This window comes from Lacerta agilis, chromosome 2 (assembly GCF_009819535.1).
Source record: "Lacerta agilis isolate rLacAgi1 chromosome 2, rLacAgi1.pri, whole genome shotgun sequence".
Taxonomy (NCBI): domain Eukaryota; kingdom Metazoa; phylum Chordata; class Lepidosauria; order Squamata; family Lacertidae; genus Lacerta; species Lacerta agilis.
Window position 1 is genome coordinate 71,340,354 of NC_046313.1, and position 72,089 is coordinate 71,412,442.

Sequence of the window (72,089 nt, forward strand, 5' to 3'; positions counted from 1 at the left end):
TCTGTTTCGGTTACATATGGATCAACACTCAGAGAATGAGTTCGCCATCACTATGTAAGATTAGGCTCGAGTTTTACATGGCCAGTGGAATTTTAACATGATATTTAATCCACGAAACCCTCCCCCTGCCCAGAGTCTGGAATAGACTCCCAGGGACTCCACACAGTATGATTTATCTGAATATACAGAGCAACCAGGCACAGTTCTATAAACAAGTAATAACACCAGACGCTGAGCGTGATTAGGTGCTTCTGTGGATACCTAAGCATGAAAAGGCGGAAAACGACTGCCCATGAATTTTCATGTGTGTGTTTGGGCGATGGCACGACTGCACTCACGGTTTAGTGGAAGGTTGGGTATTTTTTCCATTTCACCTGCTTTTTTAAAAGTTACCTGTCCGAAAGGTTCTTACTCAAAACTCTCAAAGCCTTCCCCAAGCTGCAACTGATTCCTTCCCTTTGTCTTGACATGCAGTAGAGTCATAGCATCACGGAGATTTCTATAGCAACCGCACGTGCCCTGTTGCAGGAATGTCAGGTTGTGGCAGATCTGCCGTAAGCGCCATCAGAGAAGTGTGATTTCTGTTGCAATGGCTCAGAAACTCGAGGAGGGAGCTATTTGCACAGAATCCAGAGGGACCGTGTCTTTCATAGGATGGAAAGGGCAAAGCACTCGCCTACCTTGTATTTTTCTTCTTCTTAGCTATGATTTCTTAGGTTTGATTTAGCCTCCTTTGACACAGAGCAAGAAGTCTTGATATATTACAAAAATTTGACAGCAAAAGGACTTCAGTCAGAAGTATTCACACACCCCTAAAGTATCTCTGCAATGACAACTAATCTGAATGGATTCTTAGGTGCCCGGATGTCATGGGCAGGCTGGATGCAGAAGAGTGGTGGGTGGCACCAGCTGGGAAACCCTCAAGGAAACCCCCCAGGGGAAGAAGACTCAGAGCCAGGGGAGTGGTGGTGGGCAGTGGCAGAGGAAGGGGAGCAGTGGGGGCGGTCCGCCCCAGGTGTCATCCCTGAGGAGGTGACATCGCCGCACTGCCCCTCTGGGACTCTCACTGCTCGCCTGGCCCCACAGGTGGCTAGCCCCGCCCCCGGGTGCCGGAGCAGCTAGCTCTGCCTCTGGTGGTGGGATGATGACAAGTGGTTGGGATGACCTCCAGAAGAGGCTGATTGGATTGAAGCAACGGCAGAGCAGTTACTTGCACAGAGGTGCAACAGCTAGACTCTTCTGGAGTACCGAATTGTTTAAGTGTAGATTTCTTATCAGAACGTTCCCACTTCGGACTTGTGGGGCAGCAGCAGGATGCCCTGGCACAGAGTATTGGAATTACTGAGCTAGAGAAATGCCCAGCTAATCCAGGTTGACTGCACATGATTACTGTCTAATGCCCACTTGATCGCTGGAGGGAATTCTAAGCGGGTGTGTTAAGCCAAGCTAAAGAATGAGAGGCACAGCAGGAAACTGCGGCTCTTCGATTCCAGTGTGAAGACACTGCTAGAATTATCCCGCAGAACGTGCAGTTAGGAGAGATTCCCCGTCCTCTTCTTTCTGCTCTGCAGCCTCTCTGTGTTTTTTGTGTTTTCCATACAGCACCTGGGTAACACTCCCTGATTCATGCGGCTTCCTATTTTTATTTATTTATTAAACACACACAAACACACACATAAAACCCCCACGCAAAACCCAGAAGCAATCTGAGCAAGAAGACTGGCTTAGTTGTGAGTGCCTGTTTTACAGGTATCATATGTTTCTCGGGGTTCCATTTCATTTTGGCTAGGATGACAGACTGTGGGATTCCCCCCTCCTCCCCTCCCCTCCAAGTGCCAAATTGCTCCCTGCTGCATTGTGCTTCAGGAATAGTAATACTCAGAGAGCAAGAAAACAGAAATCGATAGCTGGAGTTCTAGCTTTTGTCTGATTTGCGGGACATGCAGGAGTGGAACTAGCCCCGAATTTTCTCTGTAATGTTGCAGTAGCTTTAGGGATTGGCTGCTTGTGAAAGATCCTGTGCGGAGTGGGTGAAAATTTTGTGCTGTTATTAATTAATTAATTAATTAATTAATTAAATCTGTTTTTTTAGCTTTTCCTTGTATGAACACGCTTAGTAGCATTATGTATTTCTATTGGTTTTAAAAAAATTAAATTGTGTTTCATTATTGCAAATCCTTCGAGGATGCCTCCGGCGGAGAAGCAATATAGCAATAGAAATATAAGAAATTGTGGCCTCGTCCCATTTGTCCTGCTGCTTCCCCCTGAGAAAACCCACCGTTTGCCACTGAATCGAAACAAATGTCAATTGGGTTTGCTGCAGATTGGTGTTAGTTCTGATTCCGTGGTAAACAGAGGGTTGTCCCGGGGAAAGCAGTGGGGCAAAAGAAAAGCCACTTGGACTCCTGCCTAGAAAGCACGGGCGACAGTATGAATGTGTATGGACTAGATGGGCCATGGGCCTGATCCAACAGGCTCTTCTTATGTTCTTTTTCGTGGCAGAATGGAAGCTATGAAGAAATGGTTCTGCGGTCGATTAGAGAAAATGGCTGCTGGTTGAACAAGCCTGCCACCTTTTCAACTGAAGGTTGCAGATGGCGCCATGGGCTGAGTAGGAGAGGATTCTGACCTATGGTAGAGGGTCTCTACCTTTGGAGAAGGCTCTCTTCACATTTATTTTCTGCTGCTTCTCATGGCCTCTCTGGAACAAAGGATGCTAGCAATGATCAAGTCAGGAAAGTGACATATTTTGTGGTTACATGTAGGTAGCCGTGTTGGTCTGCCATAGTCAAAACAAAACAAAATAAAAAATTCCTTCCAGTAGCACTTTAGAGACCAACTAAGTTTGTTCTTGGTATGAGCTTTCGTGTGCATGCATTTTGTGGTGATTGCTAATTTGCTTCTAGGGACAATTCAGTATGTTGGTTATTTGCCTTAAAGCCCCAAATGGCTTAGGTCCAGGGTGCCACAGGGCTTTCCTCATTGTTCCCCATTATCAGGAGAAGAGGCGCCAGGTTGCCCCCAAGATCGAGGGTGTTAAGTTGTGGGTGGACACAGCAGACGACACAGTGATTTCCAAACAGCTCTTGTTTATTCTCAGGCTGGAACAGAAGTGAGCTGAAGGGCTCAGCAACCTGCTTATATAGAACTCAGCTACAAAGCAACAGTAACAACTTTCTGTAGTTACCCAATCCCTGAACGTCAGTTTACAATCCTTCATTTGCATATGCGGACCTGAGTGAAAACTGCAGCAGAATGAACTATATACACACACCCCTAGTGGCCTAGGATGAGAACTTCAATACATAACAGAGGGAGTCCGGCGTGTGTCACTCGTGTGTGATGTCACATGTGCACATCATCGTGTCCTCTGGAGGAGCCAGCTGATGGACCTGCGCTATGTGCGCCAGGCCCCCTCCACATTGAGGGGACCTGACTCCTTTCCAACAAATATTGAGGGGGCCAAAGACCTGTCAGCCCCCTGGAGCTGGCGTGCCTGATGAGGAGATTGCCCTTTATTGTGTGCCACCTGATGGTAACAAGAGACAGGGTTTTCTCTGTGCCTGCACTGATATTGTCAAACACTTTGCCTTTGTGAAGCACAACCAGTTAACCAAGACACTTTTATTCTTGCAGGTTTTTACCTGCCTTTGGACCTGCTTTTGTGTTTTATCTGTGGTTTGTATTTTATAACTTTATATGCATGAATCTTTCAACCTGGCTTTTTAATTTTAATAAAATTATTTTCTTTTGATCTGCTCAACCTTTCAGACAAGTTTCAACTGTAAGCATAGAATGAACCCACACAACCAGTCCCATAGGTACTTGATTTCTGTGGGGATTGCCTTGTGCTAGAGGATAGCGCAAAATATGGTCTGAAGCTCAACATCAAAAAAACTAAGATCATGGCCACTGGTCCCATCACCTCCTGGCAAATAGAAGGGGAAGAAATGGAGGCAGTGAGAGATTTCACTTTTTTGGGTTCCACGATCACTGCAGATGGTGACAGCAGTCACGAAATTAGAAGACGCCTGCTTCTTGGGAGAAAAGCAATGACAAATCTAGACAGCATCTTAAAAAGCAAAGACATCACCTTGCCGACAAAGGTCCGTATAGTTAAAGCTATGGTTTTCCCAGTAGTAATGTACGGAAGTGAGAGCTGGACCATAAAGAAGGCTGATCGCCGAAGAATTGATGCTTTTGAATTATGGTGCTGGAGGAGACTCTTGAGAGTCCCATGGACTGCAAGAAGATCAAACCTATCTATTTTCAAAGAAATCAGCCCTGAGTGCTCACTAGAAGGACAGATCCTGAAGTTGAGGCTCCAGTACTTTGGCCACCTCATGAGAAGAGAAGACTCCCTGGAAAAGACCCTGATGTTGGGAAAGATGGAGGGCACAAGGAGAAGGGGACGACAGAGGATGAGATGGGTGGACAGTGTTCTCGAAGCTACTAACATGAGTTTGGCCAAACTGCGAGAGGCAGTGAAGGATAGGCATGCCTGGCGTGCTCTGGTCCATGGGGTCACGAAGAGTCGGACACGACTGAACGACTGAACAACAACAACAGAGGATTGTTGCCCCCTCCTCTTTCCTGATGGCTATTGGAGGGCTTTGGACTTGAGTCGGCTCTGCTCACTTTCTCAGTTCCAAATTCTGCCAGCCACTCTGCTCTTTGCCCGCTCTGGCACCAGCACCAGCAAATCCTTCTGTGCGCATATTCGTTTTGACCGAGTAAGTTACTAGCTGCAACTGTCTTAAAGTTCCTCCTTGTTTTGCTAGCTAGTAATGTGTGGTATTCTTGGCTTTCCACTGCAAAGAGGGAAGGAGGGAGAGACAGCCCTACTTACTGTCTGCTGGGATAAAAAATTGGGTCGTATTCTCTGCTGAGGTCATGGAAAGTTGCACCTTTTAAAACTGGCAGCCAATCCACAGTGAGGAAATTGTTTTGTTTATTTCCGTATTTCCATGGTCGTTCTTTCTGCCCTTTTTAAAATATAGTCATTGGGCAAAGCTGCCCCCCCTCGCTTTTCTTGCATCATTTTTTGGCCCCTGTTCTGTCTTAGCACTGCTCTCTTGGCCACCCAACCACTAACTTTTCCTTGGTAATACTCCAATAGTTTCCTTTGACTTTGCTACATCGCAGACGGAAGGGTGAATGCAGAGAACTGTTCTGCAATACTCTTCTCAATGCATTCTGCTTTGCCAGATATTTCGACCTTTCCAGGACTCTGCCAAACTGCCTTTCTCTCTCTCCTCTAAGGATGTCTCATTCATCACCTGTGGGTTCCCCACAGTGCAGCTAAGGTTCTTGGGGTATTTCCAAGTAGGCGGGTCAGCTTCCTCGCTCTGTTGCTCTCATTGGCAGCTGCATCAAGCAGTCGGGCTTGCTGTTGCATCTGTGGCACCTTTTGTGAAAGGGCTGGTACAGTAGCCAATCAGGAGAGCATCCTTGGTGCTGGCACACAAATCCGAAGCAGCAAACTACCGCTATTGTTTTCATGATCCACAGTCGATGTTACGGGAGGAGCGGAGGAATCAGAAGAGAATCAAATGACTTCACAAAGCCACCGGCTGAATCAAATTATTTTCCCCTCAAAAAGGAATTCTGGCAGGAAGCCCAATTGAAGCTTCGATGAAACAGGACTTGTAAACAGGGCTTTATTTCAGGAGGAAATCACTGGAACTCAGGTCCAGCACCTCTCAGACCTGTTCTACAACCTCTCATTTGGGTGCCATGGCCATTCTAAGAGGAAAAGGGAGGTGTTCATGGTGAATTCTGGCACCTCTTTTTCCTAGAACAATAGCAGTGCTTGTAAGCATGGGGTGGGGTGGGGTGGGGGGCAGGAATCCATTTATTTACCACCACGAATAATAATAATAATAATAATAATAATAATAATAATAATAATAATAATAATAATAATATATTATTTATACCCCGCCCATCTGGCCGGGTCTCCCCAGCCACTCTGGGCGGCCTCCAACAAATATCAAAATACAATACAGAGTCACAAATTAAAAACTTCCCTAAACAGGGCTGCCTTTAGGTGTTTTCTGAATGTCAGGTAGTTGTTTATTCCCTTGACTTCTGACGGGAGGGCATTCCACAGGGCGGGCGCCACTACCGAGAAGGCCCTCTGCCTGGTTCCCTGTAGTTTTGCTTCTCGCAGTGAGGGAACCGCCAGAAGGCCCTCGGCGCTGGATCTCAGTGTCCGGGCTGAATGATGGGGGTGGAGACGCTCCTTCAGGTATACAGGACCGAGGCCGTTTAGGGCTTTAAAGGTCAACACCAACACTTTGAATTGTGCTCGGAAACGTACTGGCAGCTTTTGATCAGATTGTGAGTTCTCGTATTGTTTCAGAAAGTGAAAATTAGACGGGCTCGCCTTTAGACACAAAACAAGTCAAATTAGTCCTGGGAGAGCTATATCACGTTGTTGTTTTTTTTGTTTTTTTTTTTTAAAGAACAGTGTTTACATCAGTCCTGCCCTGTCTCCGGCCGTACCCGTTGCTAATGATGCCCATGGCTTTCATCATGCAGAAATAACAAACAGTATTTAGCCTAACTTCTCCTTCTCTTGATTTCCCCCCTCAGTTTGCAGCAGCTGTGACCCAAGGAAGGTGTGGAAGCCATTGTTTCAAAACTTAAAATGCAATTACATGCCCTTGACTGAGCAGCGACGAGGTGGCCTAAAACCAAAAAGGGCTGTGCTTCATTAGCCACAAAATGAGCCAACAGCTGTTGGTAATTGATCATCTTGGAGTAGTTATTGCTTAAGTATTTAATTGATTTCACTGACGCTCACTGCAGCTATTATAAAACAACCTTGCTAGTCCGGGATGGGGACTGGGCTGGAAAGCAATTTGACTACATCAAAGCAAAAATAAATAGAAAAGGCCCCAAGACTGTGTCTAATTTACTCATTTTTTTATATTTGGGGGCTGAAATAAGTAGGTGGTCTCAAATGTGTTTCTTTTCTCCCTCTCCACCAAACACCTTCCACATTATAGCCCTAATTAAATCGTTGGGCATTAGCTTTACATATCCCCCCACAAATTCTGTTTCACTCTAAGTCATAAACTGCTGCTGTTCTCCCAGGATGCTGCTGAATACCTGCAAAATGAAATTTTGGTGCTCGAGGCAATTAATTAAAGTCTTGCAATTAATTAATTGATTAAGGGACATGGTTTTGGGGGTAAAAATGCAAGAGGTTGCATTTCTAGGTATAAATGTGACACATCCAATGACGTCTCTTCCGCATTTTAGAAAATCTTGCATTTTAGAAAAATGTTGTTTTGTGGTGTAGTTTCATGGCTCAGACATTTTCTCTGGAGGGATTCTGACTCTGTCTCCCCATCGTGGGCAAAATATGCTGACCCTGAGGCTCTGAGCAGGGAAGGCATTTACGATGTTCCCCTTCCCACTCCCACATGCCTCTCAAAGTATCTTCACCCATCCCCTGCCATTTCTTCCCCCATTCAACTTAGAATCATACAATTGTAGAGTTGGAAAGGCAACTGAGGGTCATCTATTTACATTGCAGCAATCTCAACACGTGGTTCCCCATCCAATTTGCAACCACACTAGACCCTGCTTAGCTTTGCAACTGTGCTAGCAGTTTTATTGCTGCACCACTAGGTGTGTTACTTTATTCATCAAGCTGAATGACAGACAACTGATTTTCTTTCTCTTTGGCATCAGCTATGCAAGGTGCCGGTCAATTTTTCAGGTGTCGTGTTGGCCCCTTAGGCTGTCTGGTTGCAGTGATCATAAAGAAGTGAGAGGCATTTTGATTATTCTGGATGCTGACTGACACCCAACCTTGTCTCAGTTTCTAATGGAATGCAGAGAAGCAGCCTAGAGTAAATAGCCCCTTGTACATCACCCAGGTTTTGTGCAGTAATTGGAATGATGGAGAGGTAAGTTGCACATGCTCAGAAGTCCTCCAGTGGGGCTGAGTACGACTCAGCTTGCACGATTTATAGATGACTAATCCCTAGGGATAGGCGAATTTATCAAATTTGGATTCTCTCAGTTTCTCATTTTCCCAACCTCAGCTCAGTTCCCCACATTTCCACATTAGTTTTAAAACAGAAGTCCTCATGAAAATTCATCCATTTTTTAGCACGAGTTTCTCCCAATAGACACATATTTGCAAAGGAATTCCCCCCAATATAACACATTTTGCCTTGTTGTTTCCATTAATATATGCACTTTTCGCACACTTTATCCTATTATATGCATATATTATACACAAACCTGGCTGGAATTGCAGTTCAAAACGCAGAGAAATGTGAATTTCAAAGGATGACTGCATTTTGGTCCATGCTTTGTTGCAGGAAGTGAGAATTAATAGAAATTAAAGCTCTGTTTGCAGCACGAGTAAAGATAGATGCATGGAAAGATAATTTCAGCTGGGATGTGATATGTAAGGCACTAGAGCCTGAGACCAGATTGATGCCTGAGACCCGTATTCTCTTGTTTATGCCCTGAAAATGGCTGTTCCTTTCCAAAAGCGATATAAGCAGAATTATAGGCAACTGGAAAGTGTGCTTTGTTTCCCTAGGTCAGAACCAACTTGCAGATTACAGACTCTCTGTTTGGTATGTCATGACATCCTTGTGTACTTGGGGGGCAAGGAAATTGTTCTCTTGTGGCAGATAACTCCTGAAAATTAATATTCCACTTGGCATTTTATAGGGCTGAGATTTAACACAAAGAACAGGTTCCTTGGCTGAACTCTGGTTAATCCTGACACAAATTAATCTCTACTCTGAGCACAATATGTCTTCCAGTCAGTTCTTCTTTTCCCCTCTGCACCATTGTCAAGGCCTGCTAGCAGTGGGGGAAGCTGATGTAAACCTTTTACTCATTACTTCCTTTTTTAAGATGGATGGCTTTGTTGTGTCAGTGCATCCTTTAGAGCCACTAAGAAAATAAAAAGTCCATATTAGGGCAATACTTTTATTAGGCCAATCCAAATGTCATAAAACAGTGTGCAAGCTTCTGAGCTCCCCAGAAACTTGTGTCAGGAAAGATGTAAAAACAAAAAACAAAGCCAAGATGGAGGTGAGAGCATAGCTGTCAACTTTCCTCCTTTTTTTAAAGGCAAATTCCCTTATTCCGAATAGGATTCCTCGCAATAAAAGGGAAAAGTTGACAGCTATGAGTGAGAGGCCACATTCACACCATACTTTCAAAGTACCGGTACAGTGGTGCCCCGCTAGACGAATGCCTCGCTAGACGAAAAACTCGCTAGACGAAGGCATTCGTCTAGCGGGAGGCTGCCCCACAAGACGAAAAAGTCTATGGGGCTGCCTCGCAAGACGAATTTTTTTTTCGTCTAGCGAAAACCGCGGTTTACATTGCTGCTTCGCTAGACGAAAAAACTGCTAGACGAAAAAATTCGTAGAACGAATTATTTTCGTCTAGCGGGGCACCACTGTACTATGAGCAGTCATGGCCAGTGACATAGCTGGTTGTCCTGGGAGTAAAATTTTTAGGGGTGCAAAATTTCAACACCTGGTGCTGCCTGAACACTTCCATTGCTGGGCTCTGTCAGAAGCGGCTTCTCCATGCAAACCAGGAAGCTACCTCCAGACAACGAAATGACTCTTCTTCTATTATCTCTGCAGCTGCGATCTCCTGGGTGACACAGCTGCCATTAGGCAGTTGAATGCACATGCATACTCCATCCGTTTCCCTCCCTCCCTCCCCCACTCCGTGCTGGCAACCCACGCTATGCCACTGGTCCTGGCTTCCCCCAAAGAATTATGGGAGCTGTAGGTTGTCAAAAGTGCTGAAAGTAGTTAGGAGAACCCTATTGCTCTCACAGAGCTACAGTTTCCAGAGTTACCCGTGAAGAGAGGTTGACGGTTAAACTACTCTGGGAATTGTCGCTCTGTGAGGGGAACAGAGGGGTCTCAGCACCCTTCTCAGCACCCTTAACAAACTCCAAGAATACTTTGGGGGAAGCCACAACTGTTTAAAATTGTTTCATAGCACTTTAAATGTATGGGGTGAATGTGGCCAGAAGGCTATTTGTATTATTAGTCAAGCCATCCATGTCTGCATTTGGCAAGTTTTAAGATGGTGTGGGCAGAAGAAACCCATAATATCTGAGTCCCTGTCTCTGCACATACAATAACCAGCTGTTACACAGTTCTGCCTCCATCCTTAGGCATTCCTTCGGTAGGTGGGGAACCGTAATAGAGAGAATCTGGATAGTCCTTATATGAGTTAATTATAGGCATTGCACTGCATGAAAAAGTGATTCAAAGCCAAATTAGGTAGCTTTACCTAGTAGTTGGAGGTAATGGTTCCCCCAGAAGATAATAACCCATCTTCGGGTAGTATAAGAGTCTTTTCCTCCAATTTAGGATCTTGCTGTTAATTCCAGTACTGTACTTTCCAAGTCATACAAAGAATAAAGGTAGCTGTATTGGTCCATTAAAAACATCCTGACATCCATATGAGGGCAATACCTTTATTAGGCCAAACGAAACATCATTAAATAGTGTGCAAACCTTTGAGTTTCAAGGAAGTCTTCATCGGTCCCCATGCTAAGAAACTCAAGGTGGATGGGGGAAGAGAAAGGTATTGTCCTCATATGGACTCTGGAATTTTTAAATGGGGAAAATTCACTAGCTCCACTCCTAAAGAAGAAGAAAAGGCATTTTTTGCTCAGCTCAGCACACTGCCTTGTTCTCAGTGGTTGCAACTTCCTGAAACAATCCCCAGTACATGTGGTGCTGACATCATTGCTGTGCGCCCAGACAACTGTGTGCATTTGGCCGGACGGCTTCCCATCCCTTGCTCCCTTTGGTACTGCAATCAACGTTGCCTATTCATGTTTCACGAGGATGTGCTCTCTTGTCTGACAGTTAACAATTTTGTTACAGAGACAGGCGGTGCTGTCATTTTGCCTATCATGGGCCGTGGAAGCGCAGCCTTGAAGTAGTTTTGCTTAGGCATGGATGCACAAATTTAGATCATGCGTGGGGGTTAGAGCTGTTCTGAGTGGGAGCGTTGCAATGTCCCCTTTATCCCTATTCCATGGTGGGGTGTCTACTCTCTCCCCCACCAACCTCCAAGCTTCTTGAATCAGCTGCGATGGAAGGAGATGAAGACTTGAATGTGCTTTTTAGGTTCATCTGAACAACCCATTCGAAAAGCTATGATTGCAACTGCTCAATTGCTTCCTGCTTTGGGACCAATCAGGTTGCTGTTGGGAACAGCAGCAATGCTTTTGAACACCAATTGCTGGAAACCACAGGAGAGGAGAGCGTTCTTGTGCTTTGATCTTGCTTGAAGGTTTCCCACAGGCAGTTGGAGGCAGTAATGCTTCTGAATACCAGTGGCTGGGAATTGCAGGTGGGGAGACAGCAGTTGCACCCATGTCTGGCTTTCAGGTTTCTACAGGTTGGCCACTGTGAGGACAGGGTGCTGGACTAGGTGGGCTTCTCTTATGGCCTTGGACCAGTATACCTGAAGGAGCTTCTCCATCCCCATCGTTCAGCTCCCTCCAGCTCCGAGGGCCTTCTGGCGGTTCCCTCCTTGCGAGAAGTGAGGTTACAGGAAACCAGGCAGAGGGCCTTCTTGGTAGTGGCACCCGTCCTGTGGAATGCCCTCCCATCAGATGTCAAGGAAATAAACAACTAGACTTTTAGAAGACATCTGAAGGCAGCCCTGTTTAGGGAAGTTTTTAATGTTTGATGTTTTATTGTGTTTTTAATGTTCTGTTGGAAGCCACCCAAAGTGGTTGGGGAGGCCCAGCCAGATGGGTGGGGTATAATTAATAAATTATTATTATTAGCAAGGGGCATGAATTAAGGAGGTGTGTGGCTGTGGCTATCATGAGGGCGCCTTGTATTTCTGAATTTGCCCACTACACTACTCACTGCAGCCGGTCAAAGCAGAGCAGGGGTGAGGAATCTTTTTTACCTTGATGGCCACAATCCTTCATGGGCAAGCTTTGGTGTGTGCAAGTGCATGTGCGTTTTGCAGTGGGGTGGGTGGGGACGGTGGCAAAAGTGAGCAGAGCAACCACCCACATTCCAGCCACGCAAAAGCCAGAGGTTTTTACACTGCTGTCACTGCACACATCTCTCCCTCCAGGCAAGAAAGAGATGTTATTGCAGGTCAAGGCCACATTCCAATGAGGCAAAAGCACTTGAAGGTGTGGAAAAGGGGGCCAGAGCCCTGGTATTTGGCCTCTGGGCTTGGTGTTCCCCCCACCCAGTGAATGCTGGCTGAGATGGACAGAGAGTTTGACCTGACATTAAGCAGCTTCCTTTGTTCCTGAGATCACACAGAAGCTTGGCAGGCTTTTAAGAAAGGAGGGAACCTACCTGAGGGGCACCAAAGCCAGCGGTGTGGGCCCCTGTCTGCTTCCCCCGCCCTTTCCACCCCTTTCAATCCATCACAGCTTAGCCTTTGTGTCAGATTTAACAGCATGACCTAATAGTTACCGCTGGGAAAGCCTCCTGTCATTGTGGAGGATACAAGATGACTCACAAGACAGAAGGGCTGATAGTTTCAAGGAGCTGAAAGTTAATGCCACCATATAAAGCATTATTGTCTTATCACAGAAATCCTTCTGTCCTGGGGAGCACAGCTGCAATGAAAATAAATGCGCCCTTTCTCCCCCGTTTATTTATTTTATAATCGTGGGCCTCAAGAAAGCTCTGTCACATGTGGTACTTGCTCTCTGATAGCATTCACTGAGTCCCACAAGCGGAATTCTAACTTCCATTTTTGCTTCACATCTCCCCCAGTGAGGAGTTATGTGTAAGAGGAGGCATTCAGGGAGCAAAGTTAGGATTGGCACTCCCCCATCCCCCAAGCAGTCCTTGCTCACTGGAGTTAATGCTTCTGATGCTGATATGATGAGGATAATGACTGAAACAAAATGGTTTAAAAGGTTATGAGCAGGGCTTTCTTTCCAGATTTGCATAGGGTTTGTTTACTCCTTAGCCTTTTCTTCTCCCGAAGATGTCCTGCAAGGCAGTGGGTACAGATATTTCCCTCAGGGTTTACTCCCGAAGCCTTTCTCACGGGTGATTTAGGGACTTCCCCTGCATGCGAAGCTGGTGGACTGAGCTGATGAGACCAATCGCAGACCCTCCAAGTGTCCCTCTTTTTCAGGGACAGTGTTGGATTTACAGACACCATCCCAGTTTCTGATTTGATCCTGGAATGTCCTTCTTTGCCCTTAGGAGGTTCCTATTTTCATCGGATAAATTTTGGAGGGTACTGAGTTTTCCGACCCTCAAGCCGTCTGAAGGCAGCCCTGTATAGGGAAGTTGTTTTTATGTTTGATGTATACAAATAACCCTGTTTGATTGCACCCTACATCTCCCGTCTGTAAGACCAACAGGTCTACTAGCATTCTGGTCAAAGAGGTGTTAGAAATACAACTGAAGAAAAATGAAGAATCTTGTGTTGCTGGACTACAACATCCATAACCCCTGAGCACTGGTCTCTGTGGCTGGGGCTGATGGGACTTGGAGTCTAGCAACAGATGGAGGCTCACGGGTTCCCTGTCCCTTATGTGCACACTGAAGCAAAAACAAGACGCAGTTTTCTCCCCTCAAGTGTTCAGCATTCCTTTACCCCTTGGAAAGGATTCCACCCCCTGGTTTGCTCTGATTTCCCTCTCTTACTGAGAGCTGTCAGGGGAGAAGTCTCTGTGACTCATGGATACAAAGGGGTGGGGATCAAACAAGAGAGACTTTGGCACCAGCCAGAGATAATTCATGGCCGTACAGGTTCACTGTGCTCTGGGATGCTAACTGAGCTTCAAGAGCAGCTGCTCTTGGAAAGCTATAAATATGTCCCTGTAATAATAGGATGAGAGGAGGAATTTCCCCACTTCTTACCTATCTTTTATCTGCACCTGGATCCGCTTGTGTGGTGCTCAGAGACTCCTTCCTTTGCTCCAGAAATCAAATGCACCACCTGCTTTTAATCTTGTGGAATTTTTAAACTTATTGCCCACAAAAAAACAAACACACACTCGCAAGTGGAAACACGCCATTCTCCTGGGCCTGCCATCTTGACAAGGCATTAAAACCCCTGATTGGACGGCAAAGAAGGGGCAACTCAGCTCATTATCAGACTTGGGAATTACCCTTTTTACACATCAAAACCCAAATGCATACAGAGGGTCTGGGATGAAGGTTTTCAGAACAAGAATAGTTCTGGGGAGAGCTAAAAATGACCAAGTTTTTGCAGCGAGCAAGCTCGGTTTTCTGGCATATGAGTCATCCTTTCTACTGTCCTTGATTTACACTAATGAAAGGCAGACGACACGTACTTGGCTCATGAAAGAGTCTTTCTTAAATCAGATGTGAGGGACAGTATGGCCTTGAACGCTGTGCCAATGCAGGGGAAGAACAAGCAAGCACAAGGAGCACCAGCCACTCAATGCCAGTCCACATGGAGCAATCTGCCCAAGTTTGTGAACGCGCAACAAAAGGCAGAATATACTCATACATAAACCCCAGCTGAGAGCTAATGTGGGTAACGTCCAAGATACTGGGCAGTGAACTAGAAAGTGCCCAGCTCAAGTCATATACCTGTCGTTTATTTTTATTGATTTATTAGACTTGGTAGTTGCTTGGGGTTATTTGTTTATTTCTTACATTTTTATGCCACCAGGCTTTCCCTCCAAGGAGCTCAATCCGACACCATAGTTGTTTTCAGTACCAGTTTCACTAGCTCCGCATGCTGAAAAAGGCAGTCACTTTTTGCCCTCTTCGGATAACTTTGCTAGAGTTATTATGAAGTGTAATGATCAGTTGTTGTTTTGATGAGTGTCCCATACCCTCCAACATTTATCCGATGAAAATAGGGACGTCCTATTTCAACAAGAACAACAGTTTTATTATTTATACCCTGCCCATCTGACTGGGTTGCCCCAGCCACTCTGGGTGGCTTCCAATATAAATAAAAACATAATAAAACATTAAACATTAAGATGTATTCTCAAGGTTGCATAGTTACTTATCTCATTGGTTCGTGTGTGTGTGTGTGTGTGTGTGTGTGTGTGTGTCTTATAGAATCATAGAAGAATCATAGAATCATAGAGTTGGAAGAGACCACAAGGGCCATCCAGTCCAACCCCCTGCCAAGCAGGAAACACCATCAAAGCATTCCTGACAGGTGGCTGTCAAGCCTCCGCTTAAAGACCTCCAAAGAAGGAGACTCCACCACACTCCTAGCAAATTCCACTGTCGAACAGCTCTTACTGTCAGGAAGTTCTTCCTAATGTTTAGGTGGAATCTTCTTTCTTGTAGTTTGAATCCATTGCCCCGTGTCCGCTTCTCTGGAGCAGCAGAAAACAACCTTTCTCCCTCCTCTATATGACATCCTTTGATATATTTGAACATGGCTATCATATCACCCCTTAACCTTCTCTTCTCCAGGCTAAACATACCTCCATACTTGTCAGCATTTGCGTGTCGAGGTCCCCAAGCCCCCCCCCCAAATAATTCACACTTCACACAGAAATTTTAGTTTAAGGGTTTTGGCATAATTTTGGCCACAACTTTATTAAAATACAAAATGTGAGTGGTTGCTTAGGCGTTGGTTGCAACTATCTGTCCCCACCCAGGGACAGAACTGACATCCGCATGCCTGCGGAAGTCAGTAAAGGGAAAACATTTTTGGGGAGAGAATGGAGCTGGGCGCCAGACCCTCACCTCTCCCCTAATGCTCCCAAGGGCTCTTGCACAGCCCTAGCCCCTTGCCGGGGGTACGGACAAAAGCATGGCGAGCCCCTGGATTCCTTTAACGGAATTCTCTCGCAGAAGCAGCATTGGAGGGGCAGGTACAGCCAATCCTTACCCCTCCACCAACCCATTTTTTAACCAATGCCTAACCGCGACCTTACAAGTTGTGACGATTTACTACGCAGTAGGCGAAAACCAAATGGCACCAGCCAATCAGCCAAATGGAAAAATTCCTACCAGGCCCCTGCCCCCAAAGCAGACGACCTCATGACAGGCATCGCAAGGTCAAACGCAAAAGCCCTAACTATAGGGAGGGTGGGCGGGTGATCCGATGCACGCAGGGAAAAGAGGAAGCTCAACGCTGCGTGCAGAGAATGTATAGCCTCTGGGCTGTCCATCAAAATTAGCAACATCAAAATCTCTCCAACAACCCAGAAGAACCCAATCACGATCGATCGTGGCCATCTAATCAATCCCGCCCAGCTACAGAGGGGTGTCTTGCCAAACCCCACTGCAACACGTGCTCTCCATGAAACACACTTTCTCCGATGAAAATAGTGATGCCCTAAGGAAAAGCAGGATTTTCAAATCAGAACCCGGGACAGCTTCTATAAATCTGGGACTGTCCCTGCAAATAAGGACACTTGGAGGGTCTGGTGTCCCTAAGACCCTGCGGAGTTTCAGGCCTTGCTGAATATTTTTCTGCCCAGAGGTTTCTTCCCCTTTCCAGTAAAATGTGAAATGGTGCTCCTCCCTGTGTTCTCTGTACATTGGGAGTAAGGCATACAGAGTGCTGCAGACTAGTGAGGTGACTTCACAGTGATTGCAAGAGGAAGGAAATCCACTTCACTCCCATCTCAAGCATAAAGCAGAGGCCGCGACATTAGCGCCCTATGTGCAATTAATTGAGCATGATGTGAGTGCTCTCGGGTGAGTCGCCCACACTGGTTGAGCAAGAATAAATGCGCAGCAGTTAGTGTATTTGGGGAAGTAAGGTAATGAAACACGTTGCTCAAAACCGTTTATTGTAAAACAACCTGGAGTGCTGGGGGAAGTGAGATCTTTTGCAAGGAGAGAGGCATTTATCCTCAGCCCCCTTTGACAGAAGTGTAAATGCATGGAACTGAGTCAGCGAGAGACTAGTTGGCCAACTTATTGGCAAACAAAACGACTTCTTTCTTGTGGTTATAAAGTCCTTTGCGCTTTAGCAACTTCTATGCACGTCTAATTTAGAGCAAATGTAAAGCACTTCTGAAAAACAAATTGCAGTGATTTGTGTAGGACAAAATAATGATTCGTGTGTGCCTCAGATGTGCCCATTTCTGCTTATTAACTTGCGAGCATCTTGACAGTAAATCCTACAATGGCTCAAAAAATGTGGCTTCCAGACTGTGCTCTCCTTGGTTCTTGAGTACATATTTAAAAAGGCATCTGCTGTTGCTTTACATTTCCTTTTACCTTGAGTTTTCCTCCTCAGCATGTCCAGGAAGGTTATTGTGCATTATTTTTTTATAAATAATCTAAATAGATTTCTCTTCATAAATGAGTGTTGTTTGATTTATTGCCTGTGTTGTTCAATCTTCACTTGATGGATGTGTCCTCCTTCTGGTAACCACTGCCAGGGCCAGGCTGGGTGATAGGCCTGGTTTCGTTGTGCAAAAATTGATTTACCGTAGGTCTTAGCGACCGGCAAGGTGAGGCACAGTGTCCTTGTTGTTCAACTGGCTTCTTAACATGGAGGTTACTGCTGGTAACTCAGAGGGAGAGGAATGAGGCCGGCAGGGAGATAGGCGCAGGGCAGGCACAGCAGCGAAGCCATTCTGATACTGCTGCCAGTGGGCCCACATCAACCGCACAACAGCCTTGCCACTCTTGGTTACTGGCCGAGACCTCCACATTGGCAAGCCAGGTGAACAAAGCCACCCCTTCCTCCCTGCCAGCTGCTGCTGGATTTAAGTGGCCATGAACTTTAAGAAAGAAAGACTCATCCCTATTTAATGTTTGGATGAGTAATTAGAAGAATTATATTTTTCACAATGGACTTGTAATGGTGTTTTCAGGACAAAACCTTTACTTTTGTTTTCCTCCTTTCTTGTTCCTATGAAGTTTTATGGAATCTTGGGAACATGCTGCAGTACATGTTCTACAGAATCTTCCCAGACAGGCAGCTGAATCTTATTTTTTTTTAAACAACCACCACCACCACCACCACAATAATAATAATAATAATAATAATAATAATAATAATAATAATTTATTTGTACCCTGCCCATCTGGCTGGGTTTCCCCAGCCACTCTGGGCGGCTTCCAACAGATATTAGGATACATTAAAATGTCACAGATTAAAAACTTCCCTGAACAGGCCTGCCTTCAGATGTCTTCTGAATGTAAGGTAGTTGTTTATCTCTCTGACCCCTGATGGGAGGGCGTTCCACAGGGTGGGCGCCACTACCGAGAAGGCCCTCTGCCTGGTTCCCTGTAGCTTTGCTTCTTGCAGTGAGGGAACCGACAGAAGGCCCTCGGCACTGGATCTCAGTGTCCGGGCTGAACGATGGGGGTGGAGATGCTCCTTCAGGTATACAAGACCGAGGCCATTTAGGGCTTTAAAGGTCAGCACCAACACTTTGAACTGTGCTCGGAAACATACTGGGAGCCAATGCTGATCTCTCAGGACCGGTGTTATGTGTTATTAACATTATTAACAAACCAAGAGTACAGTAGCAGGGTATTACAGCATACCATATAAAAAGCAAATGAACAATAAATAATAAGAGAAAGAAATGATGACACACCGATAGAAAACAAGGCATCCATATTTCACCAGCTGGTGTGGATGGTGAATGCCGAGCTTCTAAATCCAAAGCATAGGAAATATAATCCCACCGAATGTCATAAAAGTGTCCTGGATCCTCAAAACCCCTAGAAACACACAGTTTATGTGGATTCCCACCCACCCCGCCCCATCCGCAATAGACAAATTCCTTAGATTCTTAGACCACAGAGCCAAATGCAGATTCTTCAAAGTTTTCCATTGCTGAGCTATTGAAATTCTTGCTGCAGTTAACATCCACGTCAAAATTTCTTTAGAGCAACCTTTCATGTTGTCTATCCACATATTCAGTAATGACAGTTGTGTGGAAGCCTGAACAGGTGATTTAATTGTTTTAGATAATTCTTGATATAACTGGGACTAGATTGATGAAACCTGAGGGCATTCCCACCAAAGATATAAGAATGTTCCCTGGAGCTCACAAACTCACCAGCAAATCTTGTGTTGATTGCCGGGCAGTATGACGCCATCTATGCAGAACTTTGAAGGAACATTCCCTTACATATGACAAAACAGATTTATAAGGTTTAGCCAGCCATAGCAATTTCCATTCAGATTCCTCTATCTGAACATTTAAATCTTTCTCCCAATATTTAAGGCTCGCCAAGGGATCAGTGGTAAGTTCCAAAAGCTCTTGCGCACACCCCAGTCTAGTTTGGAGGCGGTCAGGGGGTGGGGGCAGGGGCAGGGGCAGGGGCAGGGGCAGACCCAGAAAAGATTGGCTACAGCCCTTTGAGGTCTTCCAATAAGATTATGTGTCTGTAAAGAATATGGAACACAACTTATGGATTTCTCTTCTGTCCTCTTGTAAACTGAAATATGATTTTTTCACGGTGTCAAGTCTAGAAAGGAGGAAGGCAGAAGATAAATTGGGATCTACTGATAGACCTCTGGGCAATTTGCACTGGATCAGCAAGTGTTTCTGGTTGTCTAACAATAGCAATAAATAAAAGGTTCCCCACTCTCTGCTAAACAAGGGAATCTTATGAGGAAACCAGGAGTGGTTTTCCTCCCCCCCCCCACCTGGGCTTAACATATGTCATTAATTCTTTCTCAGCTTATGCCCACCCTTCCTGAGCCACTATTTTGGCTCTCATTGGCTAGTGAATAAAGTCGATCCCGCCAGCCTTAAGATGACCCCACCCTAGCATAGACTATGTAAGCCACCTGCTTAGAGAATCTGTGGTTTTGAAGTGAGAAAGTGGGTCAGCAAAGAAAGTTGGCGAAAGTGTGAGCCTTGTGCTAATTAATACCGATTACCATCCCATTCAGCAAAAGTTGATCAGCAGTCAAACAACATAAGGCACTTCAAGAAGGGATGAGTCACTCTCATTGTGGAGTCGAATGTTATGAAATGCAGGGTGACTGATGCATTAGATCGAGCTAAGCTCTTCAAACGGCCTGGAAACACAAAAAAGGGGCCGAAGCCCAGCTGTGGTGGAAGCAGAAGCAGCAACTGAATGGCTTTGCTGGAGTTGTGTGCCTGCTTTGCTCCATTATTGACTTTGGCCTCTGGCTGTTAAAACAACTCGGCATTCATACCTCAATAAAGGACTAGGCTGGTTTGTGAATGGAACACGCTGGAGTCATGGCAGCAGGAGAAGAATGGGAGTGGCACTGAAGGAAAACAAAGAAGAAGGGCTAAGTCATGAGCGTGTGGTCTCCTCCTACACCTGAAACACATTTTCTCCAGCTTACATAGTGGACAAGCAGGTCTCAGGAATGAGCAGGCTTTCAAGAGAACTCCCCCCCCCTTCTTCTACAATGTGATTCAGCGTGCTATGTGCGCTACAGCGTTAGTTTAACCAACTACAGATGTCTGGTCAAATTCTGCCTAGAAATATAAACAGGCAGACAATAGGAAACCTAAAGCCAGCTGAAAAATATGACAGGCAGTTGCTGTTGGGACCGAACTAATCTCTAGCAGAAAGACCACTCAATAGGGCCCCTTGAGCCAAGGAATGGAAGGGGTGCATTGTGGGAAATGGCCTGTGGCCAGATCACATGAACCCTATTCACTTCTATGTGATTAATAAATGAACAATTACTCCTATGCAGACAGTTCTTGTGTAGATTATTTCTGCCCTTTTCATGGGAGAATAGATTGCATGAAAGGAGTTGTCATGCGACGGGGGCTTGGCTGAAGGTTGCGCTCATGCTAATACTACTTCTGCAGTTTATGGATTGCAGTTTCACAAACTAATAAAACAGCAGAGGCTGTGAGGATCTGAATGTCATATAGTCATCCTTTTGTACTGTGGAAGGGTCCTCTGCACTAAAGAGCCAAGTGCTGGCCCTACTGTTAGGCAGAGTGGAGTAGGCTGGAAGATTCTGGATATTGTCAAAGGGCAGAAAATTCCCAGCTAACTTTATTGTTTACCAAAAAAAAAGCCATTAGGATTTTCTGCCAAAATGTCTTGGCCCAGCCTTGCAAATATCCCAAAGTCCATGTAGATTTAGTTGAGATTCAGAATCACTGCAGCTGAGAACAGATGTCTCTCTCTGGACTTCCCACTGCTTCCAGAGAGGGTACAGAGAAAGCCAATGTGGTGTAGTGGTTAAGAGCGGTAGTCCCGTAATCTGGGGAACCGGGTTCGCTTCCCCGCTCCTCCACATGCAGCTGCTGGGTGACCTTGGGCCAGTCACACTTCTTTGAAGTCTCTCAGCCCCACTCAGCTCACAGAGTGTTTGTTGTGGGGGAGGAAGGGAAAGGAGAATGTTAGCCGCTTTGAGACTCCTCGGGGTAGTGATAAAGCGGGATATCAAATCCAAACTCTTCTTCTTCGTCTTCGGAAATATGAAGAAGTGGAAGAGGGTGATTTTGATTTGTTGTGATTAGAACTGACAATGAGCCAAGATATAAAAGTGGATCAATTGTTTTAAGTGCACTAAATGGCATAGGAGGTTGTAAGCAACACTGTAATATTCCTGGAAGATCCGTTACTTGGGTTGCTAAGGAAACAAGAAAGTAGACACATGATGAATATTTTTACTTCTCCCGCCCACACTAGAAGTCCCCTGCATCTGACACACCTTTTCTTCTCTGTTTGGTGGGCTGAGACCTCCTCTGTTTGGACTGAAAAAGGCAGCGACTTCTAGTGACACAGCTGCAATCAAACTTTTCTTTAGATCCATGTGATGGTTGGAATTACTTTGCCCTTCAACGCACAATACAACAACATCACAACATTTAATGGTTCAGACACACCTCTCCCAGTCTCCTTATTTCTTCTCAGTGGGATTCTTTTCTTGATTACCGGTATTCCTCTTGCCTCAGTCCAGATCAAAGTAGAATATTCTAGTGCTGGAATGACTCATTCCCCCATATGTGTGTGTGTGTGTGTGTGTGTGTGTGTGTGTGTATATATATATATATATATATATATATATATATATATATATGAGTCACGATGTCTCCTTTGATAGGTGTCATTCATACACTAAACACTGGCAGAAGTTATGACACAAGAGCATAATTAAATTTCCCAAAGGCAAAGGAAGAACCCTAACTATTTCCAAGTTGTTTTCTTTGTTTTGTTAAGCAACCTGTTCTGGCGCAGATTATATTAATTTGTAGAGTCTACTGTAGACACTGGGCTGGAAGCATAATTAACATATATTTCCAATGGCAACGAGCACTTAAACCTTGCAAACAACGAATGTCTGAAACTAGAAATCAGTTTTAGCTCATTCATAAATCTATAAACCACTCATGCAGATCCTTCTGAATAATCTGCTCTATTGCTTATGTTTTCCTTTGTTACAAACACCCTTCTAGCTCAAGATGACTGAACCTCTGGTAGTTATGCAATAGTTTTGCCTTCATAATTTTTTTAATGCTGGCCCAGTTTGCATGTTCTAGTGAACCATTGTTAATTAACACGCCTTTCTGGGCAGCTTTGCTCTTCTGTGCTAGTGCATTGAGAATAAGAACCACAATCTTAGGTTTTGTGTTACATTTGAACAAGGGATCATGGTTTGTTTGCTCCAACAACCAATTCCTGGCTTCAGATCAGAATTTGTTTGGAAAGAAACAGATCACAATCCTAAATCTGGATGTACTGCTAAGCCAGGAATTGTGATTTGTTTCCCAGTGCTAGTGGTGAGAGGCAAAGTGGGTGTGACCAGCTTGCCTATGGTTTATGGCTTGTTGATGGTTTATGATGGGCAGATGTGGCCATTGTGTCATATTACAGGAATTGTGGTCTTGTGAAGTTTTATGTTTTGTAAGCCACCTTGAGAGGACTGCCCTGTAAAATGACCAAATAAATAAATAAATAAATAAATAAATAAATAAATAAATAAATAAATGTGTTATTAATTAGAAAAGCAGGTATTTCTTATCCTTCTTCCACTATCAATGCACATGCTACAGTCAACAAAGGAGAATAACCCCAGACCAAAAAAAACTAAGAGATAGTATACAAAGTCAGGAAAAAACCCTACAGGTTTTACTAAAAGTATTCTTATATACAAAAATAGTAACACAACAATAAAATAGAGAAGAATATAACAGCCTAATGTGATGAAACAGTGCTTTCAAGTGCCAAATATTAAGATAAACCAGCTTCTAACTAACATAAAAATATCTCTCATCTCTATCTCTATCTATCTATAAAGTGGTACCTCTGTTTACGAACTTAATCCATTCCGGAAGTCCGTTCTTAAACCGAAACCATTCTTAAACTGAGGTGCACTTATCCTAATGAGGCCTCCCACCGCCAGTGCCCTTTCACCGTTCAGATTCCATTCTTAGACCAAGGTAAAGTTCGCAAACCGGGACAGTACTTCCAGTTTTGCAGAGTTCGTAAACCGAATCATTCGTAAACAGGACTGTTCTTAAAGCAAGGTACCACTGTATCTATATCTATCTAGCATCATAGTCCAGATAAACAAAACTTTCAGTTACCACCATAGACAGCCTCTTACAGATGAAAAATATTTCATGTTTCGACCATGCCACTGGCAGGAAATTCTCTTTTTTGTTTGATTTCAATCAAAACTTAAGAAAATAGGGCCAGAAGTCCTATGATGCAACACAATTTACTCAGTTTGCCACTAAAAGTAAAGGTAAAGGGCCCCCTGACCATTAGGTCCAGTCGTGTCCGACTCTGGGGTTGCGGCACTTATCTTGCATTACTGGCCGAGGGAGCCGGCGTACAGCTTCCGGGTCATGTGGCCAGCATGACAAAGCCGCTTCTGGCAAACCAGAGCAGCGCACGGAGACGCCGTTTACCTTCCCGCTGGAGTGGTACCTATTTATCTACTTGCACTTTGATGTGCTTTTGAACTGCTAGGTTGGCAGGAGCAGGGACCGAGCAATGGAAGCTCACCCCATTGCAGGGATTCAAACTGCTGACCTTCTGATCAACAAGCCCTAGGCTCTGTGTTTAACCCACAGCGCCACCCATGTCCCTTCAGTTCGCCACTACTTATGCATAAACACGTTTAAAAACAAAACTAATAAGTTTAAAAATATAAAAATGTCTAAACACATTGAGATCAGGGAGAACAGAGAGAAATGGATCTTATCCCCAATAAACATGGCATGTAACTATTCCTGCTGCTAGATGTGTTTCAGCCTTGCAGCCTTTTTCAGCTAGTTAGGTTGACGAGCAGATTCCCTGCCCCGTTCATTTATTGGAGCTTGCTAAGTGGTGAACAGGCAGACTGACCTGCTGTTGAACATGGCTGTTTTGAAAGGGCCCTGCTTTCCCTTATTTGCCAAAAGCTGCCTTTGTGAAGAACCTCACCGCCCCCCCCCCCCCGCCAGCTCTGGGTTGCTTTCCTTTCACTGTTCTTCTGAAGATGAAAATCTGAAACAGATGCACAGAGAAGACGGATATTTTTTTCCACCTGAATATTACAGCCCAAAGCAAAGACAGTGTTTCTTAGCATACCTTGATTTAAATGGGGGGGGGGGGTTGCCATGCCATGGCCAGAGAAAATTGTTCTGGGAGTGGTGAAGCCATCCCTAATTGACGGGGCCATGCAAGGAGTGTATGTTGCAAAATGATGGCCTACAGATTTAATTGGATGCACGAGTTAAATGTATACACACATGCCTATCCCTATATCTGTTCCTGAATACATGCGCTCCATTACTCCTTTACTGTGAGATGACTCCAAGGGAGGGACTGGGGCTAAATGCAGGCAGCTGGGGGAGTGTCGGGGTTTGGGTGCTGGAGCTCCTCGTGCACAAACTTGGACTGCTCATGCACGAGGTACCAGTAGCGGGGAAAGCGGCCAGCGTTCCGCGTGCTTTTGAGCACGGGCGCCGGCCAAGTCTCACAATCCGAAGGAAACTGAGTAAGCCGGGTAATGACTCTGAAGGTGCATGAGTTCTTAATTGCCTTCTAACCAAAATATTGCCTCGAGAAATAGAAGATACCCTGAATCTGAATAGGTAGATTAACTCAAGGAAAATTAAAATTTTTACCTTAAACCTTTTACTCCCCTTTTGCCCCAAAGAAAGACAGACACCGGTTATATCTTTAGTGGCTTCGGCAGAACCCGCATAGGCTCGTCCCCTAAACTAAGTTCTCCTAAGCTCAAAGTCCCTGCGCGCCCAATCTTCCGTGAGGCTAACTAAATAAACTAAAACCGAAATATCTTCCGCAAGCCTAGCCCTAGGCTAAATCTAAAAGAAACCTAACTAAAGCTAAACCGAATGATCTTCCGCGATCTAACTCTAACTAAAAGGAAAAACCCATCCAACCCATCCAGCCCGCACCTAATACCCTTAAACTAAACTTGACTTCAACTAAAACCCAACTAAAACAAAACGTGAATGAACCGTGCCTAAGCGGGGAGCCTCAGCCTTTTATTTAGGAACAAACGTGACATCATGATCAATGCCTCAACCAATAAAATCACTGTTGCTGCCCTCCAAAAAGGCGGGAAGCAAGTTTAACGCTCATTAATAACTTTGAACATGACCGGAACTACAAAATAAAGGCGGATTAATCTCATTGGTGAACCAAACTATTCATTCTTACTTTCGCTTTCGCGCGTAATAATACCAAAAGTAGTTCCCGAAAACTTCATTAAACAAAATAAATAAATGTGGATCCTATGGCGGATCCGTGCAACGTATTCCGACAGGGGAGGAGAGGGTGGGAAAAGCTGAGGGAATAGGCATGGGCATAGCTGCCAACCCTCCCTGCTGTTCCCCACCTATAATAAGGGAATTTCCCACAAAAAGGGGAAAGGTTGACAGCTATGGTGGGGATGAAGGACGTGTAAAGGGAGGAGGGGTTGGCCAGGAATGGGAGAACAGGGGTTTCTGGGTAGGCCGGGGTTGGCGAGTGGAGTGTGCATGGATGGCCTTGTGTGTGGCATGTGAGAGCCTTGTGTGTGGCATGTGTGTATTGCTGGAGAACTTAATCACAAAATTCAGACAGGCGCAAATTTCAAAGGATAGCTGCGTTGTGATTTGCATATTGTTTGGGGAACTGCTAATTTCTCCCCCATCCCTATAATGCACCCCATTATCGCCCCCACTCTGGATTCATCTACATTTCTGTTTGTTCCGCCACTTTCCTACAGAAAAACCTGCTCTTTACCATTGAATTGGTGTTTGCTCTGATCCAGGAGTAAAAAGAGGGTTTTCCCAGGGAAAGAGGTGGGGTAAATAGAAAACAGCTCAGATCCCTGCTTTCTTCTCATGGCACAAGCAGAATTTTGGTACCCCACCAACCTGTTTTTCTGTCTAAAGCTCTCATTCTCTCTTTTAAAGGGGGTATTTTCCTAAATCCGCTGCTACCTCCCTCTTGTGCATGGATGGTGCCATTTTGACCACATACAGATTCAAACTTGGGAGAATGGATTTGCTGTTGGTATATATAGGGTGGCAAAGACTTCTGTTTGGTTAGGGTTTGATGAGTTGGCTGAGGTCTTGCGGGGCTGTCAATAAAGGAGTGAAGTGGCACAATGAAGGAGATGGATTAGCTGTGTATGTCATGAGCGGAGTTAAAAGGCTTCTCACGTTCACCCACCCCTCCTTTGACACGGCAGCTCTGAGAGGCAACTTGCCTGGCCAAAGCCACCTGACAGTTTCACGGGGGTGGAAGAAGTTAATGAACCGAGATTAGGCACTGCGCAGGCTGCAGAGCTAACTTTCTGCTGAGTGGCTTATAAAAGAAAACGTGAATTCTAAACTTTCCCGTGGAACCTTATTATCATAGCACAACATTAGCATTGATAAAAATAGCACAAATTAGTGCAGGAGCTGAAAGGCTGGCATAAAAACTCTGAATACATCCCCACCCCACACACTTTTTTTTTCTGGAGAGGCATAGCCTTTTGCACACATTAGCAGGAATGTGTTCATTCCAAATTCTGACATTCCCACTTGCCTTGCCATATCCTGCTATCCTCAATAAGGGCTTGATCCTTAAGTGGGAATAAATCGGCCCACTTTATGTACAACAGAAAGATGAGCACTATGGGCCTTGTATATAGTGCAGCTCCTCACTATAGTATTGTTGTATTTTTGGAGGAGTCCATTGTTGAACAGGCAAGGCAAGTCCCTTGGTGAGAGAATGGCCTTCGTTGCCATAGTATAACAGGTTGCTCTGTGCCGGGGGCAAATGGGTGGATCCCCACCCTCACCTGGCTGGTAGTAAGAAAGACAATAGGCAGAGTGGAGTGCATGAGAACATGGGTTAGAAGCAGGTGGAAGCCAGAGATTGAGAGCCATGCTTGATTTCTGCTGGAATCCAAGGCTGTGGCAATGGGAGAAGCAAGGCCTTATTGGGGTGTTAATGCTTTGAGCCCCTCCATTGTGCGCTCAGGTTGCCTATATGTGTAACTAAACCATGTATCATAAAGACACCACAGCCTCCACTGCCTCTCCTTCTGAGGAAACTGAACCCTGGGTAAGAGCCTGGAACCCCTGGGATCTTACACAGCTCAGAGATTGGGGTGACATGCAACAGCGTAAATAGTATGGAATCAGGTGGCACATGGAATTTGGGGTCCTGTTCCCACAGTGGATGTTGAGGGATGGGGTCTTTCCAGCAGTTGAAGTACCATAGGTCTGGCTTCAGCTGTGAGTGGCTTCACCATTCAGCTGCCTCATTCAGTCAACTTTGGTCCCTTTAGGCTGCTTTGTCATCCTTGCTGCACCCAACCCTACATTATTGGCCACCTGGACTGAAGCAAACTAAAAAAAGACAAGGTGATATCCAGGAAAGTTGTACTCAGCGTAGACCTGTTGAAGTGTCAAATCAAAATGACTGCCTTAGGTCCCTTATTTCCAATAGGTTGGACTACCAGCCCTAGTCTTGAGCAGGCGTGTGGAACCTGTGGAACAGAGGGGTGCTGTTGACCTCCAACTCCCACCAGCTCCCAGGCAGTATGGCCAAAGGCCATGGGTTGTTGGAATGGCAGCCCAACGAAATATGGAGGGCCACAGTCTCCCTGTCTCTGGTCCTGAGCACACAGCTAGCTAGAGGACTTCAATGCACCAGAACACTTCTGCAGTCGAATATGGTGTAGGCACAAGCGCCCAGTTCTACACCTTGTCTTGGGCATAGGGGAAGAGCCACAGTAATAGCCTCCAGGCAGCGCTTTTGCAAGTGCTTCCAGGCGCAGCAGTGAGGTCCAGGTTGCACAGGTGCACCAGCAGTGGCACCGGATTAGCTGCAACCTCAATATCACCGCCGATTCCTGGTAAGTCGTAGTGATGTCCCAAGCCAGGAAACTATTGCTACAGCTTCACCCCAACAGGCAAACTGCTCCTGTATGCAGGTCAGAGATGTTGTTGTCAGGGAGAAAATGAGAAAATGCTATGCGAGTGCCTACCTGGTGAGACCTCAGACTCTTTGCCCCCATCTGTGCTCACGTGGCTGCCACAAAATCATGACTCCTAGAGTTCTGCAGACCTAAAACCCCACCCTAAATCCATGGCTGAGGTTCATCACCATCATTTTCAAAATAAGCTTATTGTACTAGCCGAAGGCCATGACAATTCAATCCAATCGCAATCAGTTTAAAATATAGCTCGGACACATATAAAGTGAGATACTTGAGAATAGGAATGCCTCCACATCTGCACTGAGTTTCAATTTAGTACTCTGCATCCCCCTTACAGTTCATGGCAGGCACAGGCAAACTTGGCCCTCCAGATGTTTTGGGACTACAACTCCCATCATCCCTAGCTAATAGGACCAGTGGTCAGGGATGATGATAATTGTAGTCTCAAAACATCTGGAGGGCCAAGTTTGTCTACGCCTGGTTTATGGCTTCTTCCTGATCTTTTTTGCCGCCAGAGCAAAAAAGGGGCCACCTTATGAGTCACCAATGCATTGTTGTCACTCAACAACCACTGAAGCATCTCTGTTGGGAGGGAGCCCACCATCCTGTACAAACAGGGGTTTCAGAAAGCACCTCGTCAGATGTGCATATTGGGGACATCCTCATCATGGCCCCAAAACTGAAAGGCATGCGTTGCAGGTTGCCACAGAATTGCCTTAGGAAGCAGCCACCCTGTGCTGAATACGTCCTTGGCTATGACATGATGAGGTACGGAGGAGGCTCACAAATGATGGCTCCGGTACATGGCATGAATACTCATACCATAGCACCTGGGCTGGGATGATTCATCACAGGCCGTTTCTGGTAGCATCTCCATGGCAACTCCTAAGATGTACTCAGGAGCAGGCCAAGGTGGCGTCCTTTCGTGTACCAAAGCTTCATCCCCCAGTCCCCTAGCTATTTTCCCTGAAGAACTGGCCACTCCTTCCTTAGCAGCGTGACAGGGAAGGAAAAGAGGCTTGGAGGTGTGTGTGAAGTATGATCTTCAGTCCAAGGGATCCAAGATTTTGCCCTCCCCCTTTCTCTTTTTCTTCTCTTTCCTCTTCCGTGAAGACTCTGAGACAGACGTGGACATCAGATGAGGATGATTGGAAAGCTGACTCCCTCAAGGTCCAAAATTTCTCCGCAGAGGTATGTATGTCCATTTGCCATTTCAAACAGTCAGACTACTTTCTAAGTCCCTGGGACCTCAAGGAGAGAAGAGTTTTTCCTGTGATGAGCACCTTAACTGACTGTGATTGTTTTTATGCCAAGTTTTGCTGCCATAAACCTTCCAGCCTTTGATCTTGCCTCACTTATTCTGTCCAGCAGAGGGCAGGGCAGCGATACACGTATACAAAACTATTGGTACTTTTGGAAGGTTTGTGTAGTAGAGAAACTGAGAAAAAATATATTCCAAATGTTAAATCTCTCCAGGGTTTCAAATGAGGGTAAGTTCACGTTTAATGACATTTCTGCCATACTTCCCCCCTCAATTGTTCTTAAATGTTAAAGGTTCCATCAAAGGAAAGCAAGTTTAAGTGAAAATACAGAGAAAAACTTAAATGACATCCTCTGAAAAATTATTGACTCATCCCAGTCAATATGCTGGCATCACACAAGCTACAAAGTATTGATTCCTGGGTATATTACCTGCCAGTATAGCTAGTATAGCAATGTAAAAAAGTCATAGACTGCTGGTCTTGTTCTTTTCTGGGGTTAAACACTTAGAGCAACAATCATTTCCTCTGCCCTGGAGGAAAAGAAGCCACAGACTGAGGGTGCGCTGTAAAACCTGCTTGTATTGAGAATGGATAAAGGAGAAAAACAGTAACTAAAATTAAGACAAAGGTGTCAAAAACCTCTGGTCCAGCTTGTTCAGCACTATCAAATCCAACCAGGGGCGTACCCAGGATCAAAACAAAGCGGGGCAAGCCATGGTCGCCCCCCCCTTTCAGGAGCCGATTACAGTGAGGGAGAGCACGCATACCGTGCGCCCCCTCCCCAACCCGCCCCCATGGGCGGACGCTCGCGCGCCGCCGGCGCAGCTGCTGCCACCCATGCCACTCCCGGGTGGGCTGCCAGCCAGCCGCCCTCGCCTCCCATCCCACGCAGAGAGCCCCAGCTGGAGCGCTGGAAGGGTGCACAGAGCCCCGCGCTGCTCCAGCGCCACGCCCCTCATCCCCCACTCGCCCCCCCACTCCCGAGGGGCGGCCAGCGCGGGAGGGAGGTGGCCTCAGAGGCGGAGATGCGGCACGCTGGGGCACCGGAGGGAGCGCCGCGCCACGGTGGCCGATCTGCCTAAGACGGCCCTGCTTACCTCCCCGCTCTCCCCTCCCCGGACTCTGCTTCTAGGGGGGGCAACCGCCCCCCCTGGGTACGCCCATGAATCCAACAGAGATCAACACTTCAGGCCACTGGTTTTCCCCACCTGGGCTGGATTCCATCTTCCTCTGTAGCATATGCATTGCCTAAGAAATATACCATACATGTCTCCCCCTTACAGATAATCAATACTGATTTTGAAAAAAAAGTTTTTTCGTGGAACCCTGCCATATTTAGGATGTTGAATTCTATACCAAATTTTATGTGTGTGTTTTGCTTTTGACACTTGCTTTGAATTACTAAGTACACACTGCTTCTTTCATAAATGATTGCAGTGCTCCCTTCCAGCGTTTTGCAATATTTATGCATTTCTAGGGATATACAATCTCCTGCAAAAGACCAGGAATGTTATCTGGGTGACACGGAGATGGTTTGCCTTGTGCATACTAGTCTGACAGGTTTGTGCCTGAGCTCTGCACAACTAAGAGTGCTTCCAAGCAAACCTTTTTCTTTTTTTTTAGTATGTATCCAGGTGGAACCGTCCCATGCTCTTCGACTGCTGTTTATGTACTGAGAACCAAATCTGGGAAGCCAACACCTGCATTGGAGTGATATAATCACCACCCTGACCTGTACACTCGGGACACTGAGGAGGGTGGGGGATAATTCATTTAGTTCAAGATTAGGAAACAGGAAATGCAAAAATGGCAAGCATCCAGCATCAGAAGCAACAACAAATGGAGAAAGTACCACACCCCCCACACACATTCATATTTGCTCTCTGAATTCTTTGTTAGGTAGCAAGCCAACAAGTTTTAATCATGGCTAGGGAGACTAAATTGCTATAGATTGTATCCAATGTTGTGTGAGCAGAAGGCAAGCTTGCACAATGCATCTTTCTCTCCTCTCTCCTGTACCCTTCAAAAAAGTATCTGTGGTGGGAAGAGGGGAAAATCACATAAACTTGGGAGGTTTGTGCAAGTGGTACAAGAATCTTATGCCCAGTTTGGGGCAATTACTCCCACACTCACTCACCTAATACACTCCCATAGGACACAGTTCACAATGTTTGGTAGTCCACCTAACCCTTCTGGAGTTTTTTTGTGTGTGTGTGTGTGTGTGTGTGTTGGGGGAGCAATGCAGGGGGTGGGGGAAGGGAGGAGAAAAATACTCTTGAGTGAACTTGCCTTCCACTTCTGCAGTACTGGATGCAAATCTATATACCACGCTTTGCCCAATGTGGCCTAACAAGCCACATGTTTTTGCATCTCAGTGTCTTTAGAAATTGCAAGCAGCAGCAGCAGCAGTAGAAACACAAAGCCTGTCAGTGCTTTTTATAGGACCAATTGGGGGGCGGGGGGGGGCAACCTTCTGATCCTCCATGGGTTGGATGATGTCAAGGAACGTCAAAATGTTTATTCAGTTCTCCCGTATCCGTAGGAGTGTTGCTTGTTTATTTACAAGGTGTTCCCTCCGCCTTCAACCATCTGACACTGAAATAAATACAGGAAGGAACAAACCTCACCTGTGTTTCCTTGCTCTGTGGCACCAGAATAGGTAGAGAAAAGGTGTGTAAGAGGCAACAGGATAGAAGTGTACAAAATTATTCATGGGCTGGTGAAAGTGGAAAGAGGAACATTTTCCTTCCTCACTCGTAACACTAGAAATCACGGACATCCAATGAAGCTGAATGCTGGGAGATTAAGGACAGGTAAGTAGTTCTTCACACAGTGCATAGTTAAACTATGGAACTCTCTCCCACAGGAGGCAGTGATGACCACCAACTTAGATGTCTTTAAAAGAGATTTGTGGAGGAGAGGGCTATGGATAGCTCAGTCAGTAGAGCATGGGACTATTAATGGGTCATGGGTTTGAGCCCCACGTTGGGCAAAATATTCCTACACCGCAGGGGGTTGGATTAGGGGACCCTCATGGCTCCTTACAACTCTGCAATTCTATTATGGCTACAAGGCTATGTTTTGCCTCCACAGTTACCGAGACAGCAATGTTTCTGAATGCCAGTTGCTCCTGTGCTCAGATCCCGCTTTCTAAAGGCACCTGACTGGCCACTGTGTGAACAGGATGCTGGAAAAGATGGGCCTTCTTTGAAGAGAAATTACCCATTTTGCTTAAGAGTGTTGATTTGCATAACAACCTGTAAAAGTCAAAAGGCCTAAGAGCCATTTCACACCCCATTCAAACTCAGCCTTGCCAGCAAGTTTTTTTTTTGTTTTTTTTTTACAAAACCGACAGCTGCAGCCAACCCCAGCGTCTCGCGTGACTCATCTGCCTATTTTATGCACTTTAGTAAACACGCGTTTCTTGCATACCTAACATTTACAGGTGTGCACTGAAAACACCTTGATCACCTAAAAGGTTCTGTGAGAGGAGGCCCTGAGTTACCCATCGGGGCATGCCGAAGCCTGCACGCCTTGAACAGCATCAGCATGCAGAAAGCAAAGGCAAAGGGGCGGGGGAGCATCGCCTCGCTTTTCACAATGCAGATCAACCGCACGATAATCCCAGGAAGGCTAACCGCTGGCCTTCTGCGCAAGTCCGCTCTAGCTTCGCTGCTCCATTCACTTCCTCCGGTCCCCCTTCCCGCGCTTAGCGACTTGATACACAAGATTCTAAAAGCCCCGCCTCCCTCCCCTGATAGGCCTCTGGCATTCCAGCACCGCCTACCTAAGCGGCTCATTGGCGCCCCGTTAAAAGGCGAAAGTCAAGAAGAAGGAAATTATTATTATTTAAATAAAGCAGCAAGGCATGAGGAGCAGGTTCTGTCAATCAAGTACTCAGTATGAATGTAGAATCAGAATCCGGTCAATAACACTGAAAGCCGAGTCGTTTTATTCCCCCGCTTATATTTTATTTAATTTTTATTACTATTTATTTTGTATGAATAATGCGATCATTCTCCTTCCAGCATCCAGCTCTCCGGGGACAATTCTGGTCGTTTCCTGGGGCGAGCAGCGCCTGCCCTTCCCAGGTTTGAAGCCGCATACAGTATTATATTTAAGTCCTTGCACGCATCGTGGACTATCCCGCTCATTATAACCTGAGGTTGTATAAGGGCGCATTGAAGCTCACGACGTGGGGAACCCTACTCTTGGTCCCACAGAGAGAGGCAAGCATGATAATCTCTGGCGGAGTTGGCTCAGTTGGTACTAGTCCTCAAATCACATGAAAAATAAACCTCACAGCAGCTCCAGTCTATTGATGTGGGAAAAGGCTGGTTGTTGTCATAAATCACTTGAAGCTGAAGCGGTGACGATGAAATGTCTCTAGGACTAGGGACTGAATACTCCCCCCCCCCGCCACAAGTATTATTATGGTTCCCCCTTTCTGGGTTGACTATAACTAGTCCATAAACACTGTTGCATTAAGGTAGGAACACTTTACGTGGTTCAGCCACGCTACCTTCTTATTCCTCCTTTTAAAGCGAGGCAATCTTCTAAGGACTTTTCAGGGGCTTTGAAATATCTTTTCTAAACAAATGTAAGGAAAAAAAGAAAAGCATTCCCTTCTGGTGGAATCGATTGCAGGCGCTCCTTGGACCAGATGTGTGAGAGATCCTATGGGTCCGCCGTCCGCCCCCATTCCAGAGCCCTCCTTTATTTCCAGAGGCAAATTTCACGGAGCTCAAAGGGGCTTCCTATTTCAGCGTCATTTAAATAAACTTGGCAGCACACACACACACACACACACTGGAGAACGGAGCAAGAAAGAAGCGTGCTTTTAAGGATGCCGAGTCCAATCCTCGTTATGAAGGAGACCGGGGGCCGGAGTCCACACTCCTTGGCCGGCTAGTTGCAAGTGGACATTTGTAGCCATCCGCCCGAAAGCAAGAGCGCCGCTTCTTTCCCTTTAAGGCGGGCCTCTCCGCCCCGCTCGCACCACCCTCTGCGCCGAGCCCCGCCTCCCAGAGCATGACACGCCGATCCGATGGCGAAGCCCCTTTTTAATTGAGGCTGTCAGGCTGAGCCCGCGATGGAGCGAGCGGGACAACGCGGCGGTTCTAGCAGCAGCAACAGCGCCTTAAACCGAACCAAGTGAAAGCAGCCTTTCCCGGGGAGGAGGAGCAGCCTCGAGAGCCTGGCGAGCGCCTTCCTCGCCTCCCCCATCCCAGAAGCACGAGCAGAGCCAGGCTCATCTCCCCGCTCCCTCCCGCCTTCTGCTCCTGCAAGTGGAAGGAAACGTCTCTCTGCTGCGGGCGAGGAAATCGAGGGGAACGCGGACGCCGATCCGCTTGGAGCGCTTGGATCTCCAAAGCAGCGCGGGCTCCTTTGCCGGATCCCCCCCCCCCCCCCAATCTCCCTTTAAAACAACGATCATATTTTTTTGAACTAACTCTTTTGCTTCCTCGGTGATTTGGACAGTAGGCTGCAGAGGGCATTCCTCTCTCTCTCTCTCTCTCTCTCACCCCCTCCGCGCGGTGCCAGTGATTTGTTTTCCACGCGCGGCCGCTCTCCTCCTCCGCTCCCCCCCCCCGCGCGATTTTGCCCTCCCCCACCCCATCCCCCCTCCCTTGCGATCCTCATGAAAAATCACATCTGGGGCAGCACCCCGCGGGCTCCCATGGCTGCGGCGATGCCGTGGAAGAGCGCGGAGTGGCTGCAGGAGGAGCTGGAGTCGAGCGGGGGCAGCTCGCTGCTGCTGCTCGACTGCCGCCCGCACGAGCTCTTCGAGTCGTCGCACATCGAGACCGCCATCAACCTGGCCATCCCGAGCCTGATGCTCCGGCGCCTCAAGAAGGGCAACCTGCCCATCCGCTCCATCATCCCCAACAACGAGGACAAGGAGCGCTTCGCCAAGCGCTGCAAGGCGGACACCGTCCTGCTCTACGACGAGGCCACGGCCGAGTGGCAGCAGGACAGCGGCGCCCCCAGCTCCGTCCTCGGGCTCCTGCTGCAGAAGCTGCGCGACGACGGCTGCAAGGCGTTCTACCTCAAAGGTACCGGGGGCGCGGGACTGTGGACGGGGGTGGGAGGGAGACGGGCAGTGGTCGGATCGATTTTAGCAGCGTGGAGTAGCTCCCCACCCCATATAGCTCTGGTCTGCTAGCTAGCAGCACCCCCCCCCCCATCAAAGCGACCGGCGTGGTTCCCGCCTAACAGCGATTCTCTCCCCCCCCCCCCCAATCTCTCGCCACCATGCAGACTGGATCCGCATCCGGATCCGAGCTCTTTTTCCTTCCATAGTTCCTGAGGATTTGCCTCCCGTTGTGGTGTTGTTTCGGGAATGCCGCCCTTAAGAAATCAGGGATAATAATCGAAGGAAACTTCTGGTCTGTTGTTGCACTTTTCCCACCCTTTAAAGGGGATTATAGCTTTCTCATTTTGGCGAAGGATTGTGCTCTTGCTCTTTTGCCGATCAAAATGGTTTCACGTGCCGAGTACGGGCAGATATTGGTCGCTGAACCCTCGGATTCCCCTTCTTGTTGCACCTCTTCCCGCCGGCCGACCCCCCTCCCTCCTTCCTCCGCGCGGTACAAATCTCTCGCGTGGGAGACACTATTCCCTCCCACCTCCCTTGTTCCAGCGACGGAAGGTCTTATTCCTGCCCGATTCTTCCATATCTATGAATGGGGCAGAATGGGTTTATTCACCGAGTGAATCCTCCATGCCTCTTCATTCTGAAATCCGGTTTGTGAGCATCTGTTTTGGAATAGTCCCTCCTCCCTCTTTCTGACCACCATCCCTAGTTTTCCCACCTTGTCCACCAGCCTGGTGTGGATCTATGATCTTCACTCCCTCCTTAGTTGCCCTTTAGAAGATCTCCTCTATACAGACAGAGAATATTAAATAAGGGGGTGGTGGGTCGAACTTCTCACACAGTGGCAACAACCTCCCCTAAAAGACTTCTTTCACGACATGCGGTTATTTGAGACCAGTAACCACAACTAATCTGCGGGAGGGGTGGATGTATTGATCATATGCAGTTCTCCATCTCTTTTTGCACCCCTCTCTCCAAGTTTGATCTTGTGCATTGAGACTAGATCCAGGTGCTTTAGCAGTGCTTTCTGGTGAAGGGTTGACTGATGGATGTGCTTGCCTTTGGGCAATGGGTTGAGTTAAATTACCTCTCTGGTGCCAGTCTGTGCCATGCCTCTGTTATGCCTCTCAATCTCTGAATGAAGTGCATGTTGAATTGAGATATTAGTTCACTTTAAAGTCTCCATTCAGATCTCCTAAAATACTCCCCCCCCCCAAAAAAAGAGGGGCATTGTGAAGCAGTTGAAACAGTTGTTCTGAGTGAGCCTACCAGGATGAGGATAACAACTTTGCTTCCCCCAAAATACACACACCACACCACAACACAACACTGCTGTGGTCACTGGGCGGCAGGATTGAGGCAGGAATAGTAGGCAACACCAAATCAATATTGTCACTTGCAACAAGGCGGATGGATAGACAGACTGGTAGATTGATTACGGGATTTCTGATGGTAGGAGGGAGGGATAAAGGGAATTACTGGGCAGTATATGTGAGGCGCAGAGGAAGGAGGATGAAACTGTATATTGGGGATTCTGGGTCCTCTTCTTGACTACTATAGGTTTCAGGGTTCATTTTAGTAGCTGAACTCATGCTGCCATGTTAACTTCTTCAGCTTCTCTTGAGGACAGAAATGCACTGGCGCTTCCCATTCCTTTCTCAATATCCTAAACAGTTCTCATGAGTGTTCAGCGTTATTTAAACTGAATTCTGTACTCCTGGCATTTCTCTCCTTTCTTAACTCCCCCCTAGTTCCTTTAAATTCACATGCAATGGAGAAAAGGAGGAGTTAAGCTGCTGCTGCTGCTTTCCCTTTGCTTTGCTTTTTTTTCTGGGACCTCAGTGGGAAATGTTTCCAATTAAAATTCCAAAATGGCTTCTCCATATTGTCTTTCTCCTTGAGGAGGGGAGAAAAAGGGAACCTACTCTCTCTGTCTCTCCCTCTCCCTCTCTCCCCTTCATGAATGAATATGGCAGGGGATGTGTATGCTGTTCAGTGATCTTGCCACAACTATGCCAAGCCCCTGGAATTTCCAGGAGACTTTTCGTAATGACACTGTTTATCAGATCCACGTAATGACTGCTAAATGCCTCCTTAATGTTCATGAAGGAGCAAATTAAATTTCTTCTTGTCTAATTGCTCTGTCGGAAAGAGGCGCCAAAAGAGAAATGATTAGAAGGAATGGTTTTACTCCTGACCTTTACTTGCACATTCAATAGATCCTTGAGTTTACTTAAACAATATTGGAGCAAGTTGCTCAACTCGGTGACGGGTTGTTTTCTGAGCTCTCCAGTTGTGCTGCTGTTCCAAGTGATAAGCGGGCAGTGGCCAAATACTCTATAATTTTGAAAAAGGAAACTTCTGTTCCTGTCTCCTCCTCACCCTCACTGGCCCCAGCCTATCTTAATACCTTCCCCACATGTTGAGCAATATCTTTGAGACTAGATCTTACAATGCCTTCTATTTGAACCGGCTTTCCTTAATGAAGTTTTCATTGCTTGGAAGTGAACTTTTGTTTTCAAGCCGAGTTGCTTTGAGAGTTGTCACACACACACACACAAACACCCATCCCCGCCGCCCAACAGCGCCCCTATGCTTTTAGCTAGTTACATGACAGGCAGTTAGTTATTCAACAGGTGAAGCTTTTCTTGACACTGCATTTTCATGCTGGAAAGCGGCAGCTGCTGATTTTCTGCTCATCTTAAATGCACAGGAGCCTTCTGGGGGAGGGGTGGGAGAAGAAAAATGGCAGGCATCATTTCTATAATTTTATTAAATGTTAATATCGCCACCCACTTTTTTCTTTCTCAAGTCAAGCATGCATGGCATATGTTAAATATGTGTTTAGGATATTCCTCCTTAAGAAGCAGGTATTCAGATACTAGCTTTAGTACAATTTTGTGGATTTAATTGCTTCAGACTATAGGTGAAGTGGTTTTTTCATGATTGAATGCCTCCCCTTAGGAAATAGCAACCCTACATGTAGAATGCTAAATGTCTGGGAGAAGGTTGAAGCTTACTCTTCTCCCTGATAGTCTAGTTTTCTAATATGCAGGGATTGGTTTTTAAACAGAAGAACATTTCGTCATGTAAATCCTCATTACACCTCGAAAGATTACATTGAGGCACAGATTTCTCACCTCAGAGCATTTTCCTGGCATGGCAAAACGAAAAGGTGGAGCCATACAGCACATTTCAGTAATACTAGTGTAACTGATATGTGATCAAGTGAAAACTGCAGCAGTCTCCTGAAATTTCCTGCTGTCTTGGCACTTCTGTTGGGCCTACCAACTTTTTTCCTGAGCCCCTGCTCCTGTGCTTCAACAGCAGCTTGGTCTGCAGGCATTAGCAGTTCCTAAAACATCTCCATGCTATGAAAACTTTCACTGGCTGCTTCCCGGATATTAAATTGCTGTGTAAAGTCACACATGAACAGGCTAGGCTTGTGCTGTGGTGAGCTGGCAACTGTAATTACCACCGAAGAGGAGGATGAGAAAACCGGGCACCTGCTAAGAAGTAAGTCCCACAAAACCCAGTGGGACTTACTTCTGAGTAGGCATGTATAACATGGCAGTGCCAGTGCTTTTTTGAGCCCTTGGTTAGAATTGTAGAGTTGGAAGGGACCCTGAGGATCATCTAGTCCAAAACCCCTGCAATGTAGGAATATGCAGCAGTCCCATACGGTGATCAAACCTGCAACCTTGGCATTATCAGCACCACACTCTAACCAACTGAGCTACCCTTCCCCTCGCACAGGATACAATGCTAGGAGCCATTGCCTTTCCTCCCCACGTGACCGTACACAGAGCAGCATGCTACCAATCTGGGCCTAATTCAGACCATACGCTTGAAGCAAAGAATTTAGGTAAATTGACTTTTCAGGGGCGTTTAGCTAAGGAGGAAACAGATGGCTAAAATATGTGGCTTTTCCTGGTAATGAATAAGTATTCAGGCATTGGTAGCTTTAGGGTGCAAGTGATATTAAAGTGTGCCTTCTCTTCACCTCCGCAGGTGGATTCAACAAATTTCAGACAGAATATTCGGAGCATTGTGAAACCAATCTTGACACTTCATCTCCTACGAATTCTCCTCCTACATCAGTCCTTGGTCTCGGAGGCCTGAGGATCAGCTCCGATTGTTCGGATGGGGAATCGGACAGGGAGCCTAGCAGTGCCACGGAATCCGATGGGAGCCCGGTCCCAAACAACCAGCCAGCCTTTCCTGTCCAGATTCTTCCCTATTTATACCTGGGTTGTGCCAAAGATTCCACCAACTTGGATGTCTTGGGCAAATACGGCATCAAGTACATCCTGAACGTTACTCCCAACCTCCCCAACATGTTTGAGCACGACGGAGAATTCAAGTACAAACAGATTCCCATCTCGGATCACTGGAGTCAGAATCTCTCCCAATTCTTTCCCGAGGCCATTGCTTTCATTGGTAGGTGTTGGACATCCTGTTCTCAATGGACCAGCCCCTTTAGCAATCAGTAGTTTTCCATAACTAGTCCTGGGGGTTCAGTACCTGCTCACTGTTAGGTTCCATGCAATATATGTTACACCTAATTTTCGTACCTAGTGATTGTGCCAGTGTCAGACACTGATTTTTCCTACTTCAGACTTTACTTCAAAGTCAAAAAGTTTGCTTCAGTTGGCTGTGGTGGAACAGTTTTAAAGATGGCTTGTTTTTTGTCCCGGGCTTCAGGGCTGTGCTTTAAATTATAATTTCCACCTTTGTGGGCATTACATTTGCCGCAAAACTAAGTTACATTGCAGAGATTTTAAATGTTGTTTAACAAATTACATGCTGGTGTTTTGAGGCTGAAATCTTGTAAACTCTTAACTGGGAATTGGTTCCATTGAAGTCCCTAGGGAGTCTGTCTAAGTAGAGATATGTAGGGTTGCCCTGTAAATGGCCTATTTTTGTTTAAATGTTCAACTGATACTGTATGCCCATGGTTTCCTATTCATGCTGTTTATGAGTAAATTTGAGGGTCCAATAATTTTGAAAACTGAATACCTTTTTGAAAGCTCCTGTGTTTTTTTTGGGAAGTAGATAAAGCAGGCATTTTTAAGCTTTAGACTTTGGGGAAAGACTTTTCACAAGGAAGTATCTGCTAAGCATCTGTTGTGGCACCCTCTGTGTGCTGCAAATGCTTACAGACATGTTGTGCAGTGTGTGCACAGGGAGCATTGCCTATTGGTCCCCACCATCACCATGTGCTACCTGAGAACCAGGATCCACTTACCCAGTGGGGGCAAGCTGCGGCAATAGTCTCCTGGCAGCGTTGCCAAGCAGTGAGGGGGCAGTGAGGCTGTGGGTGGGTGGAACCTGAGCATCTGCAATCCCACCCCTGCCTCTCCCTTCTCAGTGAGCAACAGTGATGCTGCTGCTGGAAGCTGTTGCGGCGGCACTGCCTCACCTGGCAAACCACTCCTTCTGACACCTTTCCCTAGAACAAAGATGGGGGAATGGCTGGCCTCCCGGACACTGCTTGATTCCAGCTAGTGTGGCCGATGGATGGGGATGGTGGTGATTGGTAGTCTAAAACATCTGAAGGGCCAGAAACTCCCCATCCTTGCTGTGGGGGGCACACAGCACTTACCTGCTCCAGGAGATGGTAGGGGAAGATCGGTAGAAGTGGGCAACCTGCCTTTCAGAGAAAGCTGCTTGCCATTCCAAGTCTTCATATCACTGTGAACCCCAAGATTTAATGGGACACATTTAGAAAACCACTGAGAAAAAGAAAGAGCTGCTTTGCTCATGTTGTGTATGTTCCTTGATTCCTAAAGATGAAGCTAAACATGTGAACAAAGATGAAAGTTCTGTCTGTGTTAGAAACTCGTTCAAATTACCTCTGGCTGTTGAAGTCATAAAATGATGGGCATGCATGTGTGAAGTAGCTAGTCCCTGAACAGGGGTTTATGATTGCTATTTGGAGAGAAAACCCCTATGCTGATCATAACCCCTAAAGGACCTAAAACGTATTTAAAACTTTGGATCCTGCCAGTCAGCGTTTCTGCTTCCATGGCAGCTCACAGATGCTATGAGAATGGGCACGTCTAAATAAATTAAATTCAGCCAATTAATATGGCAAGAATGAGCAAGATAAAAACACAGTCATTTAGGGAGTGCCTTCTCTGATATGAACATGCCTGTTCACAAGTGTCATCTTCAGTAGTCCTTCTTTCAATGCACTTGCCTTCTAAGGTGAGGCAGATGACAATTGGAAAAAGGGTATTTTCAGTTGTGGCACCCTGCCACACCCCAGGGAGAAAACTTTACTGTCTCTTCAGCACCAGAGAAATAACATTTTTATTGGGTTGTGTGTTTTTTTTAAATGCCCACATTGTTCTCAAGATGTGTGTAGAACATTATTGGCATTGCATTTTTAATTGTGCTTGGAGACAGTGTCCAAATAGATCCTTTCTAGGATTGTTCCAGCTTTCCAGAATTGTTTTTGTGATTATATATGGCTGCCAGATAATGGCTCGTATTTACCTAACAAAGTTGTGTGCCCTACAGCTGAAAATACAACAGTCCAGGAGTTTGTTTCTGGCTAAGTCAGAATGCACACCCACTACTCAGAATACACCCACTGAAATCATTGAACTAAAGTTAGTCATGACTAAACCTGCTTGTCCACTGATTTCAGTAGGTGTACTGCAAATATGACTTAATTGGATACATACCAGAGAGCTGTTTCGTTCAGATAGTGGACAAGTGCTGCTCTGCTTGACTGCTTGAAAACCTCAGTGCTGCTTGCTTCTGTTCTGTGTTCTCTAAACCAGTATACTCTGGGGAAAAGTACAAGCTTAGTTGGTTTGTACTGCCACAAAACCTCACGATATGAAAAAGTCTATTTCTTCTATTGCTCTTATCAGTTGATCATTTTGCTTTTGCTTAAAGGCATGTGAGGGGAGCACGGTATTTAGACACAGGCTCAGTCACAAAAACATCCTTTCTGTGAAAACCACACTCTGCTTTGGTTTTTATGACAGGAAATGCTTACCTCACTCATTCACTATAAGACTAAATAGAGGGGGAAAAGAACCAGTGTTCAAATAGGACACCAGAAGGCCTCTGGGAAATTTATTTTGCTTGAAAAGTGGCTGTGTTAAAGCAGTCCTCATCACCTGGCACTGCTTCGTGACTTGTACAATAATGCGGGCTAAGAAGTCAAACTTGTTCATTCTTTATTTCCCCGCTATCATTGGCTATCTGTAGCTTATGACCTCTCATCTTTCCGTCTCTGGCTAAGGTAGTTAGGCTGTAAACTTTTCCGGGCTTAACAGCCAAGCCTTAACATGTACTTTTGAAGTAAGTCTCTTTGGCATCACTGGAATGTAGTTCTGCATAAATGTGCTTTAGGGCTATGTGGCCTTTGTTATGGGTCAACATGCATATTCACCGTGCAATGGTGTGTGTGTGTGTGTGTGTGTGTGTGTGTGTGTGTGTAAGTCCTTCTGAGTTCAGCGGGGTTTAGCCCCAGAGAAACAAACATAGGGTTGCAGCCTCAAACTGACTGCTGTGGGAAGAGACACTGGCCAGTGTCAGTTAGGTGTAGGCATGCACCTTAAATACATGCTGCAGTCAGTCACCGATATTATTTTTGGCTTGTGAAAGCTGTTTGTGTCTGCCACTAAACAGCATCTCACCTTCCTTTCCCTGCTGCTGTCTGCTTGAATATAATTATTAATCGATGATAACTTTGTGTGTGGAGCTCTGCTGCTATATTGCTTCCAAAAAAACCCGCCCTACAACTATTTAGCAAACTTCAGTTCTTCAGCAGCATCTGAAGCTGATTCCGAAAATAAAAGGGACCTCAAAAAGTTAGCAAATTTGGCCTTAGTGGTTGTATTTTGACACATGTCAGTGCTGCCACATTTGACCAGTTGCAGCTGGGCACGTAGCTGTCGCTTAATACCAGAATTAAATTTGAAGCGAGAATGGGCTGATTCTTAAGAAGAATCAGGGGACTCCAGAGACAGAACTACAATTCTGTCTTCCTTCCTCAAGAGACTTGCTTCCTTATCTTCTCCGTTTTATGACACTTCCATGCTTACATCATCTTTATGTGCCAAGATTTAATGAGCTAATATTTGTAAACTATTCTGACTACACAGTGCTGATTGCCACTGTTCACACAACTAGTCATCATGTGAGACTTGAGGAAAGCATATAGTTGTGAGGAAATACAAAGAATTGTGGGTGAAAACTACCAGTTATCCAACAATACATGGAACTAGATGATGATGAATAATGAATCTGTTGCAATAATTGACCTAAGCTGTTTGATGTGGGCTTCCATTTCGCCCTGGTTTAAAGAGATGCAACTTCCTTGTGGTCCAGCATGTCCAACCTCTCCCTTTTTTGTCTTTTTCAGATGAGGCCCGTTCTAAGAAATGTGGCATTTTGGTTCACTGCCTAGCCGGCATCAGCAGGTCTGTAACGGTAACTGTTGCCTATTTAATGCAAAAGCTCAACTTGTCTCTCAATGATGCCTATGACTTTGTAAAAAGGAAAAAGTCCAACATTTCCCCAAACTTTAACTTCATGGGCCAGCTCCTGGACTTTGAAAGAACTTTGGGGCTCAACAGCCCGTGTGACAACCGCTCCCCCACCGAACAGCTCTACTTCACCACTCCAACCAATCACAACTTGTTTCCACTGAACACTTTGGAGTCTACATGAAGAGGATTTTCTTTGGGGGAAACTCCCCCCCCCCAAGCCTTGAATCGCTTCTCTTTGAGCATTTCAAATCCATTAAGCGGAAAGTCTTTCCAGCCAGCCTTGAAAGAACTGGTTTCTCCAAGCAGAGCTGTCTGAATTGCTGCTTTACTGAAAAGGCTTGTGCCATTTATTAGTATTCTGATGCTAAATCAAAATGGGTTCAGAGGAGTTACCTTATCAGAGTTACTTAATGTGGGGGATGGCCTGGCATTCTGAACACAGCTGTTACTGGCAATAGCTGCTTTCCTGGGTGTGTATAGACTGACATGACACACACCGCACACACATGCAAACACACACATTCATGTATCACACACGCACACGTTAAGAACGACTTGTGTGTGTTTGCTCGGTGTGGAAAGCAAAGGAGACTCATGCACTTGGCAACCTTGATCAATAAGTGTTGGCCTGAGACTGTTGTTTTAAAACCCAGTTTACTTTTTTAAAAAAACAAGAAAAGAAAAGGAGGTAATCTTTACTCTTTCTTGGGTTCAAGCTCTTTTTAAATATGTATGTACCTGACAGTTTGTACAGACAAGGTTGCAAAACCAGTATTTTATTCTGTTCTTGTTCGAGTTCATGTTTTTAGATAAAAGACGAGGAAAAAAAATCAAAATGTTTCTATTGACCAAATGCATTTTGCACACTTTGTAAAGCCTTGATATATTCTGGCATGTTACTGGGTACTTGGGAGCGAGAGAGAGAGAGAGAGTAAATGAGAGAGAGAGAGAGAGAGAGAGAGAGAGAGAGAGAGAGAGGAGGGCACCTGTTGCTGCTGCTTGTTAGCATTTGGTTGGCGTTTTCATGACTTGTGAGGGCCAGTTGGTGATAATACCACTCTCTGCCATGCCCACATTCACAATCTCTTCTGCACTGAATCAGCCAAGGTGACTAAGCGCCATTGTGCTTTCTTAAAAACACCACCTTTTGCCAAAAAAAACACAACAACTCGCCCCTACCCTGCACCCGTTGCCCTCTGGACCCCAGTTTGATGCTACCTGAGTCTTCTCCATCCGAGCTGGTAGAGTTATGTTTCGAGGCTCTTAGCTGCTCTGCGCAGCCTATTATGACTGTTAACATCACCCAGCTGGCCTGAAATCATTCCAGTTTCTGAAGCAATGAAAATACTTTCAATGATGTTGGCATTTATCCAGCGCACTTAATTCTGTGTGTGTGTGTGTGTGTGTGAATTTGTGTATGTGTGTGTGTGTAGGGAGGAGCGCAGCTGAGAGGTGTGAGAAGAATCAGCTGATTCTGCTATTTTAAAAGACTTGAGCAGAGCAGAGACGTTTTGGTACATAACCAGTGGACAACTCTCATATGAACCACAGGAGGGCATGGAATTATGCTGTTTAGAAAAGGGGCCTGGAAACGTGGATTTTTTTTTTTAAAGCCCATTTGACCTCTCTGGTGAACTTTTTTTCTGGGTGACTTCTTTGCTGTGCCTTCTACAACAAGAAGACTTGTTTATATTTCTCACTAATGTATTATACTGGAAGAGGGAGAAGCGGTGCTTATTTCCCCCCACTCCCAGGATGAGGGCATGACGGGCATGGGAAAACTTCATTGCCTGCAATGTAGCCCCTCCCTTCTTCTCATCTCCCTTTCCACTTTCACTCTCAAAGTAACTTTTTAAAAGCCACGGAGTCCCCCCCCCCTCAAAAATTCAGTTTTTATACTCCCCCCCCCAAATAAATAAATCTCTATGTGGAAGAATGTTTTAATGCTGTGGCATCACAGAACTGGTATGTGTGCGTGTGTGCGTGTATATTTTTTAAGAAACATTACCAGAATATCGGAATGATTTTTGTCTTTTTTTGTTGTTGGTGGTTTTGTTCGTTTTTGTTTCTTTTTTTTATGTTAGCATTGTTGGGGTTGCTGGGTCATCGGGGCAGGAAATGTAGAGTGCTTTGTGTGTGGATGAGCAAGCAAATGCGGAATCTCCTAACTGAATCTTACCTCAAGGAGGAATTTTTATTTTTTTCAGGGATTTAGACAGTGCATCTGTATCTTGTTAAGCTGGTTTGCATAAAGGCTTCCTGTGCCAATGGTGGTCTTTTTTTAAAAAGAAAGAAAGAAAGAAAGAAAAAAGAGAGATGCATCCTCTTCGTATAAATGAGAATTTGTTAGCGAGGGACAGTTTTGCTTTCTGTGTTTATGAAGGAAAAATGTGTGACCCTATATATCCTGAACCCAATACTGGGACTTTGTTTATATTGCAAATAAATATTATTTTTTCTTTAAAACCATGTCTCTGTGTCACAAATGCCAGTCTGGCTTTCTGCCTCTTTATTCCTTTTGCCTTTAACACACTGCTTTGACCGTGACTGGTGTTTGCTGGTTGGTGTTTGCATGGCATTTGGTTACACGCACCGTTTATAATTTTGACAGTTCTGTGGTGAAAGTCTGGGGGAAAGGGGGCAGGATTAAACCAAAAAAAAAAAAGCAAGCATAAAGAACCATTCTGAAAGACTTGACCTCATCTCACTGGCTGGGAACGTACTGGTTGGCAGGAGTCTGTGCGTCACAGGTTTCTGTTTATTGGGATCCTGCCAGCTACTTCAATGGCGGATATGGATGGCCTACACCTGTAAATCAGCCAGAGCCTAGATTTTAAGATGTTTGACACCTTAAATTTACACATGAGTTAATAGGACCTTTTTGGGCAGCTGGCACCTTGGTTAATCCTGATTTTTCTGGTGCTTGATCCTTACAGATATGCTGAGTTCCTGACAGAAATCGGCATTCTTAAAAGTAATGGTTGCTCTTGAACTATGACAGGGCCATGTCTCTCTTTGCTTCATTTGGCAGGGTGAGTTTTATTTTGAATGTCACCTGGGAATCGGACTGGGATGAAGGGCGGCTTAAGTTCTTGTCAAGGCTTTACCTGCCCACATGGCCTTATGTGCTGATTCCTGTCAGAAACGCTGTGAACACCCTGTGGGTTCACCTTACACTGTAATTTAACTGTTGAATTTGACAAAATGATGGCCACTTTGCTCCCTACTTTGTTCCCTGCCGGTGGAGGTTTGGTGCTGACTTTGGAGGGGAAAGGTGGCTATTTCCACTGCATTTTTAGGCTGGGAAAAGGTCTATGCCTGTTCATTTTTTCTGCTTTCCATCCCAGCTCCTGCCAACCTAGCAGTTCGAAAGCATGCCTGTGCAAGTAGATAAATAGGTCGCGCCATGGCGAGAAGGTAAACGGCGTTTCCGTGCGCTCTGGCACTCGTCACGGTCCTCCGTGCCCCAGTAGCGGCTTCGTCATGCTGGCCATACCATACACCCATTAAGGGGCAGAGGCAGGCAAGGGGCACCTAACAAATTGAGGAAACAAAATAGTAAACAATGGACCAGTGCCTGGGTGCAGTGGTGGGATGGATATGGGAAAAAGATAAGCTTGAATCTTAGAAAGGTGAAGGCACTGTGGCTGAGCAGCTCCTGTGGCTGAGAAATTTTGTGCACACTCTGAATGAGGACGTACACAATCTGAAGGTGCTTCTGGATACATCTTTGGCTACACCTGCTATGACAGTTTCTGGACTGGGACAGCTTGATCACAGTAGCTGCTTGTAAACTTACAGCTTCACACACATTCATTGAGGGAGCTAGTGTTTGGACAGGTGGTGATAATTTTAACACACAAATGAGAGCCTTTGTTTTTTTTTTTTTTAAAGGGATTCTAGATTTCAGTTTCTTCCAGAGGTGGTAAAAGTTCCCCCAGCATTTGTTCAGGCAGTCCAGATTTCTGGATTTCTGGCTTCCTGTTTGGCTAGCTGCATACCATCATAATAGGTTTACGTGGTAAGCAAATGTGAAATGGTCATTTGTGTATCCTCTGTGTAACATGGAAAGGATAGCAGTCAGTCAACTTGAGGGTGGAAATAAGAATAAATAAGTGGGTGCTCCTGGATATAGTTGCCCAAAACAAGCCTCACCAGCCAGCTAAAAACATGATTATTTCAAAAAAAAGACAGTGTAATTCTGTTTGTTCTAAGGGCCAGTCTGAAACTCAAGAATAGGATGTGGGTTTTTTTTCTGAAGGGGAAGCTGGAGTGTTGACCATTTCCAACATTGAGGATGCCTTCAGATTGCCACAATTATGTGGGAGGGATTCAGCCACACATTGGAAATTAATGTTTGCACAATTAAAGTGGATAAAAGCACTTGGGTGTGACAAATCCACATAAAACACACAACCCATTAGGCTTGTTGCATTTAGAACAGTGATGAGGAAATATACTAACAAGTGTGGGATACAAATAAATGGATGGGGAAAATATATAACCTTCCCACAAATAAATCAGGAGGATGAATGCTCATTGGCACATAACCCCCACACAAATAAAATGGATGCTCAATAATCTAAACCACATAAGCAAATCAGGATAAATGTTCAATAGACAGGTGTTCTGGGGGAACCCAGCATATTATACAGCAGCACATGTGCCTTCTATCTTGAGGACATTGCAACGGTAGTTCCTAAAAAAATTATTTGACTAGTTTGGAGGATGATTTTAGCATTCTAGATGAAGGATCTTTTAATGCATACATCATCTTATATTAATGTTTGATCTCCAGGGATTATGATTCTAAAGTCATATATAAAATAATTTAAATTCACACAAATGTTAACACTAGTTCACTATCCTGCAGTGTGGCTGTGCTTAAAGCAAGGACTGGTGACTGTGTGCGTGCAAAACTGACTTCATCACAGGCAGCTTAGGGCGCAGATGTATTTTGAAGGATGTAAACCAATGAGCAGAGGAGGGTAAACTACTTCAATACCTTTCTTGCTATATTACAAAATACAGGGGTTTTGAGGAAGCTTACAAAAAGCACATATAAGTACAAACACATATTTCCAGCTGGTCTCACTGGCTGTAGTAAGACTGCTTTCTCTCCTCAATCAGGTATGCTTCCCTGGTTTTTGCTGGACATCCTTGGACAGGATTCAGGTTAATAATAGCATTTAGCACCAACTGTGTGTAAGAGTGTTTCTTTCCCCCTCGCAGTAGCTTGTGTCTTTCTGGAACAGTACAGCAGCTATTTTTAGCTCTCTAACTGGAAGAAATAAGCATAAACTTAACATTCTGTGCGAGAGAGGCCGCATCGCTTCAGAATGGTTTGATCTGAAGAGGACCCTGCAATAACCACCATGTTACACGTTTGCTGTGCTTGTGACTCAGAGGAAAGGATTTTTTGACGTGGCTCGATCCTGTTCAGGATCCTTACCTTTGGAGTTGAGTGGTATCGCCCTGGCGGTCACAGGGAAGAGCATTTTGTGGCCCTGGTTTTTTTGGCCTACAGTAGCAAGCCAAGTTGCATGAATGGGCCACCTCTGTTTGAGTGTCCCTCACTGTGTAGGAATTGCTGGTACAGTACTGTGAATGTTTTGTGTATACATGTTGCCATGTTTAGTGAGAAGGAAGATGGGGGGCGGGGAGGGAGAGAAACAGGCAATAAAGACTGAAGCAGGAAAAATGTGGGTTGGTAGTTGAGAGATGGGGAACAAAAAAATGGGTAAGAGAAGAGAGGGTGATGGAGCTGAGACATCAGCGAGCATTGGACCTATTAATGGGTGGGCTATTTTCTGCAGGGTGGGTGAGTTTTCCTTATAGGGGTAAAATGAGGTGAGAATTTACCCCTGAGAAGAGGAAGTGAAACTCTGCATGCTTAAGTCACTCCTGGGAAATATGACATGGGCCTTGAAGGCTAAAAGAGGGTTTGCAGGATTTCTGGCTGCAGCACTTCAATTTTCATTAAATCAGGACATTTCATGTGTTATTGATTATGTGTTGGAGCTGCTAATGGAAGGCTGGGCTGGGACACTTGTTCGATAGCCAGGTGGGTGGGTTAGAGATTTATTTATTTATTTAAATTGTTAATACTGATCCTGATTTTGCATTTGATTCTGTTATTGCAGTACTGAATGTGACTTGTTGATGGTGCCTTATTTGTTTTTCTATTTTGGTAACAATTATTTCTAACTGTGTTCTGTTTTGATTTTTGTCTAACACGAGTCTCATTGGGCACGGCCTACCATCCAAAAGCGGCATATAATTTAAACTAAACCAATAAAAAACAGCCTAAACCTATGATGGCAAGGAGAGGAGGAAAGAGAGCGCAGGTTATATGGGACGGCTAGAGAAAAGGTGATGATGGGATGCAGAGAAGCTTATTTGTGAGGAAAGAGAAAAAAGTGAGAAGGTGGCTGAGAAATGTGGGTAAGGAGAGACCAATGGGGCAGGAGAAAAGAGAAACGCAGTAAACATGCAATAGTATTTGTTGAGAAGCAATCAATCTCGGTAGCTGACATGCTATAGCTTACTATTTGACATGGAAGTCGTCTTTTGACAATATCTGACATGTACATTCACCTAGTAGTCAATAGATGACGCAGCCTGACATGCAGTAGCGTTCAACATTGGAATTATCTGAAAGCTGACATGGTGGCAGTCAGTATTTGACCGTTTCCAACAGGCAGAAGCATAGTTATTTAACATGTAACACAGAAATGTTGATTGCCAAAACATGACTTTGAGCCTGACTTCCATGTTGTAGCTGTAGCTGAGGGAAAACGAATATAGGAAATATAATCTTAATATGAACACTACATTTCAGTTCTTGGTTTTCTAAGGTAGCAGGCCTGGTTTCCTCCACCTCCCACACACACACGCACACATTTGTAGCCTTGAAAACATGAGAGCATGTAAATAGTTCTGCTAATCAACACATCGTATTTATAGCAGACTGGCACATGCTTGTTGTGAAGTGCTGCATGTGAAGGTGCTGCATTGCGATCACAGGCTCTCTCGGTTACTTCGGGGCTTCTTCCCCCTTGCCCCACCTCCCAGTTTTGCTTGGTAGACAGGGACATGGCTGAAAACACCATAAATAGACCCATGTTGGGCTACTGTTGGAAGAGTGGTCATGCGGCAGTCTTAACATACACTATATACAAACCATACATTTAAAGTATATGACTTCCCCCAAAGAATCTTGGGAGCTGTAGTTTGTTAAGGGTGTTTGAAATTCTAACCCTGTGAGGCGCAAGCTACAGTACCCATGTTTCTTTGGGGGGAAGCCATGGCTGTTAAAGTGCTATAAATGTGCCTTAAATGTTTGGTATGTATGCAGCTATGCTTTTCAGATGTGATGCAAGCCAGAGGAGGAGGCTGACAGGATGTGGGATTGCAATTCCTGTTCCTCTGCAGTTCCCCTGAAATTGATCTTGCACATCTCTTTCCTGTGAAGTCCTCTGCTTGTCAGGTCCACTTGTCAGGGCATATCTGCTCCTGATTTGACACTAGTTGGCATCTGTTTTACCAACCTACCTTCTGGCAACGTAGACCCATATGACAGGGAAAAATTCAATAGTTGAAGCTTTTCTCACATCATTGTCGCCGCCGCCGCCGCCGTCATCACCATCTTATTTGTATGCCACAAATAAATATATTGTGAGTCTCTACGATAGAAAAAGCAGTGGCTGTTGAATTTCTGCCTCTCGTGGAGATGTGTCTGAAAAATATGTGGCAAACTCTGTGCAGGAAAAAGTGCTTGAGAAAATGAGGTTTGCAAAGTGTGGGTTTTGAACACCTTCCTCTGAATAGACAACACCATCATACACTTATATAACAGTATAGTAGTCAAATTTTGGAGTTGCTGTGTAGACATTTTGAAGATGGGGAAAATCAGCCTGAACCGCATGTGGGTGACATGAGCCTTGTATGAGGGGATCTGGTCTGCAGAATTAAGAGGGGGGCCCTGCCGTTAGGCAGACAGAGATGGCTGCCTCAGGTGGTTGATTTTAAATATGAAAGGGCAGGAAACTCTTAGGCTACACACACATTTAAAGCAGCTGACTTTCCCCAGAGAATGATGGGAATGTAGTTTGTTAAGGGTGCTGGGAATTATAGCTCTGTGAGAAGCAACTACAGTTTCTGGGATTCTTCGGGGCAAGTCATATGCTTTAAAATGTATGGGGTATATGCAGACCAAGTTTGTTTTGGCTGTATTTGAGGTCCCAGGGCACATGGGATTTTTGGTTTTAGCAATCCAGATAGTCTGGTCATCTTTGGGGTGCTTTTTTGGGGGGAGGGCACACCATTTGCTGTTCTGTCTCAGCCAGCCCTGATAGTATAAGGACTGCCTAATTTCTCTCGTTTCCTGTTTTCCAGCTCTCCAGGAATAGCATGTCCAGTTTTTTAGTGATAGGGAATCAGAGTCATTCTTGTGCTTCTTGTTTTCAGCAGGCCTCGGCACAACCTGATACCTGCCTAGCACCCAGTAGCACCCAGCATGGTGGGGCAGCACTGTGGATCTGGTCTCCCAACACGTGTCACTACAGCTTACCTAGCTGGTGCAGAGAGAGGGACAGGGCAGCAGTGAAATTGGATCCATTTTTTAAACTGTGGCCAGATACAGACTTCATGGCTTCACTCTTAGGCAAAAAAACAAAAACAACCCCCCCTCTCCCCACTCCTCCCCATTGCTCTGATGAAGAGTGTGGGAGAACTCTTAAAACTTAAGTACTATTTTGTAATATTTTAATTGGCTTAACAAATGTATTCCTCTTAAGAATTAATTTTTTTTCATTTATACAACCAGCATGGCATTCTTTCTATCTGGGAGTAATTTGCTGGCCTCCTTACCTGGCCTGGCCTGACCCTGCCTAGCCTATAAGAGATAATAGGATAACAGCCCAAGGTGGTTTGACTGCAAGGCAATTCCTTGGTCCTGGAAAGGAGCCACAGAGGACACAATCTAAAGTGAAAAATCATTCTAGCCAGTGAGACTTATTTTCTTCTTTCCCATGAGGCTTCCTCCTCTAATCCCAGTATAGTTAGTTGCTGTGGCATCCAATGGGGCAAATGTAATTTCTCATTCAGAAATCCCCATTTCTTTCATCCAGAGAACCCACTCCTCTCTTTCACTGGGGCTATTATGGGGCTCCCTACCCGCCTTACCAACTCGTTCCCTGTGCCCGTCACCTCTTGTCTGCCTGCGATGGATGTTTTGAAAAGGTTTGTCTCCTTCCTTCCTCGACATTATTCTCACCGACTCCCTGGTACCTTTTAGGCTTACGATACGCTGCTTTGTTGTCTCCCCTCCCAGCGTCACTCTTTTATTTCGCAGCCCCAATATGACATCTTAGCTCCCTTCAGGATATTGAAGGAGATGATTGTCAAGATAGCTCCTGGCAGCGAGCAGATCGTGAGGAAGGCAGGCTGTGCTACGTGAGGGTGACGGGCGGCCCTTCATTCCTCCGCTTGCCCTCCCTTTCAGATCTATCTCTTAATCTCTATTGCTGTAGCAAATGGGTAAGCAGACCATCCTGAAAAGCAGCGTGGCTTGTGGTGCCCATGTGGGAAACGTGCATGTCACAGGAAGCCTTATCAGGCTGTGGCATTTACTCTTCCGCTCCGCTTCCTCCTGCTGTCTCTTGTTTGTTCTTTGTATTGTTGTTACTCGGATAATTATTCACTACATCCCCGAAGGGATGACATTTTGATGCAGATAACGCTGCCTCTGCCGAGCAATATTGCACGTGCCGCTGCCGTTAGGCCGCAGTGAGGATTCCCGAGGGAGGGATCAGGACCTGCCGGTGGGCCGCACATCCCTTAGGTGGGTGGGCCGCCAGGATGTCTGCTGTGACCGCTGGGAACAATGCAGCCTAGGGAGTTCCCAGAGAAAGATACAGGCGTCATCAGGCCCATGCAGAGCGGTTGGGGCAGCCAGGTGCACTTGCCCTGGGCCTTGGAGGGCTAAGCTGGCCGAGAGGCCCTGCCATCTTATGTAACCGGACGGACTGCTTTTTTGTTAGAGTTTATAACTTTATTCCAATGGGACTCCTGCCATGGGCCTCAGGCAGACTTTGCAAAGGCCTGGGCGTAATTATGAGTAACTTGGCTTCTGGTAACTTGGGTTATGTGAGAGAGATGTGGGAACCCTTATCAGCTTGAGGGCCACATTCCCTTCTCTGTGAGCTTCCAGTGCCACATGTCAGTGGTGGGTGAGGCAAATAAACACAGGTTTTGCCTTTGTACAGTTGGCTGTACATCCACACCTGCTCCCTGTCCTCCATCCAGGCAAGCAAGAAGCATTATCAGAGTTCAAGGACAGATGAAAACATTCAAGGAAGGTGCAAAGTAGAGCTGGTGAGGGATGTAGCTCAGGAGGGTGTGTGGATTTGGGAGAGTCCTGAGGACCAAGTAGAGTAGGCTGGAGAGACCATGAGGTGCCCCATCCCTGGATGAGATATAAAGCATGGTCAAATGGGTCTGAGTGCAAGCAACACGACCAATTGCTAGGGCCGGTACAATGTTTTAGGGGTTGCCGTTGAAATGGTGCATGCTTCCAGATGTGTGTCTCCCAGCCCCTCACTATTCTGAGATGTGCCTCTTGCCGCACATGCGACCTCTGAGGGCAATAAAATGGCTTGGGCCAACTCTGGTAGGAGTCGCATTCCTCTGCCAGTTTCACAGCATGTCATTGTGATAACCGGTCTATGGGCACCAGTTCTTCTGCTGGAGAGTTGACAAGCAGCGGTGGTGGTGGGAATAGTACACACAGTGAGTGTTGATAAATTGTTGAGATGTTCCAGTGCTACAGCAATGACCTCATAATTTATTATAACAAGGGAAGAGGTACAAAGTGGAGCTGATGCGTAGGATTCATGGAATGCCAAACATTTGATTGCTTTTCTACTTTTTTATATTAAAAATACAGTTTATCTGGTGCTGGCACCCTCTCTGTCAAGATCTTCAACTTATGTATTTTAAGGCTTTTTGTAAACACCCATGGGAACGTGGTCTCCCTTCTATGGCAACTTGTAACCACCAGGTGAAGGCACCGTATTTCCTCTGGTGTGGTAAGTTTGCTTATTATATTCCTTTGCATTTGGGGTTGTTATTTTGGATGTTGCAGTTTAATTTCTCTTGGTGCTATGAGATAATGTATTTCCATTGTATTCCTGTTCACTTCAGTTGGCATGACAAATACTATTTATTACTTATATATCTCCCCTTTTCCCCATTGAACGCAATATGGTCAGTATTCCAAGGTGGCCTCATATCCAGGCACTGACTAAGACTAGACCTGTTTATCTTCTGCAAGATTGCTGTATGCATGGGCAGAGCATGCAAACAAACAAATCTTCCCTCTCCTTTGCAGCAGGGAACCAACAAGGGTGGGGGAAACCAGAAAAATAAGCAGAGGAGTCTGTCCAGTGGCAGCTCAGGCATAGAGTCCTGCCTTCCTTCTTCACTCACCCTATGTATTTGGTTGTCACAGCTTTCACAGCCTGCTTCCTTTTCATGCTATAAACAAAATGTACACAGGTTAACAGAATGCAGCATATTTGCTGCACATGCTTACTGCTCAGTGAAGCAGAATCAAAGCCAGCCACAATACAGAACAAAGCAATACAAAAGTGGTATGACTTGAAAGTTAGTACTCTGTTAAGATCAAAGCAGGAGACACACACAAACACACACATTGCCCTAGAGGATTCTCTCCCAACCTGGAAGCAAACCCATCGTCTGATGGTAGCTGGGGGGTGGCTCTGGGTCTTAATAATTTCCCTTCAAAGAGCCAGGCAGTAAATTACATGACCTTAATGGAATAGTGGAAGAGACCAGGAACAGAAGGCAGAGAGGATGGCAGGGGGAGGGCCAGGCAAAAGACAGAATGTATTTGTCATTCTCGTGTTTTCTAAGCAAAAGCCTCCTGTTTGAAGCTGCAAGCTACCTCTATGGCTACAGGAGGTTGTCTAGAGTAGGCTCAGGGCTCGACACCTGCCTGTGTGAGGATGTGGCTGAGTTGCATTTCCACATACCCAAGCGTCACCAAAAGAATCTGCTAGCTTGCAGCTCTGAAAAGGGGCTAAGCAGTGCAGTGGTTTGCTAATCCAGCTAGCACTCTCAAAGATTATAGAACCAAATCTGGTAATACTATATCATGCAGGGGAATCTGCAGCTGAATTTCACGTGACCCAATTCCCATGAGTCTTGCATTAAAAATAAAGCGGCTGTGGTAAAAAAAAAAAAAAGTGAGTGATAAATTTTTTAGTAGGGCTCCAGACACTTTTTCCTTGCAAAATGGATATAAACTTTAATCCGTTTATTAGTTGGAAAAGTGAAAGGAAATACTTTAAGGACTGTGTCCTTTGTTCTCTTGAAACTGTGTAAACTCAAGAGAGAATTATGGTTTGTGGAAGAATGTGGTATAAGGCATCTACTGAAAAAATGTTTGATACAGCCATGTTACTGAAGAAGTAAACAAGGGCTAAAAGTTAGGGCTGATGCAATACATTTTGGCACCTACAAAATGGTACCCCCCCCCCATTTTGGTGAGTGAAGATTTACACTTGGAACAATGGGGAGAATCAAGTCAACCTTACCCGACAATTGAACTGGGATTCAAGATCATTGCTGGAGGAAAGGAGCCCACTCTGGATCACACTTGGCAGGTACAGAAGACCTCAGAGGTGTGGGAGGAAACCAGCAATGCCACCAATTTACCAAGAGGCCACTGCAGAGGCAGCATTGGGTGGGCGTTTCCAAGGCGGTGGCAGATCTGGCTTCCAAGAAGCATGTGGCAGCAGGTGATGCATTTCTTTGAGGCAAGATCTGCCACCCCTGTGAATCCTGCCACCCGAGGGGATCGCCTCACCTTGCCTCATGGGTAGGCCAGCCCTCATAAAAGTACACGAGTTGCTTGAAGTAAACATAACAGGATAGTTATAGCTGTAACATAATTTGCTTTTTGCATATAGCTGGTAAACAACAGTATATTTTTTTAGTTTACTAAAGCCCCCAATACTAGGGTTGCCACATTTCAAAAAGTGAAAATCTGGACAGAAAAGTTGTTGAGTTTTGTTTTATTATTGCAAAAGAAATTGGACGTTTTTGAGCCATTCCTGAGGAAAATTGGCAAAAACAACACTGCCCACTTACACCCGGATTTTCCAGGACATTTTCTGCCCGGACATTGCTTGAGGCTGCAGTATTCCGGATATGTCCAGGAAATTCCAGACGTATGGCAACCCTGCAATACATTTATGCATTATTAACAGAGCTGAGACGATGACTACCACTACTACTACAAATTTTATTATTTGTACTCCGCCCATCTGACTGGGGTGCCCCAGCCATTCTGGGCGGCTTCCAACAAAGTATTAAAAACACAGTGAGACATCAAACATTAAAAATTTCCTTATACTAACCCACGATGGTGTCCATTCCTGATGACACCAATAGAGTCCTTTTCATCAGATGCATCAGATGCATGAAGAAGAAGAAAAGAAGAAGAAGAAGAGGAGTTTGGATTTGATATCCCGCTTTTCACTACAGCAATAAGGGATTATACCTAATCCAAAAAACAAGTAAAAATTAGCTGTGGAAAACCCACCTAAGAGAGTACAAACTCTAGCCCCGAATTCTGAATTATTTTGATGTTTACCGTGTCTGATGCATTTCTGGGTTATCATAAAGTAAGAGGAAACTATAAGTGCAAGAGCATAATTCAGAGTCAATCCTCAGAGTCTTTGTTTTGGTTTGACATGTCCCTCCCTGCCCTGCATTCATAATACATCTAAATGACAGCCCTTTGGAATGAGCTTTATACAGCAGCTACACTTAATAGAAGGGTTTGGCTAGTTCCTGTCTCTGTTCCTTTGTTTTCACTTTTGGAATGATAATCTGATTAGGTGAGGCTACTACCTTCCCTGAAAAGCTGGCTCGGTGCCTGACACCTCGACTCAAAGGCCTAGAATTCTTCAAAAGCGCTTAGCATACATTGCAGGTTACGGTTATCTTCTATAAGAAACTTTCCAGCAAGCTCACAACCTGTCGTACAGTTGCCAAGACAGGAAGAGAAACAAAGAGAATATCCAGTGAAGTGTGGAAAACTGAAAACTTCTCTTTGCTATATATCAGATCAATGAAACCAGATTAATTCAACAGCTGTTCAAAAACCACTGGGTGCCCCAGAGGCTAAGAATTCTGCCCCCTCCCATGCTGGCTGTGTGGTCATCAAGAAAGTACTTTAGAGCACTTGATGTTGAATTACCCAGCAGCGTGTGGTTTGGGTGTGGGGTGTATTTTTGCATTTGTTTTGGAGTTGTTGTCATTTCACGTTCTAGCTGCAACCCTATTAAACACTGGCATTCCTGTCATATCAGGCTAATTTTTCAGAGCTGGAAGATATGGACACCTTCAATCATTCACCAGAACACAGCAGAGGCGTAGGAAGGTCAGGTGGTACCCGCTGTGGAAAATTTCTTGTCACCCCCCCCCCAATTGATTTTTTTAAAAAAGTTTTTTTTTATGAACCACCCTATTTGAGCAGTAATTGTTCCTTGATAATTTGTCGCCCCCCTCCATGATGTAACACGGGGCAGATCGCCCCCCGCCCCCCTCTTCCTACGCCCCTGGAACACAGAGGATCTGATTAATTTTTCCATTTATGGTGGTAGACAACACTTACCGGTATTTGAAGGAGTCCTCTATTTGAAGGCCTGTCCAGCCCCAGTCCAATGTAATGACGAAAGACAAGGAGGGAGGCCACCTGGTCACAATCTTCCCACCATGGTGAGTTGTATTGTATTTCTAGAGCATTTCTGCTTGCCGGATGGAGTGATCTTCCCTCTCCTTCCCCCATTCTCCTGATGCCTCAGAGCTCGGGGGGAATTCGGAAGAAAGGTCCATTGCATTGTGCTGGCTCCCACTGGGGCTGAAACTGACCCAAATTCATTATTTTAACATTTGTGCCTATGCATATTGAATCAGCATATGTGAATATGAAGGAAATATACGGTATTTCATATCTGTCCTGGTGCAACGAGTTCCCCCCTCTCCTTTCCCTGCATGCTCCCCTATGCCGCTGAAACTGGCTCTGGGAAGGCTCAGGAGAACCCCCAGAACAGCACACGGATGGAGGAAAGGTGGGATTCTTTTGTCTGGCCAGCTGGGATTCTTCTGCTGATAAAACAATCAGAAGAGGGTGACATCGAATTCCTCCCTTATTGTAGCATATGAACTGGTTATATAAACTGCTCTTCCTGGGTTTCTGTTAGTCACAGCTTAGGTTATTTTACTTGTCAACAGAGAGATACTATGAGCAGTTTATCAGCTGGGCCTTATCCCCCCCCCCTTCTTCCTGAAAATTGCAGCCTGTTTCCTTAGCCTCTATTTTTGCAGACACCCCACTGTCTTTCATGACGCATGCGCACGGAGCAAAGCCTCCGCCCGGACCAGCGAGGAGGGGCATCACACTTGTGGCTGGCGTGACGCCCCTCCTTGCTGGCCCACCCGGCTCCGCTCGGAGCTCACTGGCTGGAGGAGCCGGGGCATGGAGAGGCGCGTGCCAGCAAGGAGGCTGACCCGCCCCTCCCCATGCCCTGGCTCTGCCAGCCAGCGGCGAAAAAAGCCTCGCTGGCCTGCCCCTCTCCATGCCCCGGCTCTGCTCAGGCCCGGAGCTCCGAGCCGGGGAGCTGGGCTCCCAGCCTGAGCGGACCCGGGGAATAGAGAGGGGCAGGCCAGTGAGGAGGGGTGACCTAACCTTGAAGTTACCAGAGCATAGACAACAGTAGTTAGGCTATCCCTGTCCAGATAGGGGCATAGCTGGGCCACCAGCCAAAGCTGATGGAAGGCACTCTAGGCCACTGAGGCCACCTGAGCCTTGAGTGACAGCAAAGAATCCAGGAGTACCCCCAAGCTACGAACTTGCACCTTCAGAGGAAGTGTAACCCCATCAAGAGCAGGTGACCTCCCAGCCATCTGGTCTGGGCTACCACCCGCTAACAGTGCCTCAGTCTTATCTGGATTGAGCTTCAGTTTGTTGGCTCTCATCCAGCCCATTACCGAGGCAAGCAGTTCCACTGCTCCACCTGCAGATGTAGAGGAGAAATAGAGTTGAGTGTCATCAGCATACTGCTGAGAACGTTGGCTCATGTTGGCTCATTGGATGGCCTCCACCCACTGAGTTTATCCAGTCCTGTTCCGACAGGTCTCTTCATCTGGCGCAAACTTACTGCTGCTTCCTCTCTGTCTCCAGTTTGCGTAGGAGGTGTTCGTCTTTCTTAACTTGTGCTGACTTCAGTGTGTGCCCAAACATGTACTGATAGCCCACTTTAGGACTCAAACTCTCCTGCGATTATTTATGCACCGAGATGTCTTTGTTGTTGTTATTGTTGTAGTAGTTAATGGAAGCATGCAGACATCTGCAGGGTGTGGAATGGGGGCTGTAATTTAAGGCAGATGAAGCAACATTGGTTTTTTTTTTTTTTTCATTTTCATCCAAAAGCTGACTCAAGTTACTGCATAATAGACAATATGTCAAGTATGGAGCATTTCTCAAAAAAGACATTGCCTTTCCTGGGGCTGAGTTTGTCACTGGGAAATGAATCTGAAAGTAGGGACACACAAACATACACACCGAAAAAACCACAACCAATGGTCTATGTTGCAGATCTCTGAAACAAGGAAAGAATGGCCACTCTTTTGTGAAAGATAGTTTCAAACAGAGACAGACGATAAAAGTAAAATTCCCTCCAGTTCAGGTCTGAATATCTGGGACTTGGGTTGCTTCCAGATATTGGATTTCCCACTGTCTCCTTCCACCTGCAGACACTGAAAAGTCTCTCCTCAGAAAGGTGTTGTGCAGCAGCTACAGAGTGGGGATGAGGAAATTTTATTTATTCTTATTTATAGGCCGCTTTTCATCGTAGATAGTCACGAAGTGGTTTACCCAAGAATCAATGAAACAAACCTGTCAACCAAAATAATATGGTGTTTAAACAGGACTTTCTTCAGCTGGAACTCACCAGAACTCAGTTCTAGCACCTCTCATGTGGGCACCGTTGCATTATAACAGGCATGTCCAACAGGTAGATCGTGATCTACTGGTAGATCACTGGATGTCTGTGGTAGAGCACTGGTAGATCATTGGTTCCTCCCAAAGAAGCTGAACAACTTTGTCCCCCCTAAAAAAAAGCTCAACATTTTACCTCCTCCCTGAAAAAACTCAACAACTTTGACCCGAACCCCCCAAAAACGGGTCTTCCTCCTTCCTATAAAAAGCTCAACAACTTTGACCTGAACCCCCAAACCTGAACTTTGACCTGAACCCTCACTGCCAGTTTTTAACTCTGTGAGTAGATCACGGTCTCTTGGGAGTTGGCCACCCCTGCTTTATAAGATAACAAGGGAGGAGTTCATGGTAATTCCCAGTGCCTCGTTTTCTAGAAAAATAACACGGGGGGGGGGGACTTTCTGACGATAAGAACTGTTTGACAGTGGGATGGACTCCCTTTAAAGGTGGTGGACTCTCCTTCTTGGAGGTTTTAAAGCAGAGTTTGGATGGCCATCTGTCATGCGTGCTTTAGTTGAAATTCCTGCATTGTAGGGGGTTGGAATGGATGACCATCAGAGTCCCTACCAACTCTACTGTTTAAAGCATATTCAACACACGTTTAAAACGCATGGCTTCTCCCAAAGAATCTTGTGTTCATTAAGGGTGCTGGGAAGTGTGGCTATGTGAACTACAATTCCCAGGATTCTTTGAAGGAGACATCTGTGTTAAATCTGCATTTAATGTGCTTTAAATGTGTGATGTGAATCTGCTTGAGTCTCTTTTTAATTAGACATTAAATGGGTGGCAACATTGTTAAACAACCAGGAAATGTTATCTTAAATGGTTTATAATAAATGCTCTAACCAAGAAAGCACCCAAAGCTCATCACTTTTTGAATTTTTAAATCAATGTAATATATATATTTATATTCTCAAAAATCTCATACACACACACACACACACACACACATATATGTAGATATATACACTCTCAAAAATCTTACATTGCAAAGCCCCCCACCCCACCCTGAGGCTGTTTTAGCATGCTGGAGATGTAATCCATGTGACCCAAGAATATTATTTTCAGGATGTACAAACTGTCAGTTATTTTATTATTATTATTTACACAAAACAAGATTCTGTTCCCCACGAAGGTCCGTTTCCTCCATTGATGCTCTTGGAAGCTATACAAAGCTGCTATCTTAGCCAGAACACTTTCTCCAAGGGAGAGGCCTCTTTTACTTGTAGGTCAATGAAGACGCACGCTTGTTAAGCTAGATGAGTGCTATTATCCAAGTCCATCAGCAGTGAAAGCGGAGGAATGAGTGCTGAGAGCAAAAGCCAAATTATGATGCTTCTCATCATGAGAATGAATAGCTCCTGCCCACACATTACCTGGCTTTCACCACCATCATTAGTCCCTTGTCTTCATGGGAACTAACTTCCTCTCCAAGTTTTAGGTAGCAGATGATCTAACCAGTTGAGTGACTGGGCACACCCTTCAGGGCAGAACAAGAAAGGCTTTCTCTTCTGCTTAGCTGCTGTCATCATAGATCTACAACCGACTGACACATAACAAACATGCAACACTATTTTATTTGTTTCAGGAATTTTTACCCTAGCTCTTCAGGAAAAGGAAGGGGGGGCCTCTCAGAGTAGCTTACTAATCAATAAAAGCAGGGCAACCTCTGCCCACAGTTTTACAATCTAAAATAAATGACACAAAAGGGAAATGGATTGGGAAGGAAGAGGAAATAAGCAAACTCAGGTACCAGTTTCTTGTTACAAATCCCTGTTCTTTTAATACTAAATTTCATCTATTTTTTTAAAGGTATCAGAATGACTTGACAATATAAAATGCAGCATACAAAAACAAGTTAAAGCCAGGAAAATTCAAAATGATGACAGATTAACATAAAATGCTCACCCACCAATATATTAATAAGGACCAAGACCAGGGGTCAGCAAACTTTTTCAGCAGGGGGCTAGTCCACTGTCCCTCAGACCTTGTGGGGGGCCGGACTATATTTTTTTTGGGGGGAGGGGGAATGAACGAATTCCTATGCCCCACAAATAACCCAGAGATGCATTTTAAATAAAAGCACACATTCTACTCATGTAAAAACACCAGGCAGGCCCCACAAATAACCCAGAGATGAGCACCATCATGGGAGGCAGCATTAATGACAGAGGCAGATTTAGGGGGCATAGAGGTTTGGGGGTGCTGCCAGGGATGCCACAACTATTATTTAGAATGGAGTGTGAGAGGTGGAGGGGCACCAAATTTTAGTGCCACACTGTCTCTTGAGTGAACCTGCATCCCTTCCTTTCCTTCTTTCGCTACATCCTGATGTGGTACAGCTGCTGGAGGGAAGATTCTGGTTCCCCAGCAGAGCTGATGGTGGCCCTGCATCTGTTTTCTTCTCTTCCTGGAGTGATTGGGTTGCGTCCAACAAAGTTCTGATCTGAGCACGCTAATTTCACTGGATCTACTCTGACTAACATTAGATATATGATGATGATGATATGGAAAAGGGCAGCAGCAAAAATGCAAATGGCAGCACACGGAAGGACACGCGGAGGCTAAATTCTGCTTTCTTGCTTCTGAGATATTTAAAGGGGGAGCATTTGCTTTCCCCTTGTCTTATTGTCAGCCTCCATTTTGTGTGTCTGTCAAAGTTTGCCCTCCATTGAACAAGGCTTCTAATTTCTTTATATAAAAAAGGCTTCTTGACTTTGCTGTTCATATATTACGCTGTCAGAAAAGGAGGAAGTTATGATATTTGTATCTGATGTTTGGTAGGGCCAAATAGTTCTGCTATGGCTTTGCATCTTGAGCTTGTGCAGTGAGTTCACAATGCATTTCTCATCTATGGATGCAATGTCATGAGCCAGGTGCACAGTTTGCCCATCTCCATTTGGCTTCTGCATGTGCTAGATACTTCTTATCAGTGGGGAGCCACCTCGAAAGAAGATCTGATCATGCTCCTAGCAAGGCCTGAGGGTGTTGACGAGGAAGAGGAACAAGAGGAGAAGGTAGTCTTTCAATGAAAGGAAGGAAGGAGGGCGTGAAACCACTTTATTGAATCTTTATTCCTTGGGTAATAAGCATGTTCACTGCAACTCTTGCTTATTGTGTAAATCAATAAACTAGTATTACTTCATGTAACTGCTAAAGTGGACTCCATTCTAAAAAAGCATGTGCCATAATATGTTTGTGAGTCTTTAAGATGCTACAAGAATCTTCATTGTTTTTACATTTAACTTGCGAGAGAGAACTGGCAGAATAAAACTTACATTTGTGGTAGCTGCTCAGGCAGACACTTTTTAAAACTGGGCATGATATCATTGTGGTTTACTGCTGATGATAATACTGCACTCTTGTTGGTCTCTTGGGATTCACAGAAAGCACACCTCTTAGTAGTAGGTGTGCGTGAGAAACATTTGTTTTAAATAACCTACAGGTGTACATTTAGGGCTGAATTCCAAACCAAATTGGACTGAATTGAGGCTCTTATGGATTGGCAGTCCTGGATCACCTTGAAAAAAAGGAGAGGGGGCAGATATTAAACATGCAGTGGGGCGGTGAGCAGGGAGAAGAAGATGACGCAGGTGAGACTGACTGTCTGCATCATAGATTACTTTGCCTCCACCCTGCCTGATCCCAAGGTTGTATAAGGTCCAAATTTAGTTTGAGGCTTGGAGCAATCAGGCCTGAATTGGGGCCCAATCAGGACCACCAAATTCAGCCTTGCCTGAACCCAATGGGTGCTTTGTACATGCTGTGTACATATTCTTAGCATAGAGGTGTCAAAGATTCATCTACAATTTCATTAATAGTTTAAAATCCTTCCAACTCTACAAGTCTATGATTCTAAGAAAACGCACCATTGGTTTTCAGCCCCCCCCCCCAACAAATTGTTAATTGTAACTGTAAACAATTTCAGTCAAATTTAAACACACCTCAGCCTGAATGGTTGTGTTTATCAATATCTCTCAGTTCCATAGAGGAACCAGTTCCTTTTACTACAATGTAATGTTGTGGCAAAGTGCTGCTAACACAGTTCTTGCGTGAAAATTATAATATAGGATGGCTTTTAACATCTCCATCTCTATTCATCTGCTGGGAAGCTCACATTGGCCAAGCCTACAGAAGCTCCATGAATCTGTTCATTTTGAGAGGACTTCTGTGTAGGAGAACACCTTGGAGGGTTGTGTAGAAGAGTCCCCTTATACCAGGGGTGCTGAGCATTTTTCAGCCCAAGGGCCCTCCCTACTCGCACCTCTCTGTCCGCCATCTAGACAAGCAAGAGGCATATCAGAGTTCAGGGACACATTTCAGCCAGGCAAAAACACTTGGGGTGAGAAGCAGGGTCAGTGCAGGATGTGGCCTGGGAATTGTTCCAAGGGTCAGATAGAGGTCTGGAGGTCCATATTTGGGCTCAGCACTGAGGTTCCCCACTCCTGCTGTATGTCATTGATTCTCTGATTTCTGGTGGTGATGCCTTAGGTGATGCCTTGAAAAAGACATGGAATTTTTTGCAATGAGTGTTTGGGGTAGGATCATGTCAACACTATAGCCAGTACTGGTTCCACCTGAGTTCATCCTTTTTTTGTCAATTGGTTTAAAGATGGTTGTGAACTATTGCATATCATCTGAAGACAAGCAAGGTTGAAAAGTCTAAATAAATAAGTGTAAGAGTAGGAGTCAACGTAATTAAGTTTCTGTAGGGTTATAAGGGGGTAAATTCTGCAATGCAATGGTTATTGAGCTAATGCTCTAACACAGTTGAACAATTAGGGTGTGTGCTCCTATTATTTTACTTAAGCAAAGTATAATACCACACCCCGAAGTAATGTTGCAAGTTCTTGAGAACCAGCAGTGTCTGGCCAGCATGTCCACGCATGTTTATACTTGTTAAAATACCATCCTCCTCCTGTCTCTTTGGCCCATGAGAACATGTTTAGTGACCCACTTGTTGGTTAGGTTCCATATACTGTATTTTATTGCCTTTCCAGACTGTTTTTCTGTTTTCTTAAGCTGTCACATTAGTGATGATTAACAAAACAAAAGAGAGTTTAGTGTTGTAAATTACGACATAGCTTGTTTGGAAGTTTCTTCATGTGAAGATTTGGACTGTCAATGACAGTAATGGCCTGACCCCATTATTTGATCAAGCAAGTGACTGCTTAGAATGAGGTATACTGGCTACTGCACCAAAATAATGGCAAAAACTATAAAGTTATAGCAAGGGACTGATTTCCTGGCACAAATATTTAAGATAACAATAACTGTTTTGTGGGAGCAATCCATTTCTCTCAGCATTTTGTCTCCAGCAATGGACAGCTGGATTCCTCTGGGATCTCCATAAGCAACATATAGGAGTACTATGGTAATAGAACTATAGTGGCCAGATCAAGGGAAGTAATGACCGCTCTCTGCATCAAATGGAGGGCGCCCTTTGCGTGCCTGTGCGCCGCATCCCCGATCCTACGTGATTCCTGGCAGAGTCCTCCTGGACCACCTCTATTCTGCCTTGGTCAGACCACACCTGGAATACAGTGTCCAATTCTGGGTGCCACAATTTCAGGATGTTGACAAGCTGGAACGTGTGCAACTAGGATGATGAAGGGTCTAGAAGCCAAGCCTTATGAGGAATGGTTGAAGGAGCTGGAAAAGAGGAGACTTGAGAAGGGATATGATAGCCATCTTCAAATATCTTAAGGGCTGTCACATGGAAGAGGGAACATGCTTGTTTTCTTCTGCTCTGGAAGGTAGGACTCGAACCGATGGCTTCAAATTACAAGAAATGAGATTCCAACTAAACATTCAGAGAAAGCTTTCTGACAGTAAGAGCTGTTTGACAGTGGAGCAGTGTCCCTTGGGAGGTTGTGGACTCTCCTTCCTTGGAGGTTTTTAAGCAGAGGTTGGATGGCCATGCTTTAGTTGAGATTCCTGCATTGCAGGGGGTTGGACTAGATGAGCCTTGGGTCCCTTCCAACTCTAAGATTCTATTATTCTATGAATTATGCACTGTACTCCAAGTGTGGATTGACATCTTCATAGAGTTGTCCACCATAACCCCATGGTCTTGTTCCTGGTCAGACATTGCCTGTTCAGACCCTGTGAACATATATGTGACATTCATTAAGCTAACTTCCTGTAATTTTCCAGGAACCCCTCTGGATCCTTTAAAAAAATGGTGTTATATTGGCCACTTTCCAATCCTCTGGTATGAGTGACATGTTACATATATTTTGTACATATATCAAATTCCACATTTGAGGGTTGGGTTTTTTTGTTTTTGAGAAATCTCAAGTGGATGCCGCCTGGAACCGGAGACTTGACAGTTTTTATTTTGTCTATTAAACCTAGAGCTTTGTCTCTTATCGCCACTATTTGCCTCAGTTCCTCATACTCCCTTCCTGCAAAGTTTAGTTAGGCACAGCATTCTGCCATATATCTTCTGCAGTGAAGACAGACACAAATAATTTATTTAGTTTTTCTGCAATCCCCTTATCTTCTATTAGCACATATTTGACTCCCTTGTCATCCAAGGGTCCAACTGCTTCCCTAGCTGTTCTCCTGTGTCGCCCTCCACCCACTCCATATTTCACACTGCATTATTTGCAAGTTCAACTTTCAGTAACAGCAGATTTAGCTGTGCTTTAAAACTGGGCTTATGCTTTATCTATTATGAAAGCTTCCCCCACTCTCTCTCTAAGGAATATTTATTGATGGGCAGCTATATAAATTTAAATTAAATGCATAGCCTGAATTAAAGATTGGTTCATCTTTTTTCTCCAAACTAGTTTTTCTAGTCTCACCTCATTTTACTGATTTTGTTGATGCCCCTGACTTCTGCTATATTTTCTGTTATTTCTTTTCATGGTTATATAATTCTATCATGTCCCTTCTGTTTTCTAAACTGAAATGACCCAAAAGCTTAAGCCGGTGCTTGTTGAGATGATGCTTCACGGTACTCTTGATCCTTTCAGTTGCCCTCTCTGTAACTTTTGAATGTCTATGAAGCTGTATCAGTCTATTGTCCTGTGTTCTCTTTTGACCATCTATACCTTTCCAAGATACAAAGTTTTTTCTTAGCCCTGTTGGTCTTTATCTGGAGAAGTCTCTGAATGAACATAGGGACTTATGCATGGGGCTCTATCACCAAGCCCACTTTTGCTAGCTTTTTGCAACAAAATAACCAGAAATGTACGCAACTCTAATTTTTCTGCACTGTAGATTTCTTCGATAATGACATTATATTTATTTCTACTCTCATTTTGATAACCTTTAATACTGGATTCATCTTATGCAAGTTCTCTAATATGTAGCTCTCCCGTTTTGCATAACTGGCAACAATAAAATGTGTTGTGGACTAAGCCATAGCTCCTATTGCAGAATAGCATTTCATCTTTGTGCTCTTAAAACTAATGTACGTTCCTAATTATATAACTTCCTTTCCTCTGAATGATTTCCTCACAGCACTATTTGCACAAGCTAGCAATTTACTTTTAAACTGAAACTAGTCTTCAGCTGTGAAATGTATTGTGAGACAATCAGCAGAGTTCTGAATTTATATGACCAGCAGAAACTTCTTATGAGATGTAAATGGATGAACCTTCATTAGAATTGAGGTGTAAGGTTTGGACACCATACACAGGAAAAAAAGAAAAGAAAAACCCAGAAGAAATACAAAAGGGAGAATTACTCCTGCTCCTGTGAGTCTCCTGGTTAGCCTTCATTTGGCACTGCTCCATGAACACCATTGGTCAGAGGACAAAGGGCCATTGGGAACTTGCACTTCCTAACTCCCAGGAAGAATGTCACATCAAAGGGAAAACCAACTTGGCACCCTACCCATTGCCCATCTGCTCCATCTGCCAACTGCCCTGGGATTGCAGATCAGACGAGAAGCACGCTCTGGCCATTGCCATCAGCCAGAGGCACACTTTCTCTCCCTGCATCAATGTACATACATACTGAAAAAGTATTGGAGTGAGCCTATATTTTATGTGGCAATGCATTACAATGTTTTTTTCTCCCCTCTGCAGTAAAAGTGTAAAATGTGAGTGGCAGCCATGCCTTATTAAATACCCATGATAAATGTGCTTATGAGCTCTGTTTGGGCCACAGATCTCTAGTGCATGTGAATGATGCGCCTCTGCCATTCACACTTCCAGCTTGCTTTGGGAAGCATCACCCCATTGTGAGCACAATTGTTGAATGAAGTGTAGAGCTTGCAGGTACAACCAGCAAGAAGGAGGAGTAGCTTTTGCATCCCAAAACCCTGCATTGGTTTGAGGTGTGTTGCAGGAGATTTTTTATCCTACATTTGTAAGGGGACTGTATTACTTAAAGGACCATTTAATGAGGATTTTTTGGGGAAGGTTTGGGGAGCCTTTCCTATAAATTACTAGTAAGCTCACTGAAATGTCTGACTCTGGAGCCTGGCAATCATGTGTGATCAGCCACGTGAATGAAGAACTCCAGGGATCAAAAAAAGAATCACAGGAACAGTTTGTGAATTATTTACAGGCTCTCTAAAATCAGTCGCTGAATAATTGAACATGATGAGCAAAGTCATTAAAAAAGTGGAGATTCTCTTAGTAAATTTATGAATGGAAAAAGCAAATGGATAAAGCTGTTTAATAAATCACTTGGTGCGAGCAGTTGAACCAGTTCTGGTTCCACTTCTACGAGAGGGAAGGGGTGGTGGTGAGTTGTTTCAGTTGAGTTGTCCAGTGCCAGTGGATAATTCAGAAAACTTGTTGTTTATTGCTTTTAAAAATAATCAAACTTCAGAAGGTGAAGTTGCTTTAAACATAGTTCTTGAGTACTTCTCTGACACCTTCAGAAAATGCTTATGAGTTGGAAGAACACCAGCTCTTTCCGGTAGCCAAGTGACTGACAGTACCAGCAGTGTGGTTTGAGTTGGCCCAGAAGCAAAATTGAGGCCAATGCAGATGAACTATGATTTGAGCAGTGTGTTCTCTTTGGCTGGTCCCAGTGAAAAGTCACTCCTTTCTCTCAGTTTTATGCTAGATGTTGCTAATGCGTGAGACAAAATGGGACTAGCACTTCTGGGTTAGCATCTGCGGGTACAGGCTCATTCCAAAACATTACCCACCCATCCAGTAAGTTCATTCAATGAAAACTAATTTTAAAAGCCACTCATTGCATGCATATGATACATGGCACATGAACCTACATGAACCTACCCAGCAGAATAACATTTCTCATTACTCTGGGTTGTTTGGAACTGCTGCTGGGACAACCATTTATTGTAATAACATCAAGTAGGTCATTGGGTGACGAAACTTAAGGATGCCTGCAGGGAAGGGAAGATGTTTGGAATATGTAAGAGTTGCATACTAGAAGGAGGTGACCTCTTCTGAAGCCAGGCACAAGGACGTATGTCACTGACTCAAAGCAGAAAGAAATAGCTCAAAAGGGATACATCTGATGGGGATGGGTGAATCCATTTTGGTTTTTCCATTTGTCATTTTCCCAATCTTAAGTTTAGTTCTCAATGTTTCTACATCAGTTTGCCAATCTGCCTTTAAAACATAGTGTGCCTTTAAAACATAGTGTGAATATATTTTTACATGTCATTTCCCCCAATGGGCATGCTTTTGCAAGCTATTTCCCTTAATATAATGCATTTCCCTTAATATAATGTGTCCCTTAATATAATGCATTTCTGTATGTTATATTCACTAATTATGCACAAGTATACGAGTTTTTTTTAGAACAGAATAGAATAATAGAATAGAATAAATCTTTATTGTCATTGCCCCCTTGCGGGAAACAACGAAATTCCTCGGTTGCTATAACGGTTTTCTATACATTACTTAGCTGGAGAACTGCATTTGATGGCTGTTTCAGTTCGCATATTGTTTTGGATAGTGCAAATCAGGTAGCCTTAAAATGTGAACAGGACAGAATTTCTCCCCCTTTTCTAATCTGACATCACTCTTGTGGAGATATCTCAGCCTGGATTTCTTTGCAAGTGCTGTTTCCGTTGCAAGGCCAACTTTATGCATTCCTCACTTGACCACGACCTGCACAGAGAAACATCCCATAACTCTTGTGAATGAGTTCATCTTGTGTTTGCCTCCCCCACACCATGCCTTGGAGAAGTTTTGAGACAACTTCGCATAACTCTCTCCCCCCCCCACTCCACGGCATGTTTTGGAAACATCTCTTGATCCACTGGGTTTGGAATATGTATTATGATGCCTGTGCTTCTCCCCCATGGGCTTCCAATGCTCATTTATATTTTGAAGCAGTACACTGATCTACCCCTTTCAGCTGAAGAGAACTTCAGAAAATGAAGCAAGTGTAAACTAATGAAGGGAGAGAGGAGGAGGAGGAGGAGGAGGAGAAGAAGAAGAAGAAGAAGAAGCTTCAGAGATTTTATTACATGGTTAGAAGGAAACTCTCACTCACTTTTATATATGTCTTTTATATAACGAATCTACCTCCATTTCCTCAGAACAACACTCTGATTCTATGGCTAGGCAATGCATCACTCTATGAGTCTGTAGCATTTTTTATTCTTTAAAATGCTACTGATTTGGGGCTTAAGTTTTAAAATGCAAAAAGCTTTTTCATTCCTGTTGCAACTCACTGGACACAGTGGACATGGCCCCATAGGCTTGACAACATATACAAATACCCTTCTTGTAATTTGTTAACAAGCGCATATTATATATAAACTTTTCATTGCATTCCGTTTCTTTACCCAAGAGTAAACAGACCTCCATTGAACCAAGTAGTGAAAACTTGCAGGGCTGCCTTCTTCATAGCAA

General features: G+C 45.0%; 1 protein-coding gene across 1 annotated transcript; it reads left to right on the forward strand.

Annotated features, from left to right (window-relative positions):
• Positions 1–35,192: 35,192 nt before the first annotated feature.
• DUSP7 (dual specificity phosphatase 7) lies at positions 35,193–46,667 on the forward strand. Its single transcript, XM_033140686.1, has 3 exons — positions 35,193–35,644; positions 39,697–40,125; positions 44,072–46,667. The coding sequence occupies exons 1-3, from the start codon at positions 35,230–35,232 to the stop codon at positions 44,377–44,379; spliced, it is 1,152 nt and encodes a 383-aa protein (XP_032996577.1). The 5' UTR covers positions 35,193–35,229; the 3' UTR covers positions 44,380–46,667.
• The last annotated feature ends 25,422 nt before the right edge of the window (positions 46,668–72,089 follow it).

Coding starts and splice junctions, on each gene's coding strand:
- DUSP7 (XM_033140686.1), top strand. CDS start 35,230: ATGAAAAATCACATCTGGGGCAGCACCCCGCGGGCTCCCATGGCTGCG. Junction 35,645..39,696: donor CAAGGCGTTCTACCTCAAAG/GTACCGGGGGCG, acceptor TCACCTCCGCAG/GTGGATTCAACAAATTTCAG. Junction 40,126..44,071: donor CGAGGCCATTGCTTTCATTG/GTAGGTGTTGGA, acceptor TGTCTTTTTCAG/ATGAGGCCCGTTCTAAGAAA.